We start from the raw sequence: 72,089 nt of genomic DNA, 5'->3' as shown, positions 1-72,089 counted from the left end.
CCCTTCCTCCTACTTAATAACTTCTTCGCCTCAGTCTCTAATAATAAGGAAAGTTGTTCCCTGTCTGTACATCCCCAGGAGTTAGAGGAGCAGAACAAAGCTCCCATCATGCAAGAGGAAGTGGTTAGAGACACGCTTGGTCAGTTAGACATTCACAAATCTATGGGATCCACCAGAGGATATTGAAGAAGCTGGCAGATGTGCTTTCCAAACAACCCATTTGCCATCATCTTCCAGCAGCCCTGGCTGACTGGGGATGTTCCACTGGACCGGAGGCTGGCTGATGTTATACACATTTACAAGAAGGGTCAGAGGAAGGATCCAAGAAACTACAAGGCTGTCAGTCTGACCTCAGTGCCAGGGAAGATCATGGAACAGGTGATCTTGAGGGCTATCATGAAGCACATGCAAGAAAATCAGGTGATCAGGCCCAGTCAACACAGGTTCATAAAAAGCTGGTCCTGCCAAACTAACCTGATAGCCATCTATGACAAGGTGACCTGCCTGCTGGATGAGGGAAAGGCTGTGGATGTAGTTTTCTTGGGCTTCAGTAAAGCCTTTGACATAGTTTCTCACAGCATTCTGCTTCAGAAAATGTCAGCCTCTGGTCTGGACAGTCACAAATTCTCCTGGATGGAAAACTGGCTGGATGGCCGGGCCCAAAGAGTGGTAGTAATTGGAGTTAACCCCATCTGGAGGCCAGTCACAAGTGGTGTCCCCAGGGCTCAGTGCTGGGTCCAGTCTTATTCAACATCTTTATCAATGATGACCTGGATGAAGGCATTGAATCCTAGAATCATAGAATAACCAGGTTGGAAGAGACCCACCGGATCATCGAGTCCAACCATTCCTATCAAACACTAAACCATGCCCCTTAGCACCTCGTCCACCCATGCCTTAAACACCTCCAGGGAAGGTGAATCAACCACCTCCCTGGGCAGCCTGTGCCAGTTCCCAATGACCCTTTCTGTGAAGAATTTTTTCCTAATGTCCAGCCTAAACCTCCCCTGGCAGAGCTTGAGGCCATAAAGTGCACCCTTAGCAAGTTTGCAGACGACACTAAGCTGGGTGGAAGTGCCGATCTGCTGGAGGGTCGGGAGGCTCTGCAAAGGGATCTGAACAGGCTGGACCACTGGGCTGAGACCAATGGGATGAGGTTCAACAAGGCCAAATGCCAGGTCCTGCACTTGGGGCACAAACAACCCTATGCAGTGCTACAGACTAGGAGAAGTCTGTCTAGAAAGCTGCCTGGAGGAGAGGGACCTGGGGGTGTTGGTTGACAGCAACTGAACATGAGCCAGCAGTGTGCCCAGGTGGCCAAGAAGGCCAATGGCATCTTGGCTTTTATCAGAAACAGTGTGGCCAGCAGGATCAGGGAAGTGATTCTGCCCCTGTACTCGGTACTGGTGAGACCGTACCTTGAATCCTGTGTTCAGTTCTAGGCCCCTCCCTACAAGGAGGATGTTGAGGCTCTGGAACGAGACCAGAGAAGAGCAACAAAGCTGGTGAGGGGGCTGGAGAACAAGCCTTACAAGGAGTGGCTGAGAGAGCTGGGGTTGTTTAGCCTGGAGAAGAGAAGGCTGAGGGAAGACCTCATTGCTCTCTACAACTACCTGAAAGGACGTTGTAGAGAGGAGGGTGCTGGCCTCTTCTCCCAAGTGACAGGGGACAGGACAAGAGGTAATGGCCTCAAGCTCCACCAGGGGAGGTTCAGACTGGACATCAGGAAAAAAAAATTCACTGAAAGGGTCATTGGGCACTGGCAGAGGCTGCCCAGGGAGGTGGTTGAGTCCCCATCCCTGGAAGTGTTTAAAAGACAGGTGAATGAGGTGGTCAGGGACATGATTTAGCAGCAGATAGGAATGGTTGGACTCGATGATCCAAGAGGTCTTTTCCAAATTGGTTATTCTATGATTCTATGATTCTACTGCATGGTAGAAATCAGTACCATTTTCTTCTGTTGTGATATACAGCAATTAATGGAGGAGCTGCTACCAGTAATTAAACAGTCAAATCTTCAGTGCTTACACAGCATACACAAGCCTATGAATGTTACAATCTGCAAATAAGGACAAATACCCAAATCCCAATTTGGTTAATGAAATAAGTAGTACATATTTTCAGACGTGCCAGGCCACCCAAGGCTCCAGTTTAATTGCTTTGAGAGGCTGTGGACAAACATCGTCCTTCAGATCCAGCTGTGCTGCTGGATATTACCACTGCAGCTGCTCATCTGTTGCATCTTCTCTCTTTTTCTTCCCACTCCTTCCCTCCCTTAGTGTTAAGGAGCCTTTTGAACAAGATAACACAATGGTTTGTGCCAGCATTCCTTTGTTTGTGCCAAGTAAAACCACCCAGGTTGGTTTAATTGGTTAAAATAGGAGGTGGCAGTATGACTGTAGGTGTAAGGGGTACAGGTCTTTGGTCAGCAAGGCAAGGATAAATGGCCAGCAGGCAGCAGCCTGGGAGCTGATGAGGAGAACTAAAAAGTTCAGGTGCAGAACAAAGACAAAAAGCCAGTTCAGACCTAATTCATCCTTTCATGGAGCTGGAATTAAAAAAAATGCAGGACACTATACTGACCACTTCCAAAGGTCTGACTTGCTGATCATATGTCATTCTGTATATCTGTTTTTTCAGCTTCTCCCAGCATCTGAGATGCGTCATTTGCCATGAATGGAAATATGCAGTTCAAGTATTACTACCAGCTACACACAGTAGCCAGAGCACATCCTTTATTCCTCCTCCTGACAACATTGTATCACTGGCCTTTGAGATCCTTGCTTATTTGATATTTTTCAAGGACTCAGACAAACACGGGTAGTCACACAACATTGTTTAGCACAATCAGTTCAGAAAGAAGTGCTTTACCACCTCTAAGATACACATTTAGCAGCTGTGATGCAACCAGGGAGTGTCTGGCCCTTCATGTGTGTTATGTACCTGTTCAGAAAACCCCAGTCAGAAATGTGGTAGCATTATCTGAATGGTACACATAACCCAGAAAACTTGACTGATCCCAAAACTACTGTTTATCCTATATTTCAGGACGCAACATTTTCACCTGCGACACATGTTCTCTTTTAGTCAATGACTCTGGACAGCAAATCCTTCAGCCTTTCTCATTTAGGAGGTGATTCAAGCTGATTTTCTCATCTTTCCCCTTTGCCCAAACCCAGCTGTTTGAAGATGCTGCCATGCATTGTTTGCTAATAATACTAGCATGTCAAAATGATGACATTTCAAAACAGTAGCACCTGCGAGAGAGACAACCCAAGTCTCCTCATCCCTGTCTTTGAAGAGCTGTACCCAGTGATGCATGAAGCACAACCAGCAACCTTCTCATCAAATGAAGTTCAGCTACAGAGAAGTTAGGAATCCCAATCCAAATCAGCAGACAAGCCTGAAGAGCTGGGGTGTGGGAGGGACTGCAGTCCATGAAAAACTGAATCAAGAAAGTATTAATTAAAGCCACCTTGCTCTCAGTGAGGACAGGTCATAGTCCTTCCTGAGTCCCAGTGGGAACATATGAGCTTAAATAATGAATCTCAAAGTCTCCTCTGTGAAGTACCATAACATGACACCTCTTGCTCCTCTTCAGCTTCTCCTCTACAGCTGTTTAATTCCCAAGGAATTGCAGTGAATTTACAGATTCTTCTCTAGTACACAGAGGGGGAGGGAGCATCCACCAAGGAGTTAATCTTACATTTTCAGTCATCTCCTCCACTGCCCCAGCCAATTATGCAGTTGTAATAGTGACTGTTAAAAAGTGACTCTATTCTGCCCCAGAGCTAGCTGCATTCAGAGAGGTGAGCGAAATCCTGGCTTCTCCCAGCTTAAGTGTCCTCTGGATTAAAAATTAAAGAGGATATTCTTGTGTTGAATTTTCTTATAACCTGGGGAAGAGTTTAAACAATTCGAAACCTCAGACCACTTCAGAAAGAGATTCTGCAATTGGTACAGTTAAGCCTCATAACCCTGAGGAAGACAGTGCAAAGGCTTATAGTAACAAGTAGCACTTTTATGTATAGAAACTCTGATTCTTATTTCCGCTACCCCAAAATGGAGTGGGATCTTAAGATGAAAGTACATATTATTCTTGCAGAATTTTTCCTTGCTGTTACACCAGGGATAGACTTAGACGGAAGAGGGTTGATGGGGCTATAGCTCAGTTTATAGCATGTATTGGCTTCCATGTATACTCATAGCCACAAGCTGAGGAGTGGCTGCTTCTTTTTCTCCATTTCCTTAGATTGTGGTCACATGCTGCTCAACTCTACACTACCAACATTTGTAAAAAGACCTTTCTGTAAATGAGACCAAAAGGCTATATAGATATATATAGATTGTTGTTTTGCAATGGGTAGTGAAAGAAACTGTTTCCATAGTCACAGTTGTGTTAGAGAGTTCTTCCTGGAAACGTTCTAGAGAGGGATTACAGAGTAGAAATAATCTTATTTTGGTCGATAGAACCTGCATGTTCCAGGGTGCCTCAAAGGCTTCTGTCCCCATTATAGGAAATAATGAACGGTTCTTTAAGAAGGTCCAATAAATTATGTCCTCAAATGACACAATGTTACTAATTTTCTTTGTACGAGAAGTTAAAACATTAAATAGAGGTATAAAGGACACTTCTCTTATGACTCATGTCTGCCCATCTTCACAACCTTTTCTTCTGGACTCACTGTTTGAAGTCTTTTTTACTCTTCTCTTTCCAGAAAATAGTCACACTCTGAATGCCCTGATTTTCTAGGACAAACTCATCTAATTCACTGTAATTAGGAACATAGTAAACTTCTGCTCGTGTACAAAAGATGAAAGGTAACAGCTAGCAAGTGATTATTTCTATCGGTAGGTTTCTACAGAGCATTTCAGAGAAAACATTCCTGCTCTTAATAGCTTGAATGTCTCAAAAGAAATCCATGGTAACTTGATCAACAGCATCTGAGTCTTTTCACAAGCTGGATGCTTTTCAAGAAATAATGATATTTGAATCATCTTTCTTAATGAAGACAGTAGCATCAATACGACGTGCCAGGTCTAATACTTAGCCACTCAAAGTTGGCACTGGCTTCACATTTGGGTTGTACACTTGGTGACTGAAGGATGATAAGGCCCTGATCCAAGTAATGTAGTATGTGTGCCTAAATATAAGCCCAAAGGTAATTCTTGAGACTATCATCTGTTCAGTGCCACATTCCTTCTCCAAGTACCTTGCAGAAACAAGATGGGAAAGCCAGGTAGGAAGGGAAATGGATGTTATTTGCAAACAGTTTTGAGAAACAGGTCCCAGCATGGAAGAGCTATTATGCAGCACCTGGAGTGGTGGTCTCCTAAGCAGATCCAGGGTATATGAATCATTGACATTGTTCTTCTTAATTGCCTCGAGGATCAGGAGACACAAAGCCATTGTCCTGAACTGCACTACACTGGACTGCTATAACTGATGCCTCTAAGCATGATAAACCCACTGGAGCAGGGACCCTGTTACTAGTTCTGCTTTTCTTTCTGTGAGGTATATATGAAAATCAGCCTAAAATTACTGTTAGAATGATCCCTGCATCCCTCAAGAGGTGTGAAGCTGGAACCACAGACCGATGTGGAGCCTAGGAATTATGCAAGCCCGAGTTCACCCTTTGCCAGGGTCTAGTGGGTTGTCCAGGGAGCCGCACATCATGCCTCCAAAACAATGGTATACGTAGCTGACCTTTAGGCAGAGAATGGATTGGTCTTTCTCCAGTATCTCAGGATTAGCAACCAAAAGAATCTGGTTTGCTCTGTCTGCAAGCCTTCTGGTGTGAGAAAATAAGAAATTTTGGCCTGAAGCAATGGGGTTTGGCCACAGAAATCAGAGACTTCAAGGTTTCCAGATTGAGGAAAACCTGTGGTAATTGTTGGGAGATTATGGCTCTGCAGAGACACAGTAAAGCAGGATATGCCTGTTCAATATCAGTCTGCACAAGAAGTAGGATGCAAATGGCTGAGCTAGACAAATCTCAATTTGTGGTGACAGTCCTGAAGGAGGTCATTGTTGCATTTTATTTCAAGTTAATTGTGTGCATATTTCTCATCAGTATCCCATGGTCAGACTAGAATATTGGAAACCTCTCCCTTTTTTCACTCAGCTGCATTCCTGTTCTTTGCAGAAGCAAAATCACTCATGAATCTTAAACAGCTATTGCACAGAATCAGCTCAACTAATGAAAAAACACAGAAGATTGCAATAATCTCTTGAATCTAAGGAGTAATATAGAGCACTGATTCCATCAGGATGAGAAAGAAAGAAAGACATGAGAAAGGTGGACAGGTGCATTATTATTTTTTTGCAATATATTTCCTGAAAAAAAAATGGGAGGGAGGGAGCAGTGACAATATTTAACAATACCATTATTTTACATCATTCTTCTCCTCATTACTTATGGACAGGCTGATGCTGAGATTTAGCACAGGAAATAGTTTTAAGAATCCATATATTCTTGGCTACAGTTCATGCCCTCAGACTGTTCTGGAATTCCAATTGAATGTTAAATATCTGATCTATCTATGCATTCTTAATGCATGCATTACCATCATGCTGAAATAACACTAAACGCTAATGGCAACTTAAAAAAAAGGAATCAACAAACAACAACAAATAAAAATGGCACCCAGAAACTATGTTGAAATAGTAAGTGTAGCCAAAACTGATGTACACTGCAAAATATAGGATTTCTTCCCAGAGGTGATGTGCCATGAACAATGCAGTAAAGAGCATGGAAATAGATGTGACCACATTTGTGGATAAGGTTTGCTGGACTGGGAGCTCATCATTCGGAAGATTTAAGCAGGTCTCCAATTTATTCTAGAGCTGCCCCTTTGTGTGTCCTCAGCTAAGCCACTTTAAGTGTGTTTGTCACTCAAGGCAAGATGAGTGATTCCTCTTGTGCCAATGCTCCAAAGGTTTGCTGTGCAACTGGAAGCCACATCAGCTTTTCAGTCCTTCCACACCAACCTGGGTCAGAGGAGGGACTCCAGTACAAGCACAGCACTCCTTATATGAGGCTTTTCTGCATTTGGGGCTTGTCGTAGGATTGCTGCTCAGAACTGCCCTGAGACATTTCAAGGCACTAGCTTGGTCAGAAGTCCAATGCCTTCTAGTACTTGAAAGGGGGCATACAAGAAAGCTGGGGAGGAACTATTACCAAAGGCATGTAGTGACAGGACGAGGGGGCATGGCTATAAATTGGAGAGGGGAAAATTTATACTAGACATTAGGAGGAAATTCTTCACAGTGAGGGTATTATGGATGCCCCATCCCTGGAGATGTTCAAGGCCAGGTTGGATGCGGTCTTGAGCAGCCTGATGTAGTAGGAGGTGTTCCTGCCCATGGAAGGGGGCTTGAAATCGGCTGATCTTTAAGGTCCCCTCCAACTCAAAGCATCCTATGATTCATTCTATAGATCACCCAGCCAGGAAGAAGAGGCTGACGAGTTATTCTATGAGCAATTGGGAGAAGTCTTGCAATTGCTAGCCCTTGTCTTGTAGGAGACTTCAACTTGCCAGATGTCTGCTGGAAGTATATAGTAGAAAGGAAACAGTCTAGGAGATTGCGTGGAAGACAACTTCATGACACAATTGGTGAGTGAACTGACTAGGAAAGGTGACCTGCTGGACCTGTTGTTTGCGAACAAAGAAGGCCTTTTGGGAGATGTGACGGTCAGAGGACGCTTCGGGCATAGTGATCACAAGATGACAGAATTCTCAGTTCTAGAAGTAAGGGCGAAGTCATCAGAACTGCCACCTTGGATCTTCAGAGGGCAGACTTCAGTCTGTTCAGAAGGATGGTTGATAAAGTTCCATGGGAGGCAGTCCTTACGGGCACAGGGGCTCAAAAGGGCCGGATGCTCTTTAAGAAGGAAATCCTGGTGGCACAAGAGCAGACTATCCCCATGTGCTGGAAAATGAGCCAGTGGAGGAGAAAACCAACCTGGCTGAGCAGAGAGATCTGTCTGTATCTCAGAAAAAAAGAGGAAAGTATATGAGCTTTGGAAGAAAAGGCAGACATATCAGGAGGGCTACAGAGATGAAGTGAGGTCATGCAGCGAGAAAATCAGATTGGCTAAAGTGTAACTAGAACTTAAATTGGCCAATTCTGTAAAAGATAATTAAAAAATCCTTCAACAAATGTATCAATAACAAAAGGAGGGCCAGAGAGAATCTCCATCCCTTACTGGACGCAGGAGCGACATTAGGGACAAAGGATGAGGATAAGGCTGAGGTATTTAATGTCTTCTTTGCCTCAATCTTTAATAGTGAAGTAAGATGTTCTCCAGGTACACAGCCTCCTGAGCCAGAAGACAGGGAGGAAGAACAGAGCAAATCTCCCGTGATCTGTGAGGATATGGTTAGAGACCTGCTTGGCCAATTAGACATTGACAAGTCTACGGGGCCAGATGGGATCCACCCAAGGGTATTAAGGGAGCTGGCAGAAGTGCCTGCCAAACACCTCTCCATCATCCACCAGCTGTACTGGCTGACTGGGGAAGTTCCACTTGACTGGCAGATGTTACAGCCATTTACAAGAAGGGCTGGAGGGAGGATCCAGGGAACTACAGGCCTGTCAGCCTGACCCCAGTGCTGGGGAAGATGATGGAACAGGTCATCTTGAGTGCTATCACACAGCACACACAAGACAACTGGGTGATCAGGCCCAGTCAGTATGGGTTTATGAAAGGCAGGTCCTGCCAAACCAAACTGATCGCCTTCTGTGACAAGGTGGCCCTCTTAATGGATGAGGGAAAGGCTGTGGATGTAGTCTTCTTGGACTTCAATTCAGCCTTCGACACCGTTCCTCACAGCATTCTGCTTAAGAAACTGGCCACCACTGGCCTGGACAGATGCACCTTCTGCTGGTTAAAAAACTGGCTCAATATCCAGGCACAAAGAGTTGTAGTAAATGGAGTTAACTCCACCTGGAGTATGGCCAGAAGTGGTGTTCCTCAGCGCTCAGCACTGGGTCAAGTCCCGTTCAGTATTTTTATCAATGACATGGATGAGGGGATTGAATGTACCCTTAGTAAATTCGCAGATGACAGTAAGCTGGGAGGAAGTGTTGATCTGCAGCATGAGGGTAGGGAGGCTCTGCAAAGAGATCTGAACAGTCTGGATCAATGGGCTGAGGCCAACGGCATGAGGTTTAACAAGGACAAGTGCCAGATCCTGCATTTGGGACACAACAACCCTTTGCAGTGATACAGGCCTGGGGAAGAGTGGCTGGAAACCTGCCTGGCAGAGAAAGACTGGGGGGTGTGGGTTGACAGCCGACTGAACATGAGCCAGCAGTGTGCCCAGGTGGCCAAGAAGGCCAACAGCATGACCAGCAGGACCAGGGAAGTGATTCTGCCCCCGTACTCGGCACTGGTGAGACCACACCTCAAATACTGTGTTCAGTTCTGGGCCCCTCACTACAAGAGAGACATTGAGGTCCTGGAGCACGTCCAGAGAAGAGCAACAAAGCTGGTGAGGGGGCTGGAGAACAAATTTTACCAGGAGTTACTGAGGGAACTGGGGTTGTTCAGTCTAGAGAAGACTGAGCCGTTATCACTCTCTGTAGATGCATGAAAGGAGGTTGTTGCGAGGTGGGAGTTGGTCTGTACTCTCAAGTGACATGTGATAGGACCAGAGAGAATGGCCTCAAGCTGTGGCAGAGGAGTTTCAAAGTGAACATTAGGAAAATCTTCTTCACTGAAAGGGTTATCAGACACTGGAACAGGCTGCCCAGGGAGGTGATTGAGTCATCATCCCTGAAGGTATTTAAAAGCCGGGTGAATGAGGTGCTTAGGGATATGATTTAGTAGGGGACAGGTATAGTTAGACTTGATGATCTCAAAGGTCTTTTCCAACCTAGGGATTCTATGAGTTTATGAAGTTGCATCAAGGTAGGTTTAGATTGGATATTATAAAAAAATATTTACTGAAAGGGTGGTCAAACATTGGAAGAGGCTGCCCAGGGAAGTGATGATGTCACCATCCCTGGAGGTGTTCAAAAAACATGTGGATATGGGACTTCAGGACATGGTTTTGTAGACAAGTTGGAGTTGGGCTGATGGCTGGACTTAAGAGGTCTTTACCAATCTCAATGATTCTATGATGCTATATACATATTTCTTTTCCTCAGAAAAACTTCAGAGAGTGACCATTTAAAAGATAAGGTAAATTAGGCTTGAGATCTGGGGAAAATGAGAGGAATGTTCCTAAACCCTGAAACTTTCAGAATTTTAAAATGTTGTCTTCCATTTCTTTAATTGTTTCTGGAACAAGCATACTATGTTTTCATTACTGCTCATTTGTCTGATCCATTAAGCTTTTCTGTTGAAAAGAGAAAGACTCAATGCAAGGGGAAGAACTGGAGATCAGCTGCTACATAAGCAAATTTTAAAAAATCCCTGGAATAGATTCCCCCAGACCAAGTCTCCTCCTTCTTGCCTTCCTAAAGCACGTGGCTCGAAGTATTCTTTCATTTGCATTACCTTCTGCAATACTCTGCTTTGATTTTGATTGCTATTAATCTAAAATATTCTCGTTCCAGTAATCAGGACCCAGTTCTGAGGAGTGATGCTTCTTCACTGGCAGAAGGTCTTTCTGCAATACAAGGGAATTAAACCCTAGCTACATAAAACAGTTACAGCTCTGCAGCAACTCACTAATGATCGAAAGAGGGATCCCTATTCAATAATCCTGCACTAAACAGAAATATTTGTGCCTCTAATGCAAATACCATTTCTAGCTTTAGTTCACTCATTCTGTCGCTGAGACACCTGAAAAGCATGGTTGCTTGTTACATCCCAAAGGAGACAGTATCACATTTATTTTCCCCAGGGAAATTAAGTTCTCAGCTCATGTCTTTACCCCAAGGTGCCCAGACACCATCATCTTAATTTCCTATTTCAGCTGCTGAAAAGCAGGCAGATGACTCCTAAAGTTTTAGTTGCCTTTTTTTTCCCTGAGAACATTGTATGTATTTTGTCATTGTTTCTTCTGGCAAACCAGGTACTGTGGAAACCCTGTGACAAGAAGTACCTCAGTTGCTTAAAGAATAAGCACCTAGTACTCAACACCAGCTAAAGTTAGCTGAAATTAATCCCACTCATAGTCACTGCTACTTTCTGGGTAGCTCAAAGCTACCTGTTATAAGCTGTTCATGCTGTGCCAGTAGTCTTGCTTCAATCAATGCAACACCTTGCACTGTGAGAAATGACCCAGCTAGAGGCAGAACAGATTTCACTGTTCTTTAAATCAATGAATTCTGCCACTGAGTTTCCTTAGGATCAAAATATTTCTTTATCTTTAGCATAATGATACATATATATGGCATTGCTGGTTATAAGCAAAGGTCTGTGCAACCCAACAGATAAAAAAAGAAAAGTGTTAGAAGCAAGGCTGGAATAGAATGATTATCCCCACCCCCATATGTCTTTCCAGCTGTAAGCAACTTGGTTATTTACCAAGCTTGTAGTTATGTCTACATCACTGAAAAAATACAGCCTTTATCTGGCCTAATGCCAACAGATTTAATTGTTGTTTTAATTTCATTGCACTTGGGCTTTCAAAATCTCCTATGGCAATGAGTTCCACAGTGCCATTGCCTCTTGAATTCTTAAAAATTCTTTTAAACCTGCTGCCTTATAAATTACTCCCTCCCTTTAATGAACACTGTCATCTTTTCATGAAGTTCCTGGTTGTGTATTTTCCACACATACCTCATACTTCTTTTTATTCTGCCAAAAGACCAGAACTGCAGATAGCATTCAAGATGTAAGCACAGCATAGGTTTGCATGGTAACAAAAAGTATGTCTTTTATTATGTTCTCTATTTCTTTCCTAATAATTTCTAATATTCCATTTGTCTTTTTGACCACTGCTAGCTTTGAGTTGATGTTTTTGATGAATTATATGTAATGATTCCAAAATCTGTCTTCTGAGTAGTAATAGCTCATTTAGAGTCCATCACTGTGAACATGTAGTTAAGGTTGTTTTCCTCTATGTGCATTACTTTGCTGTTATTGACACTGAATTTCATCTGCCATTTTATTACCCAATCAGTCAGTTTCTCAAGCTCCTTCTGCAAGCCTTCAAAAACAGTTTTAGCTTTGACTGCTGTAAATAATGTGATGTCAGTTGCTGGCTATGCCAAATCACTATTCACCTCCTTTCCAAAGACAGTGCTTAGAATCATAGAATGGTTTGAATTGGAAAGGACCTTAAAGATCATCTAGTTCCAACCCCCCTGCCATGGGCAGGGACACCTCCCACTAGATCTGGCTGCTCAAGGCCCCATCCAACCTGGCCTTGAATATCTCCAGGGATGGGGCAGCCACAACTTCCCTGGGCAACCTGTGCCAGCGCCTCACCACCCTCATTGTGAAGAATTTCCTTCTAATGTCTAGTCTAAATCTTCCCCTCTCCAATTTATAGCCATTCCCCCTCATCCTATCACCACATGCCTATGTAAATGTCCCTCCCCGGCTTTCCTGTAGCCCCTTCAAGTATTGTAAGGTCGCTATTAGGTCTCCTCGGAGACCCCAACTCTCTCAGCCTGTCCTCCTACAGGAGGTGCTCAAGCCCTTGGATCATCTTTGTAGCCCTCCTCTGGACCTGTTCCAACAGTTCCATATCCTTCTTATGTTGATGATTCCAGAACTGGACACAATACTCCAGAGGAGGTCTCATAAGAGTGGAGCAGAGGGCCAGAATCACCTCCCTCAACCTGCTGGCCATGCTTCTTCTGATGCAGGCCAGAATACTGCTGGCCTTCTGGGCTATGAGCACGCATTGCACCAGCACCCCTAAGTCCTTCTCCACAGAGCTGTTCTGAATCACATCATCCCCCATCCTCTATGGAAACCACAGAGGCATGCTGTGTCTGTGGGAGCGCACCAACAACCTCCCTCTTCCGTGAAACTGCCCCTATCTTCTAAGCTATTAAAGCACCAGGGTGCCTTGATAGCCCCCAAACTGCCCTACATCTCTGGGCTACTCATGCCATGTGACTTTCCCCTGCTCCTCCCAGAGACTTTATCAATGAACTGGATGAAGGCATAGGGTGCACCCTTAGCAAGTTTGCAGACGACACTAAGCTGGGAGGTAGTGTCGATCTGCCGGAGGGCAGGGAGGCTCTGCAAAGGGATCTGAACAGGTGGGACCACTGCGCTGAGACCATTGGATGAGGTTTAACAAGGCCAAATGCCGGGTCCTGCACTTGGGGCACAACAACCCTATGCAGTGCTACAGACTAGGAGAAGTCTGTCTAGAAAGCTGCCTGGAGGAGAGGGACCTGGGGGTGTTGATTGACAGCGACTGAACATGAGCCAGCAGTGTGCCCAGGTGGCCAAGAAGGCCAATGGCGTCTTGGCTTGTATCAGAAACAGTGTGACCAGCAGGTCCAGGGAGGTTATTCTCCCTCTGTACTTGGCACTGGTGAGACCGCTCCTCGAATCCTGTGTTCAGTTCTGGGCCCCTCACCACAAGAAGGATGTTGAGGCTCTGGAACGAGTCCAGAGAAGAGCGACAAAGCTGATGAAGGGGCTGGAGAACAAGTCTTACAAGGAGTGGCTGAGAGAGCTGGGGTTGTTTAGCCTGGAGAAGAGGAGGCTGAGGGGAGACCTCATTGCTCTCTACAACTACCTGAAAGGAGGTTGCAGAGAGGAGGGTGCTGGTCTCTTCTCCCAGTGACAGGGGACAGGACAAGAGGGAATGGCCTCAAGCTCCTCCAGGGGAGGTTCAGGCTGGATATCAGGAAAAAAATTGTTCACAGAAAGGGTCATTGGGCACCGGCAGAGGCTGCCCAGGGAGGTGGTTGAGTCGCCATGCCTGGAGGTGTTTAAAAGACAGGTGAATGAGGTGCTGAGGCACATGCTTAGCGGCAGATAGGAATGGTTGGACTCGATGATCCAAGAGGTCTTTTCCAACCTGGTGATTCTATGATTCTACCACTCAGGCTGATCCATTCACACCTTTGTGCCACACCAAAACTCCCTTTGTCCATTCCTGGAGCCAGACCTCCCATCCCAGCGCTAGGAGCAGTTATCCTTTGCTCCCCCCATCTCCTGTAGGGGGCTCCTCCCGCCCTTTATCTCCGAGGCCCTCGGACGGGCGGCGGGGCGGCCGGCGATACGGACCGGCCCTTCGGCGGCCCCGGCCGAGCGCACAGCGCCCCCTGGCGGCTTCCGGCATCCCCGGCAGAGGCTGCGCGGCCCTCACCGCCCCGTCAGGCACGGAGGGAGCCGAAACCCAGCGGGCAGGAGGGAGGGAGCCGTGTCTGCGGCTGAGGGGTCTCTGCTCTCAGAGAGGAACAGCTAATGAACAAAGAGCCCGGGATCGTGCCAGGGTACTGGCATCTGGGAACTCCTCTGCCTTATCTCAGAGCTTCTGTTAGCGTGCTGCTAGCTGCTGGCTGACCAGCCATCTGCACTGTACGGTGCTCACCGAGAAAAGCTGAGAAAAAGGAGCTATCTACTTAATTCTTCGCTTGCTTAGAGAGAGGACACTGAGAATGGAGGGTTCATCTCCCTCACTCTGGGCAGCACTGTGTGTCCGTGCAAAAGTCAGTAACTCCTTCACCAGGGTTACTCCCTAGGACAGGGCTAAATAGCCTGTTTGGGACTCTGTGCCAACCCAGATAGTTCTATGAGCCTTAGAAGCAGCATCTCAGTACAAGAAAGTTCAGCACGGCCCTGCCTGGAGGAACCAGTATGAAACTAGCACGTATGTATCTGCATTACATGGTGCTGATGCGCCCTAATGTACCTAGAAGGAAAGTTCAGCTACAAATGCTCTAAGTACAGCTTTGATTAAGCTCATCTCAGAGCATCCTACCTCACCAAAGGCAGCTTGAAGACTTAACAAGGTTTTTTTTTAACATTTTTGTTTTCATAAGGTTACTTCATTAATTGAGTTTCTCTCGTTTTACACTCAGAACATTCTTGTTCTATACTTTTACAGCACCTAGCACAGGGAGGTTCTTGAGTGCTAGAGGAGAGATGATCAGTAAACTCAGTGCAGTGCCTTCAGAAGTCCAGGTGGAAGCTAAATTTTGGAGAAACAAACAAATACAGACTGCAAGCTCAGTGAATGAGTACAGTCCTCACAATAGTAGAAAATCACATGAATTTGGAGCACGTTTCCAAGCCCAGAGCTTCCAATGTTTATTTGTGACTGCAGGATATTTGTCTGAAGTTCTCATGTTTAGCCTCTGCATAGAGAGGACCCACTACAAGACTGAATGCAGCCATGATGTGATGGAGGACCTATGAAGACACAGAGCCATTTCCCTTTTCTTTATGTGCTCTTTGGTCTAGGTGAAACTTCAGGTGCCAAATGAGGCATTAAATCTGCTGTGATGAGAAAGCTTTTTAATAGTTGTAATTGTAAGCCGAAAATCAAAACCTCAGCTGATCAATATTTCAGGCCAGCCAACAGGAATCTGTTACATTGCACAAATAGCAAATGGCATAACTCCTTTTATCTCTGCTCCTATGAATACTCCCAACTGCACTGTATTAGTGTTAGCCAAACCCTAATGCTTTCCTCAGCCATGAACTACCTCTATATGAGCAACACGGAAAGTGCAATTACCTTATTCCCTCCACATGTGAAGGTCTCTAGTGGACTATAAGTCCAGTACTTGAGTCCAGCAATACACAGCCGGCACCCTAGGCAGGAAACTTGGCTGTATGGACATAAAATGTATACACATTATTCTTTGGTCATATTTTGCCATGCAGAAGGTTGCTAAGCAAATGCTTGTTGTCATTCTTTTTCTCTCTCAGGAAGCAAATAAAAGTACTCTCAAGCTGCACTCATCACAGCTTCCTCATCACACACACAAGCCTGTGCAAACTTTCTCTCCCTCTCCTTCTCTTCCTCTCCCTCTTTCTCTCCCTCTCCTCTCCCTCTCCTTCTCTCTGTGTCTTTAAAACACTCTGTGTGTATTTGGTCTTCTAAAAGGTCACCAGGAAGATTTGTCAACAATTCCCTATGGAGACAAAAGAGGGAGGAGAAGCTGACCATTAACTCTAAAGAGAAACTGTAAACCGGGCAGGCATGAGCCAGGTTAATCAACCAGCTTGGACATGAGGTTTAAGACCTTGTTTGCATGTTTTTCTTCCTGGTCCAGCTGCAAATAGAAGACATGTGCAAGCTGGATTCATATTTGTTATAAAAAAAGAGGAATATATCAGGGCCCACAGACTAGGGATCCTTGCACTGTCTTTGAACTGAAGTATTCTGGATTTGATTAGCTTGGCTACACATGGTGGAAAGTTCTTAATGGAAAGAGGCAGAGACTGCCATTTTTAAGGGTGAAGCAGGAAACAAAGTGATTACACTGCAGCTCTACTTGATTCTCTGTATGCCCATTATCCAGGATGGATATTAATTTGGCAGTCACCTGTGGATGTTCCACATGAACAGCTGTGCTATTTCCACATCCAAAAAGGACATCTACATGGTGCTGTATAGTCCCAAGTGGGACACTGTCTCTGCTGGACATCGGCTTGAGTATGTCTCTCACCAGATCTTCTCTGTTGCATCCTCTCTGTATTCTCTTCACTGTATTTCAAATGCACTGAATACCAGCTGTCTTACTGACTTTTGTGAATTGTGTTATGCTATCTGTATCACTATCACCTTGCATTGTCAATCTGCTATGTATGGCTCTGTGTATGTGCAATTTTTTTACTGCTGTGTAGCTGTGACGTATTAAGGTGGAGTCAACTGAATATTTAGCCATTTAGCTTGTTATGCCTGAGGTGGATTTTTGTTGGAATGTGATATAACTGTTATAAACTGTAAGCCACAAGTCTAAATATGCATCTTCAGAATTCTTGAATACAGTCTTGGAATATAAGTGTCTCAGATGCATTTGGCAGTTCTAATGCTTGGTTATTAATGAAAAAGCACAGATATACTGCAAGTGTGATCCAGCCACCAGTTCAGTCAGAGAAACTTTTTATTTGTCTTTCATGAGAGCCAGATTGGGCCCTGAATACACAACATTTAAACTTTTTTTGAATTTTTAAGTTAAACTGTAGAACTTCAGGTATAGGCAGAAATCTGCTTGAATGCAGTGCTTGGATTCCTTGGCAGTAGACTTTTGTTTATTTTGTATTATTTCCAAATAACCAATGCCAGAATATGTAAATGTACTTCCTGTGTCACTATTGTATATATTTTTATCTGCACTGATTTAAATGTGACAGATTTGGAGATGTAAAAATAATGTGAGTTTGCACTCCATATTCTTCATATTTCCTTGAAGGTGTAAAATAAACTTATTTAAAGTAGGAAGAGATGGGTATTCTTAAACTCATTCATGTACTAACATAAACAAACTTTAGGTAAGTATTTACAAAACAAAAAAAAAACCACCAAAGCTGACAGTGACTGTCTTGTGTATCCACCTAGTCATGCCAATAATACAGGGATGGCAATTAGTATTTGGTGTCTGCAGGGAAGTTTCTTTGTATAAAGCTTCACCTGCCTTTGCATAGCCAGATGAACAAATCTACATGATGCCCAGGACAGATTAATGCACAGGCATGTCCCTAGGGCTTCAGCTCTGCTTTCGTGACAACAAATCTCTGTTTTCATTATTGAGAAATGCTTTTAGCCCTCCTGGCCATGAAGGAAAGCTGGAAATGGCAACCTTTATGTCACAGGTAGAGCAACATCTGCTTGCATCTGCTGTCAGCATCCAGCAGAGGGAAAGGCTGTACCTAAAGCTAAGGGGAAATTGCAGGGATTATTTTTCCCTTAAAAAAATAAAGGTGATGGAAAAGATTTTTCATTTTTAAAAATGTTTGGTTTATGAATTTCATTAAAAGAGTACTGACAATCTGAAGAGGTTTTCATTTTTCAAAATTTGATCCCATTATAACATAACTAATGGAACACTTCAGCCAATTGGTTTTATTTTTGGCAACCTAAACTGCTAATAAGCTTCAATATCCAGTCAGAAAGGAAACTCACTGCCCTGTTACATTATCACTAGTGTAAGCAGGGGTTAGGGGAGAGGAAGAGACCCTGCGCTCACAGTCCCTGACAGCCCTCACTCATACTTGATCAGATTTCTTTGGCTATGCAAGGGGGCTTCTCAGAGCCTTGCTTTGGCCATGAACAGCTCAGATGCTCTTGCACTCTGTTAAGGAAGGAGCAATAAAACTTTTTATTCTCAGGGTAGGCCATGGAAACATTTAATGGATCAGAAAATAGCACTACTTTCGTAGCCCTTTTTCAGTGCCTCGCCAGCAGTGACTGGCAGCTCCTCACCAAAGAAGGCTGAATGAGGCAGGAACAAACCACAGAGAGGAATGATCTACCTAGCAGCTCCTGAATAGAAGTATAAGCCTCGAAACCCTCCTCTTGCCTTCTGAGCTGGAAAATGCCCTTTCATCCCTCTCAGAGATTGTCTGAAGTAGGCAGTCCTCATCTGCTGCCTCGTCCTCCTCTTCCCCCCTCTACAGCGGGGTGCCTTGGCATGTGCCACAGGGATCATGGTAGTAATACCTACTGGAACCTGCAGAGGACACAGACAGTGGACTAAAAAACAGCAGAGGGAAAGTAGTTTGTGGGCATGGTTGAAGGAGAGTCCATGCCAGTGATTCACTTTTCAGGCAGTTCATCAGTTCTGCCTGTGAGACAGATTCTCCCACCTTCTGCAGGAGTCTGATCATCTACAAAACTTTTAGCATGTCCTAATGCATCTATCTCTTAATGTATGAGCAGAAGCAACCTCTGGCATTGACTTAGCTTTCCAGTACTTGACTCTGCAGCCTCAGCTAATAATATCCTTAAGATGGACTTTCCAGTATGTGATTTTATGGATAAAAAGCAGACAGTGCACTTGAAGACAGTCCAGGTTAGCATACAATTACCGAAAAGTTGCTTTCCTACTACAAACTGAAAGGGAAAAAAAGAAAAAAACCTATATGGCCCAAACAATTTTCAGAGCCTGTGGCAACATCACATCAAAAAATACAGAAATACGTTTGAAACGTCTGTGGTTATAAAAACATAGGATGGCTTCTCGCAGGAAATTTATTTGAAATGCATTAAAGCGGCTATGTTAGGTGTCATCCAGGGAACTGTATTAGGACTTTTCAGCCCCAAAAGCATAGGCAGCTTTAGCAGCTGGAGCTAAAACTTTGGCTCAGGTGTATGTAGTTTGTGGGCCAGATCACAGAAGGACCTGCTGTCACATGCAGGTTAGAAGTGTCCATTTCTCTCAAAGTCTGAGTTCTTCTGTGACTACGTGAGTGGAAATACCATGAGTCGCAGAACAACTTAAGAAGGAAAAACACCCAAACACCCAAACCCCATACTTTTGACCTGTAATCAAACATATTTTGATATGCAACTCAACCCCCCAGCAGACACCCACACATTTAGATAGCTTTGGAGATTTCTTGCCCTTCTTCCAAACCCTAGTTATGTCTTGCTGCTCCTCTCCAAAGATCCTGTAATTCCCTGAGCCACAAGATCTCTCTTTTCCCCTGCCTCTGCCACTTCAGCACTTGGCCTGTCTTGAGAGGGATGCAACAAGGAAGCTCTTAATGGGCCCCGGTGGGACATCACAGAGAAGTCCAGGAGTAAGGAAAAACATCAGGCACATAATTCATGACCTGCCTCAGGCAGAAGGGGGCAAACAACAACAGCAGCAACAACCACAACAACAATAAAAGTTCTTTTCTCTAGAGTGGATTAGTAGGAGCTCCCACTGGAGCCCATTAAACAAAACAAAATGCTGAAAGCCTAGGTATATTGTGGAGTTCATAATTTTCTCAAGATCCCCAGGGAGAGGATAGGGAAAGCTGCAGTGCTGTCAAAGTGGAGGGAAGGAGCCTGGGAGAGGGCTGGCTCAGTAGGGAAGAGTGGCTCATATCTCCTGCGTAAGTGGATCAACATCTCCTTTGTGTGCCTGCAGGTGATATTTTTCCTTCTGTAATCTGTACACAGATATCTTGTGCTCTCCCAAGATTTTGCAGGGCCTCAGTGGACTGTTTGCTTGTTCTGCCATTCTGCCATCTGGCCAGCCTGACACGACTCTCCCTGGCAGAAGTTGAAATTTTGATATATTGTCTAAATTTGGAAGTGACATTTTCCCCAGGTTTTGTAAGCAGAACTAATGAATCACTACAGTGTAATGTCTTTTTTACTCTCTCTTCATGGAGTTCGACCTGGATTTTAGTACTAATGAATATGATGTGTTAACAGCACAGGTTGCAAGGATAACATTTCCCAGTCTGGTCTGCTAATCAGTCTCACTCCTGCCCACTATCTTGTACCCCATCAAGCCTTTTTATGTCTACTTCTCTCATTCCTCTGTCAATACAGAGTTTATTCTCCTCCAGGGACTATCTTTATATGACTCTGATGACACATCTTCATGTCCTCCTGCCATTCCTCTTCAGGACCTATAGAGACACTTGATAATACAAACCATTCCTGTTCCCAGCTCACTCTGAAATAATACTTAACGTCTCAGCAGGTAGGAGGATTTTTGGCCCAGCAGGGCTTAGATCAGGACCATTTTACTTCCTACACTTTGTGGGACAAGTACAGTTTGGGGTACTCATCAGAAAAAACATTAAGGATTGTTATTTATCCAGTTATTAATTTATTAATTTATATTTAAAATGCATGTCTAAGCCCTGGGAAGCCTGAAGTTTAAAGAAGTCTGGACAGCTCTTAGCTTCTCTCATGCTTTCTAGAATGAGTCACATAAAAGAGGGGAGGGAGGGCATTAGTGACTAGATTTTAACTGATTTTCATTTACTGGCTCTTTTTTATAGATATTTCTGTAATTCTTTCCCACCACGCAAGACTGCAGAAGCCCATAGATGTAAAAAAAATCAAGATTATTCTTAGCTTGTAAATAATGTAGTTTACTGTTTAAAGTAACTGCAAGAGAATCTTTGTATAGATCTCACATGGATAAGATTATCACTTTTCATTCTGTGACATCTTTTCACCATGGGAATGGCTCAGCTTAAAGCGGAAGACAAGGATTTAAGACAACTTTCACTTCCCTGCCTGGGCTGTTGCAGTCCCAGTGTGATGTCATAGAATCATAGAACCATAGAATAACCAGGCTGGAAGAGACCCACCGGATCATTGAGTCCAACCATTCCTATCAATGACTAAACCATGACCCTTAGCACCTCGTCCACCCGTGCCTTAAACACCTCCAGGGAAGGTGAATCAACCACCTCTCTGGGTAGCCTTTGCCAGTGCCCAATGACCCTTTCTGTGAAGAATTTTTTCCTAATATCCAGCCTAAACCTCCCCTGGAGGAGCCTGAGGCCATTCCCTCGTGTCTTCTCCCCTGTCACTTGGGAGAAGAGGCCAGCTCCCTCCTCTCTACAACCTCCTTTCAGGTAGTTATAGAGAGCAATGAGGTCTCCCCTCAGCCTCCTCTTCTCCAGGCTAAACAACGCCAGCTCTCTCAGCCGCTCCTCATAAGGCCTGTTCTCCAGCCCCCTCACCAGCTTTGTTGCTCTTCTCTGGACTCGCTCCAGAGCCTCAACATCCTTCTTGTGGTGAGGGGCCCAGAACTGAACACAGGATTCAAGGAGCGGTCTCACCAGTGCCAAGTACAGAGGGAGAATAACCTCCCTGGACCTGCTGGTCACACCGTTTCTGATAGAAGCCAAGATGCCATTGGCCTTCTTGGCCACCTGGGCATACTGCTGGCTCATGTTCAGTCGCTGTCAACCAACACCCCCAGGTCCCTCTCCTCCAGGCATCTTTCTAGCCAGACTTCTCCTAGTCTGTAGCACTGCATAGGGTTGTTGTGCCCCAAATGCAGGACCCCATAGGACACACTGCCTTCTACTGCTTGGCTATGCAAGGCAGAAATGTTTCAAGCAGTGATCACCTACTAGCATCTCTGTCAGCCTGAACATTGAGTGCTAACTAAAGCACTGTTTCCCAAGGCTGTTTGCAAAGCCTATCATGAGAAAGCTGTTGACTGATTACAATCCATGAAGAGTGTCAGAACAAGCTGGGAACTTTATGACACAGTAACTTCTTGGGTTTTTTCATGCAGAAATCAATGCAATTTTAGAGAAAGGTAAGGCTGTCAAGCTTCTACACTCTGAAATCTGTGTCCAACTCAGACAAATAAAGGCCTCATATATGCAATGCAGAATTTCTTTAGTTCTACATAAATTGTCTGTATATATGCCATAACTTCTTTACGGGATACCTCACAGTCTGGACTGCTAGATTTGAGAATAGTAGCTATAGAAATAGAGGAAAAGCCTTTGAAAAAGTAGGTTAAAAAATATAATATGAGTAGGTAGTTAACTATGCCTCCTGTTAATCAGGACAGATAGCAGCCTTAGGAAAAACATACGTAGTATAACTTTTGCTGAATGGGGTTCTTTTTTTGGCAAAGAGCAGATTTTCCAGATGCATCTAGGAGACCATGAAACCGGTCACATGCATTTGCTCTACATGCACAGAGCACTACACCACCAGGCTATTGCTGTTTGAATTCACAATTCATTAAAAAAAAATAATTATAAGAATTCTTCAAATTCTTGAAACATGCTGTTCCAAATGTTTTTAAAATTATGTTTTTCTATGGTTGAGTTTAATTATTTATTTTAAAAACAAGTATATTTCAGTGAAAAAATCATTGAAAGAAATAATTGAAAGTTCAACAGGAAGGCAATATATTTTATTATGATCAAAATGAAATGCTTTTATTAAGCTGAAACTATTGTATCAAGGGGGGAAAAGCATTTTTTTTTTTTAAGTGCTCAAGATTTTGACTTTTCTTCCTGATTTTGTGTAGGAGCATCTCTTGAAATCTTAAAATACTCCCAGCACAAGAAAGCAACTTCCTATAGAACTGTACCCACAATGTGCGTGACACTAAATCAGTCTTCTCAGGAATGAGAAAACAGCTGGCATCTCCACCCCATCAGAATAGCATAAACATTTCCTTTACAGGCAAGACAGTGATGGTCAGCTTAACCTCACTAAATTCTGCCTACTACTAGGCTCACTTTATTTGTGTATACTGTTCTTCACGTAAGTGCACTGGAGAAATCTGTCTGTCAAAACAGAACAGTCCAGTGCATATGTGGTTAAAAACATAGGACAAAAAGGTCAGTCTCCCACATTCAATCTGTGCGTTTCATGGTTGATTTGTAGGAGGAGGGCAATGTTACCATACTCTAGGTTCCTAACTTTAGATAATTAATCTGAACTAGTTGAGACTTTCTGTCTCAAAAATGGAGACAGGTTCCTCCTGAGGGAGGACAGGAGCACCTCTCTCAGGCATTTACCTGAAGATAGCTTGAATGGCCCATTTGGAAGTGCCAATCTCCTTCCCACTGGCAAATGAGATAGCTTGCCATCTTCTGCTAGGTGCCTCCACCATAGAAAATCCAGTGAAGGTCTAATTATTTAATTGCAGATACTGCTACAAAACAACAGTTCAGCATAGCACTAGTGAGTCATGGGATAATTGAGTGCCTTTTTCACATCTGGATAATAAAGAACTGTTCTGGGACACAGGAAGCTCATTTTCATGTGTCGCTACAGATATTTATTCACTACTAAACTACAACCTATTTAAAATAATGAGCTAGAGGTCAGGGACTTGCTGTTTTACTCTGTTATTGATTTGTAGAACTCTTTTTTTCCCTCTGCAGAATTGTTTTTATTTCTGTATGTGTAGATTCTGTAGACTTCTTCAGTAGGTGGGGAGAGAATTGTTGTTCTTCCTGTGTTTGCTACGGTGGGCTAAATTAAGCAAATTCCTTCTTTATTTTTAACCTTCCGTCAACCAAACAGGCGACAGATCAAAGCCAGTTTATAGCCACGACGGACAGTTCTCCATGGCAATTGCTGCTCAGAGGCCTGAATTGCTATGAAGAGGACAACCTTTGATCTCTTCCGCCCGATAACAGCTCCTGCTCCATTCGAAGCAAACAGCCAGGCTCCCCATCATGGATTAACTAAAGATTTTTGATAGAAGAAAAGTCTATAAAGGGCTTGAGGGTCCTGGCAGGGGTGAAGAAACATGAAATACAAGAATAGATTAAATAGAGGGCAAAGTTGCTAAAAGCCAGATCTAAACTATGTAATCATTGACCTGCTCTCAAACCGTTTGTGTCCTTCTCTTGCCGTCCTGCTGCTGCTGTTGTTATTATTTTTGGCTGGGAGAAATATATTTCTGAATCTTTTTCACCTTGATGGATTATGATGCCATTTGAAATGTCAATTGATAATAATTGTGCCATAAAAAGCCATAATAAATGTTACCAGTTTAAAACCACAGTGTCCCTTTTATTAATACTGCTAATTTATGAGCTTGTTGAGAAATCTTTGGAGACAACAGGGCTAATAAACCTGAGGTTAAAAGGACTGCAGAAAGCAGGCTACATGGGCTTTCTACTAGATCACTACTGGCTGTTGAACTTTGAGAAGATCAGAGCAGCTCAGCTGTCACAGGAGAGATTGTCAGAGTCCAGTAAGGCGTAAAGAATGGAAGACAACCTACAAGGACATGAGGCTCCAGAGGGCAATGTGGGCAATTTGCAGCTGCACTGTCACTGGCAGTTGCTGGTGCACCTATGCACCACTGCCCATGATTACCTGATCCTACAGACTTGCTCTGAACAGCTGACTGAACATAAGCCCTCAGAGATCAGGTGTTGTCAGCTGCAGCATCTATATGACACATAAATACCAGACAGCTCTGACTCTGAGTCACATACAAAAGTGGGAGCTTAAAGGAAAAACTTCAGAGGCATTGGATGGAATATTGTGCCATTATCATCTTTATCCAGAGGAAGAGTCCAGTGGGGCAGGAACAGTCAAGCACCCTGAGTAACAGTATAAATTCAGTTCTTCAAGGCAGGCAATATAGGACAAAAAAACCCTCCATATATTGATCTCAAGTCTGCACATTCAGGATTTTTCACTTTCTGAAAGTACCCTGTATTTCAAAAACATTGCAGGCTTTGTGGAGCTCTAGACTTGCCTAGCGCAGGCAGGATGAGTTTGGAAATCAACATGGCATGATTTTGTTCTAGAAAGCTGTCTTCTGGTATAAGGAGTTGCCTTCAGAACTCAGCAGCCCCAAGGGAAGATGTGTTTCCTGCCTCAAGGAATTTATAGACTAAATTAGACAGGTAGCACAATAATTGTAACAAATGAGAGTCATCTGCATTTCCAGGTCAAGCAAAAATGTAAAAATATCCCAAAACTACTCTACAAAAGCCATCATATTAGAAATCGGCAGAAAAATAACTTCTTCATTCTTTGGTAATTTAAAAGTAAATCATTCTTGTTTTGAACATAAATAATTTGTTACATTTCAGCAACTCAATCATTTCAAAAAGGGGGTCAGCTGAACTATTTTAATTTGCAAAATGTTCATTTGCATTTCAAGCTTCTATTTTTTGCCACTCATCTTTATTTTAACAGAATACAAACCAAAGAAATTCCAAAATAGCAGTAATTTCAAAGAAAGTATTTGATTTTTTAAGTTAATGAAAGTGCATTTATCACTGTTTTTTCTTTTTTGTGTTAAAACAATATTAAAATGTTCAAGTTTTTTGATATTATTTAAACATTTTAATACTAAATCTACATCTTTTTCTGAAGAAACTTTTGAATGCAAAACATAGGATTTATGCATCATTACACTGCTGTTTTCTAATCCCCTTCCAAGAGTTGTCACTTATTCATCCTATTTCCTACTTTAGTGCTTGTTGTGTTTTTCTATATAGAAGAACGAAAACATATTTCTCAGTTGGCATTGCCTTCAGTTTTAATAAAAAGAACAATACAATAAGACAGAACAGAAATAAAGCCTTCACAAGGAAGCTTTCAAGTTGTAAATTTGCATCTGCGCATCTCATTTAAACACATACAGCAAATCAACTGTCCCTGTGAGCAGCAGGGAGGTTTAAAGTCACAAAACTAAGAAGGAATAGTTATACAAACACACATAGTTTGATTTTGTGACATGGGACTACAACATTGTCTCAGCAGGTGCCTACACAGAGCGTGTTGGCAGCAGAGACAGGCAGCCCATATTCTCTGAATACGGAGATACTCGGGTTTCACTTGTTATATGTTGTCAATGTGATCGCTGAATAAAGATATTTCACTGAGATGAAAACCTGGAGTGTGCCTGTCTCGGGTCTCTTCAGAAAATCTTTAACATGGAGGTGCATGTACTTCTTTGGGAGCTGCTAGTGTGAGTTTTCATAGAGACATACCTGCCAGAAGGCTGCATTTCTTCCTTCCAAAATGGTCTGTATTTCATTCAGCAAAAATGGAGCAGGTGCAAAGAGGAGGAACAGGAAGCGTATTTTTTTGCCCTGAAAGTCTCTAGGCTAATTTACCCAGCCAGTGACCTCCAAAGATATGAGTCCTCTCATAAGGAGTGTTGGGACTTACCAGGCTTTCCTGTGAAATCCTACTCCTCCTCAATCTGCAGCAAGAAATGAGCCCCTTGAACACAAAAAAGGCATTAATAAAAAAAAAAAAAAGGCACAGCTTTCCACAACAAATGAAAAAGTACCCTTTCTTGGACTTCACTCGGCAACTGAAGCAGATAAATCCATGGGCACCAACATAGAGCCTTTGGAAAAATACGCAGTAGGGGAGTTTTAAAAAGCAAAGGCTCCTGGCCCCTAGAACTGATTGCCCTGTGCCTGAAAGTTTACAGATAAAAGATAGCACAGTAAGCATCAGAGAGTCCAGACACTGTCATATGTGTTAAATTAATACAGTGGAAGCTGCATCAAGGACATTCAAGTCATGACATCCAGGGAGCAAGATTTGAAGCCATTATTCTATAGGAAGCCAGTAAACACAAGAACTGACCCCCTTTTTAGCGCCTTTGACAAGCTGAGTATGGAAAGTAAGCATTTAAAAGAGAATGCACCAGATTTCTCCTTGTGCTTTTTCATGTTTTTTCAATCAGAAATCACAAGATAAAAAGGGAGCCTTGTTATTAAACAGGCAATTTTCATCCAGGTTGTAGGTTCAGAGCATCTTTCTTTCCCTTCTCTCTGCACACAGATGACACTCTTACCTCTTCTCAGGCCATAAATTACCCACTCTCTCATTCTTCCTAAGCAGAGAAGGGAAAGACACCCCTCTCTGTGTGACCAGGCACAATTACAGGCACAGGCAGCAAAGCAGGAGAGGATGGCTTGGCCAGTGCCATCCTCCTGCACACACTGACTGAAATGGCAAGGTGTCCTCTGCTTACAGAGTAGGCCACACCACCTTTTACACCACGCAACAGCTGGCACCTCATCACCCATCCAGGAACACAGGACAACCTCCTTTACACAAACTGCTCCAGTGAACCACTGGGCAGAGGGATGAAAGGGATACCACTTCTCTTTCTCTATCTCATGCATTTCATCAGTGTGAAAGATGCTCACTTGTCTACCCTGTTGCCTGGAGAGAAGCTTGATTAATAAAATCAGACAACTAAATATTCTTCACCTCGACGGGCTGCACCATTTTTTACCCCTTTCATTGTTCTTTTCTCCAGTGCCCCCACTGCTTTTCTAGTATCTTGAATCTGGAAAAAGCCGAAAGCCTTTCATCTTATCAGGTGTGGTTTATTGCCCCCTGGTTACATAGTAATTTGGTCTCAGCTCCATGAAGAGGTCATATGATGGGATATCAGCTCAAGAATTGACAGTTCATTGGGCAAATAAGGCAGAGCCTGCCATTACAATTATAACAGCCCAATAAGGAAGGCATAGAAGAGAACCAGCAGGACAGGGAGACACAGCCATAGCGGTTTAAAAGGTGAGGAGAAATCGTAGAAGAGGGCAAGAAATGCCAGTGGGGCTGGGAGAGGGAAGGAACGGGAGTGCGTCTAACCACATGTTCTTCCTGAAATGAAAACTAATGAGAAGATAGAAATAGTTCAGAAGAGGAATCACTGGCATTCATCATTATGATGAAAAAAAAAAAATCTCTCCCTGCAGTGGATGCCTGACTGGGAAGTTCAAGTGACCAGTGGGATTACTAGCAAACTGGCTTGCCTCATAGCTCAGGAGAGAAAGAAAATAATGTTTTATCTTTAGGAGTATAGGTGGGGGTAGAGGGCACTTATTCCTAAGCAAGTTGCAATGGCCAGCTTTTTCTTTTGTGACTGATAAGATGCAATGATGTTGAAAAGCACCTGTTTGGAAAGTTCAAAGGGTTTCCAAAGTAGAAGAAAAGAGAATCTGAACCAAAGCTGATGCCTTGGAGGGGGTGGCTGACAGATAAACTGTGAATTGCTGGTGAGGGAAGTCTCCATGTATACCAGAGGAGTTTACAAGCTGTCTCTCTTGCTGCTAAATGGCATGAGGGAGAAGTATTTATCCTGCCAATTGTTTTCTTAACTCCACAGTAGTACAAATCCTTGTACTATTGTCATAAATTTGAGCCTGAAAGCAGAAAAGTATGGTAACTGCCCCACAAACAGGATTTACCAACAAGAGGCAACCCTTCCCCAGGCATTTTTCACCTGGGTCTGCAAGGCATACCTCCTCCTGGGATGGCCATGCAATTGTTCAGAGCTCCATAAATCTATGCCAGCTGGGGGATGTTTGGCAATGGGTGGAGTTGGTAAGACTTTTCACCCCTACTTCTAATGCTATCTTCCCCAGACATGGGAGTGCAGGTCTTGGTCCGAAGCTGAGCAGCAGAGAGGAGAAGGCGCATGTGCTCACTTGTGGATCACCTTTGTTTCTCCTCCTGGCATTCCTGCGACTCAGCCAGGTAGGGGTGGTGAAAGACACACACCTTCCCAGCTGCATGTTTCTCGGGGTACAAGAAGAGCTAGGAGAACAGGAGAGGAGTCTCTGCCCTGTGGCCACTTTGACAGGAAGATGACAGACCCCCAGGTGTGTGCGGGCCAGGGGAAGCCTAGCCTGTCCTTTTCCATTGAGGAAATCTTAAAGAAACCTTCTGCCATCACCACCCAAAGCAGTGAAACCAGGAACAGAAGTAACTACGCTGAGAGATCTACAGCCCTAAAAGCAGGGTCACCACTGGCCTTTGGTAAGTACCAGTTATAACACTTAATGAGAACACTCCTCTCTCCTTAACCTCTAAAGCTATCCTGTTTGATCACGTAGAATTTTTAGTCTCTAGTTTTTGTAGGAGTCTAGGATTTCCCTAACCAGGTACAAATCGTTCATTATACATAAGAAGTAATCTTTAAAAAATAATTTGCTTTCAACCTCACAGTAGACTGGGCTCTGCTGCCAGCCTTTGGTGGGATTTTGAACATTATGAAGCCCCAGTGTCACTGGAGAAGTGAGTATGCAACCTGAGCAGTTATTGCAGGTAGCTCTCTTCAGTAACAATAAGAAGTTCTTATTGAATAAAAATACAAAATCCTGGTGTCTTTCTCTTTAAAAAACAGTACTCTTGTGTGTTTGGTTTTTTTTAAAGTTGCCTCTAGTAAGTAAGGACAGGCATTCAAACTCAGGAAGCCAGACTAGAACTGTGGAAACTTAATGAATTTGTTAGAGTTTCACTTATATCAAGAGGATGTCCAGAATTACAGCCAGATATCCTGTCAGTAGTATTTTCTGATAAATCTGACCACTCATCCTCAAGTAGGAGAAATGGTCTGTAAGGTTAATAGTAGCTGAGTGTTAGACTCAATTGCTGCAACAAGAAAAGAGAAAGCATTTGTGTATAATCATTTCTCCTTATCATCAGGGACAGTAGGTCCATTCTTGAAGTAAATCAAACCAGCTCGTAGAAAAATAGCATGACTTTGATATTAGCCAACAAGCAAGTGCATTAGCCTTCAGTCTACTTCAGCTTCCTCAGTTTCATTACTTTAGCCTTGCACAAACTTCCCCCCCACCACCCCCACCCCCCGCCAAATTGTCTCTTTTTTTCCTTAAACAAAGAACGATGGCCAGCATTTTCTGGATTTATCATTTATTCTTCTTCTTCGACCTAAGTCTTCCATGAAGGAGATGTTTTATGTATACAAACACATCCAGTTACCTGAAAAATTACTTGTAGTTTTGACAGTAAATTTTCACTTTCCTCTCGTTCAACCGCTTTCAACAAAGATTAATGCTAAACTTTATTCTTTGTAACACAGAGAGATCCTTCATGGATCAGGACCTCATTTCCCAGGACACTGGATGAACCATCCAGTAGTAAGGGAGATATTCTTTTTCCAAAGACCTGGCAGTCCAAGTAGCTGGCACTTATTTGCATAGTTTCAGCTCTTTATATATTTAAACTGGATCCTGACCTGGACTGGAAAGAAAACAAGACTTAAACTGGGAAGAAGAGTACAGCTCTGCGCTCACCAGTTTACTGTTAGTCACCAGTCCCACTAACTCTGCCTCTCAGTCATGCTTTGCATGCGATTTTGACTTTCTTGTTCATCTTGAACACAGGGTAACATCAGTCACTCTGTTCAGAGCTTGCTTCCTGATTGTGGGTCAGAGCAAGCTCACAACATGTCCCACAGCTGTGGGAGCCCCTGAAGCCAAGTATATAACCACTGCCTTTGTGCCAGTACCTATGATTTTCTGTGTATGAAGGAGAGGAATAGTCTGCTGATGAATTTTCATAGAACCATGGAATAGTTGAGCTTGGACCGATCCTCTCAAGGTCATCTGGAATTCCAGACCGCTGCTCAAATTCAAAGATAAACAAGGGCGACTTCAAAGATAAACAAGGTTGGTGAAGGCTGCTTGGTTGTTTCATCACTGGTACTGCAGGAGAACTGCAGCATTTAGAGGATTCCTAAACCTGCCGGTGCAGATTGGACCTTAACAACAGCAGATCCAGGCCATGTTTTAAATGCAGTCCTGAAACAAGCAACACGTTTGGTATTTTGTCAGGGTGGACAAGGACATAACTGATGCTGGTGCAAGTGTAGGCTCCCATGTGCCAAAGGAGCCGAGGTGCCAGGCTGTCAAGAGGGGAAGATGCTGTTGTGAATTTGGTGGGACTGAGCTTTTGTGAGCTCAGTTCTTTCCAGAGGGCCCATAGCAGTCATTTTGTGCCACCAGATCCAAAGTAAGACAGATAACACTACTGAAAATTAAGTCAGTCCTGTTCATAACATGGACCATAGAACTGCATTTTAACAATAGGAGACTCTTCCCTGGGCATGACAGAGACAGGACCTCTTTATATTAAGTGTGTTTTGCGATCAATGTGTTGAAGCTCTGTTTCACTGGGCGTGTTGCCTAAGCGTGCTGCTCCAAGCACAAGGTCTGACAAATCTGTATGCAGGACATGGTGGGTTCCTAGGATTGCATTACTGCACTGCCAGTGCTGTTTCATCCCAAACTGCTCCACGTGAGAGTACAGTCAGTTTTTCACCTTGAAAGCAACACAGACAGAATAGCCTCTGACTTCACTTCATCACCTAGCCAGAAAGAGACTGTAGCTGTAGCAAGAGAATATAGTGACTATTCTCTCCCCTGCTAGAAAATAAGGTTGGATTAATATACTTAAGGCAACGTAAAACATTAACTAGTGAAAACAGTATATACACATGAAGATTCACTTAACTGTCACTGGAGCTGGGAAAACAGGAAATCTGAAGAGATATTCCAAAATGTTATTGTACATTGTTTTTAGGATGTTTTGAAAAGAGAATGAAAATGAAACTTTTTCACTGTTGGTTTCCTACTAACACCAAAGAAATACCTAAGATTATGATCCTTTGCTTTCCCAGAAGAACTGCCAATTTTTGCAGATAAGGTTTGTTTATTTTAGAAGTGTAGTACCCTATGCTGTACATCTTGGGATAACTGTTGTATTTCATCATTCAACTTCATGCCATATAACAATGGCACTAAACAAGTTGTGTAGTCAGCCATATCTAATTTGCTTCAGTGCTAGCCAAGGTCAGAGAACAGAAATGAGGGAACTTCTCAGAAATTCCAGGATGGGACACAAATCTAGCTGCTTTCTCAGACAACTCAGGAGCAGCAAAGAAGGAAGTACTACAGGTCAGGGCTGAATTATATCTTACTATGGATTTCAAAACCATTTCCTACATCCTATATGGTATGTATCTGAACTGAGCCATGATCCATATGAGAGTAATAACTGGCACCACACATATTCATGACTACAATTAGGTGTATACCCAGGCTGGATATTAACATCGAGCTTGTCTGCTCATCTAGGCAGTCTAGGTACCAAGATCACATTCGTCCCGAAGTCTAGGTCTAGCCATTAAAAGCTGAAGAGATGCATAGGACTAGAGGACCAAAAAATGCAAAATGTCAGGAACAAGCAATATAGACAAAGCTTTCCTGGAGTCCTTTCCCAAGAAAACTCGGGAGTGCTGGACCAGATGACTTCTAGAAGTTTCTTCTAGCCTAAATTATTCTATGATACTTCGGCGAAAAAAGATATGGTGATGTGCAGCACCCGACTTTCATGGAAAGCTGGGGCAGGACTTGATAATATATGAAAAGATCTCTGGACATTACTCCTAAGTTCACAGGTTTTTGTGAGTGTAATTCCAGTGGGACTTGGAATAAAGAGTGTGCAGTCTTTGCAGGAATATGCGACTTCCCAGTTGCATTAGCCATTTCTGTGTTTTCTGCACAAGAACAACTACTAGAAGGCCTGGAACTGCAGCTGTTGATCTGAAGTCTACTGAAATTTTTGAATTTTTTAAAGGCTCTTACCAAGTTAAAAAAGGAATAGTGAACAAGAAGACATTTTAGTATTCAGTCTGTGCTTTCTCCCTCTTTTTTTGTCACAGTGCCATGGCCTTTCAAGGGACACAAATAAACACCCAGCAAGTGCTGCTGTCCTCCCTAGTCAACTCTTTCATTTTAAACAGAGAAGACTAGCGAGCCTATTTCAGACGAAATCCTTCTTCTGAAATCCCTGTGAACTTGATTTCAATGTACTTGAAAGTACATCTCAAATAATTGTTCATTACTTCCCTGGTTTCTGCCAGTGAGACTCCAGCAACAGGAGGTCCTTTATCAAGCCAAGGAGAGCTTGGGATGAGGACATTACACCTTAGAAATTGATAATAAAAGCAGTAACAGATACAGTAATTTTGTCATTCTGCCTGTGTTATGTCCCATTACATTAAGAATACGCAAATTAATGGGAATACAACTACTGCTTCATACACAAATGTCAATATGGTGATTGTTTGCTTCTCCCTTAGCAATGCTCCACCCAGCTTTATTGCAAAAGAGGAAACAGCTGAAGGAATATAACTGAACAGATACCACCTGGCCAAGAACACTAACTCACCCCACCTACTACACAGAAAAAAAAAATCCACCTAAAAAAATAGTGTTGGAAGCAAGAGAAAAACAGCACAATAAAAAGCTGCTTGCCCTTCTCAGTAACAGACTCTTCCTTGTTTACAGTCTCAGTAAGACCCTGAAATTATAAGCCTTATGACTGCAACAGGTCTGTCTCTCACCAGTGATTGCGCAAAAAGGCTTAAATTGAACTTAGACCACCTGAAATAACTTCCTCCTTCTAAAAAGAAATTATACTATCTTGCCTGAAATTTCCCATCTTTTCCTACACAATTGAAATTCAAGCCAAAATGACCGCTTTGAGCCATGAGTCAAAGTCATTTCATGACAGTAATAAATATCTCATGTTGTGCCAGGCTGAGATGTCATTGCCATCCCTAGAAAAACAAACAAACAAACAAAAATAAAATAAAATTCACTCCCTGGAGGGAACTTTACTCCATGCCAATTCATAGATATTTTTCAGAGCTCTCTGCTGGAGTCACATGAATATGCATCAAAAAATATTGGCTGTCCTAAAGAGCTACCACTTAGAATCACAGAATGGTTTGGGTTGGAAGAGACCTTAAAGTTCGTCTATTTCCAAACCCCTTGCCATGCTTGTTCAAGACAGTAAGCACCAGAGAAGGTTGCAATGCAAATAGGGCTAGATCGTGAGGCTCATAACTCTCAGATATAAACTTTAAACCCTGTATCATCTACCTTCAATGCCATCCTCCAGAAAGCTTCCTTGATTTTTGCAGCTTCTCTGTAAGGCTGATTCCACTCTAACTTGCTGCTTTGATCTCAAACAGATCCTCCCACTCTTTTTCACCAGTTCACAGAGACATTGGTATTTTCCCATCTGCATAGGACAGTGTTCTGTTCCCTCCCTGTTTTCTCTTCTTAAGCCTATAATTATTCTATCCATGCTTATACATAAGTCATGCTCCTCACATTTGTATGTGAGCATCTCAGAGAAAAATTTTGTGGAGAAAAGTTGTGTATGAAGCATGAAGGCATGAAAAATCTTCTCTGATGCAAACCCCAGAGCCTAGATGTAAGTGACTGCTCAGGAGTGCAGTCCATCATTGTGTTAAGATTTTAACATTCTTTGGTGGTAACAGCAAGCAAACCTGTGCTGTCACATTCACTTCAGGGTCATGTCAACCATGGAACCAAAATTCCCCAGTGAGTCCATTATGATTATGTGTTGCCTCTTACTCTATCTTTCCACCAAAGAAAACCAGGCATGGAGGAAAACTCAATCAAATTCTAGGTTTGCCATTAAAGCAGAACCGACCCAGTTATCTTGACTCTGAAAAATTGGGGCTTATGGTGAGGCTTTAGTGTAGAGGTATTTGGTGTACCTCTCTTGGGATCCTAACAGCCACACACAGCTGACTGCCTTGAACCACAAGGCTTCCCAGCATGTTATACTTCAGTGTATGGCCTTGCGAGGTCTGCTTACCTTTATAAGGAAGAGTAAGGATTCATACTGCATTCATGAGGGCAGAAAAATAATCTGAAAGATCTTTACAGTGCCCCTGCTATGCACAGAGACAATGGTGTTAGTAATAAGGCAATACCATGGCAGAAGAAACATCATGGCTGCTGTAGCCAATTTCATCACCTTTTAGGGTCAGGTGTCCTGGCACATGTTGCGACTGGTTACTGTTGAGGTTATCTTCAGCTCTCAATAAGATTTTTTATAATACCCATACTCAAACATAACTTAAACTTATGGCTATACTTCCTGAAAAAGGGCCAATATGCATTTCTCTTATGTTTTCCTGTAAACAAGAGCATGCAAGTGATTTCCTGAGGATGAGGTGGCTATCAATATCTTCCTAGATATCACCAGTGTCACCTGCCACAAAGGCAGATGGGAAATGTTGACAGCTTGGCAACAGCTGCCTTTAAAATAAACCAATGCCCAAACCTGAGCAGCAGGTAGCCCAGATGTAGAAGAAAGGACAAATGGACCTGAACCAGAAAAAACACTGGCCTTTAGCCTATACTCTGGCCTATCTTCCTATAGAGTAGATGTACCTACAACGACATTTAAGAAAGCAACAGATTTTTATAAAAACTTGGCATCTAGCAAGCCCCACAATAATCTTGCTGACAGATTTTCAGAGCAGCTCCTCATCTACTGTACTTCTGAGTTCTTCAGAAAGGCAGACATCAATTTGGATTCTGAAAGGGAGCTGAGCTTTCTTGATCATTTGGTTGTGTTTCCTTACTTCTACACTCCTTTTGTGTAAATCTTCCACAAGGACCTTTGAAAGTTTTAAGGTGGAAGGAAGCAGAGGCTACATTTTGGGGTCAAATTCACCAGGATCATGCCCCTGCAACATGAGATCATCCTGGCATTGATGTAAAGCGCAGAAGGATTAAGGCTATTTTCAATTTGATCGGGTTTGAACAGTAAAGAATCTAGACCATACATGTGCTTCCTTTTTTTCACAAACTACAAGGTGCGCTGAACAACAGTTGCTTTATTCAAAGCTGTCTTGTGCTTTGTTCTTCACAGATTCCAGCAGGAGTCAGTTAGACCATCAGTTACCTTCAGCCAAGATGTTTCTCTCTTCCACATGTGCTACATCCGTAGCCAGAGCAAAGAAAGTGCAAGCAGCAAACTGCAGGAGACGTACTGAAAGCCCAGCTTCTCTCTTTGGTGAGGACACAGGATGTGAGCACCTGGAACGCAAAAGAAGACATGAGGAAGAGGAAGATCAGCTGTGTGATTTTCCAGCAGACCATACGCTTCATGGTGAGTGCCTCTATATTCAGTCTTTCTCCCAGAGTACCCCAAACAACAGCTTTAATTTTACCTAGCAAAAAGACAACACAAATATTTCTACTGCTAAGCTTCTGGCTGAGGCACAGAAATCAGGCTCACTATTGAAAACATGGAGACCCCACCCTTTGAGCTAAAGATCTAGCTCAGGTCTGTCAATGCTACCAATTGTAGTAATAGAGACTGCTTTGGGTGTTTCTTGCCCTCCTACTTTGAGTGGCAAACTATGGAGCTACCTTGTTCAGCAGCCTCCCTCCCTAGGTTGTGCAACATCCATTTCCTAGGACATGGGCATTGCACAATGAGGAGACCGAGACTGCTGAACATGATGAATTAGCTCATTGTGTTCTGTACACCTTGGACCCACTGCAGAGGTGATGAAGAGGTCATCAGCATGTGCATAGGCAAGCTGTTGATCTGCTCTGGGTCTGGCATGCAGTATGTGTCAGGCACAGTTTTCAAGCCTGGCCATGTGGTAGGTCTTCTAATTTCCTTAGTTCTGAGTACTGCTAAACTGGTCTCTTAGCCAGAGCAAAGAACAATATAAGTATACTTGGCCATTATGTTCCACAGAAACTTGAAGCTAAGCAGGATGTGTGCCACGGGAACAAGAGAAGCTCCGAATAAACTGACTGCAATTTATTAGTAATATAGAATAAAAACTGCTTTAAGTTCTTGAGTTTTAGGAAAGGTTATTATGGACAACCAATAATACGCTCCAGAAAACAAATTCTCAGTAGCAGCAGTAGTAAGGTGTTTCCTGCATAGTTTTTGTTTATTCATTCTTCTCTGGGAAAAAAAGTAAAAAAAGCACAATTTCAATTAAGACCATTGAAGACTCCTAACAGGCTTATGTGACCACAGATGCAGAATTACCTAGCTGGCTTCACTGAGATCCACACATCTTCCTCAGCCCATACTCTGCAAGTTGTCAAAGGAGCCATTTCTTTCTGTGAATTACATTTGAAAGAAAAACCTTGCTCCTGCTGCTGCTGCTATGGTATACATGAGGCTTGTGACAAGCTGTTGTAACCCCCTCCTCCTGAACAAGACAGTGTCTGTCTTGGTGCAGAGAGTAGCCTTGTAAAATAACTGGATTTTATCCTACCTTTGCCCTATAAGCTGCAGGATGTTGATTGCAGCTAGGCAAAATAACATTGCCTCCTCACAGAAAAGCCAAAATCACGTGTATCTGGCACTCAGAGTTGCCCATGAGTGCCAAAAAGGGGTATATTTCATGCAGGAAGGAGTTCCCAGCTACGGGGATTACACCGGAGCTGGGAGGTGGCTTTCCCAGGGTGATAGAGGAAGGAAGCAGGTGTCCCAACTCAGCACTTAGCCTCATTGACCAGAACAATGGTGGGTTCCAGCATCATCCACAAAAGAGGGGGAGAAGTTTGTAATTATCTGCACAAAACTGAGCTGAGCTGAGCATGCCCTTTCAAGAACAACATAGATTTTAAAGGCATTTTAAACAAAATCCCTCTGTTCCCTGGTGGCAGTAGGGTTTTGAAACCAAGCAGAGGTTTAATGATCTGCTATTTTCTAGGGTACTGGTTCCTGGGGTAGCTGAGGCTTTGATAGAAACTGGCTGAAGGAGGGGGGAAGATCCTAAAGCACTGGATTGGCATTTTCCCCATGGTGCACAAACAATGATGCTTCGGATCTCGTTCATACACTGTGTCATTCTTAGCAGAGAGCTAGAGGCCTGGGCTTAAAAAATCCTTTCCAGCATCATAAGCTTCAGCCTCCTTCCTCCACTTTGCATGAGGGGGAAAGCGTTAATGGCTCTTTTTGTTCTGCCTCTGGCTGCAACTGGAGTCACCTTTCCCAGACAAGGGCAGCAGCAGCAGCTGCAGGAGAAGCAGACTGCATTATCCCTGGAAGCAATCTGTAATCCTTACAGCTCAGGCTGTTAGCAAATTAACTCTATTTCCATGACTATTGACTCCACGAATCTTCAGACATGCTTCGGCCATGGTAGCTCTAATCCAGTTACTGGTCCTCTAAGAAGGCACCTGGGCAGTGCTATCTGCTCATAGCACAACCATGAGGTTGTCCCCAAGACCTCACTCACACCCACACTGAGGATGCCTACAGGCTCCCAGGGAAATGACACCGGCCTCAGTGGTGGAAGAGCTTTCCGACATGAAAAACTGGAAAAGTCCTTGGCTGGGCATTCCCTCACCCCTCTCTCACAGCCTGCCTCTATCTGTAAAAACCACCTGCATAATTTGTGAGGAAGGGCACTAGGCTTTAGTCAAGCATACATACCTGTATAGCTGTCAGGGAGCAGAAGAAATCAAGCATTCTGTACAATCACCTTGGAGGTGGAAAGGCTGAGGTTTGTGTGGTTTCTGGATAGGAGGAGAAAGATGAGGAGGAGGCTATGACAGTATGCCCTCCATGCGCAGGTGGTCTGAGATAGCAAGAGCACTTTGACTGTGACCCTGATTGTGAATTTGGAGCATATTTCCAGGAGCCCTGTAATATTGTAGTGTTCCTAAAAATTAGCTTTTCTCACAAAATAGCTTCTGCGATTAAGCCATTTAAAAATGTGGTATCATTTAAACTAAACCAGTTTATGCCCTTATCACAAACCATTTACAGGCAGCAATGCCTCTTGCACTTTGAACTTAGAGGCTGCATTGTAAGCAAAAAGAGAGAAAAGCCCTCATGTGCTAGAGATATGCGGACAGTGACATTTTGTTTTGCTAAGCCCCCGTTTGAATTATGAAGTCTTCATTCTGGATTTTGGGTGCTTTCACCTGTAGCCCTCTGGACAAATAGGTCAGCAGATTTTTTTGAAATGCCTGTTCTTGGGAAGCAGTGCTGACAGTACCCGTTTTAGAAGGAGACCATCCCAAGAGAGGTCTTACTTTGGATCTGTGGGTACTGACTCTGCTTGGACCACCTCTCTGTGAAATGATTATTTACTGCCATTTTACCATGTGCAACAACCATGACTGCCAGGGTCTTCAAAACTTAAGAACAAGCAGGAAAATTTCCTGTGGCTGTCAATCAGCATCACAGCAACTTGTCCATGTAAATGGCCGCATTAAATCCTGAGGTCCCACTTTCCTTTTAATTCCTTCTCTCTGCTCTCTGTGACACCCTTGGGACTTAACCATTTTACAAGAGTCAAGCACTGGAGCCTGAGAGGATTACATGCCCCCACACCAGCCTGACCTATGGCAGCTCCTGGCAGAAATTGCCACAGACAAGATCCTAGCCTGGTTCAGATCCTTGTGGGCAATTCTTTTGCAATGACTTTTACATATGCTGGGTGTGATTGTATACAATTGTGTGTGTGTGAGCTGTATCTATTTACATCCAAAGGCAGTGGATGAATGTGCCCTGTATTGCACGTGGGTAATGGTTCCAATCCTTTGCTCCAGTGAAGGAGCTGTCAATGCCTTGGAGAAGCCAGATAGCATCATCACTTTAAGATACTGGCAGATGTCCAGTTTTGTGGGATTTCTTCTGCGGGCAAAATTCAAGTACAAGGTAGATCAGGCTTCAATATATGTAGCTGGCTTATAATCCCATAAGAAACTGGGGGTTCCAAGCTGTGGGGAAAACTGGACTATGTTATTCCCTGGAGCTCGTATCTCCGTTATTCACTGAAGAGGAGGCTGCCATAATGAGTCAACATCACCCAAACATTTCCATAGCAGAAATTCTCTGCATGTTGCTGACTGGGAGCTCTGGGATCTTTTTATTAATCTAATTGTTTCATTGTTACGATAGCATCTTTGATCCCAAAGCATATTGACCAATTCTGGTTGCAATTATCATAAAGACAACAAGAAATAAAGAGATAATCTCAGTTCTGGAGAACTTCCAGTGTAAGTCATGTTGCCTCTACTCTGATGCCAGTTGCAAGCATCTTTAGCTCAGTGTTTATGGTTTTTTTCTGAAGCCATAAATTAATTTGTACTGTTCATTTGTGGACAATATGGTCAAATCCATGTACCCCTGTGAAACAGCATAGTTTATCTCTTGCAGAACAGTCTTTCCTCCAATATGCTGATTTACCTTAATGCATTTATAAAACACCAAGAGACAATGAAGCACTGCATAATCACAATTCCAGATAAATATTGGCTGCCCAGAATATGCCAATGGGACTTCAAGAAAGGGCACAAGCATCCCATTGCCCTGCGGAACAAAAGGAAGTAATTCTAAATGAAAAGGAAAAGCATGAGGAAAATCTAAATGCCTATATATGTAATTTTTCTGCCATTAGCTGTCTTACCAGCCTTCTGTTTATCAGTGTGAATAGTTCCTGCAACCCTATGTCTCTGGAGTGCATTATTCCTGTATACATTTACAAATGCAGCAGGCCATTGACCTTGTTTCAGTGGGTTTACTTGAGACATTGTTGAAGGCTGGTTCTTTGTTTTCCTCCCTCTTTGAAGACTGACTATTTATAATAACACCCCAGGCATTAAACCTGAATCCTTTCCTCCCATCCTTCAGGCTCTGTTCTCATAGAAGCCTCACTGATATAAACAAACACTGAAGAAAGAAAAGCTGCCAGCAGTTGGGGGACTATTATAAATTCTGTTTGTGTTTTTCCTTCATGTTTATGGTGGGTTTGGTTTCTTTTAGTTAAAGCAAATGTTAGTATTCAGTGCTTTCCTTCTTTCCTGGGAAGTTTGGATCCAAAGGGTACGTTACATGGGACCAAGGTGTCAATTTGTTCTTGCTAGTCAAATCTGTGTAATGTGGCCGCTTGTAATGTCGATGGCACATCTTGATAAGTTTATTTCAAAGGTCTTATGAGTACTTATTGGCTTCTCCTGAATTGTTTGAGAACTTCTCATTACATACCTGGGATTCGGTGTTTTAAATTACTGTTCTTTGAAATGGAGGTCTTTTACCTACTGTGTTAGCAAGCTCTTTATGCTGAAATGAGAAGCAGAAGAGACTACATACTAAAATAATGGTGGAATTATGCTTTCTTGGAGGGAGAATAGACTCTGAGGCAGGGATGTAAATAAGCACGCCTGATTGATTTCTAGAGGTTTGCAGGTACAAATAACCACAAAGAGCAGGAATAAAGTAGAAAAAGAGCTGTCTTTGCAACATGCAATAAGTTTAGATTTCTCTATGGGCAAATGGCTGGTTTCTGACAAAGATGGTTGACCAGGCAGCATGGGGAAAGTGGCGGGAGACCTGTTTTCCTTAGTAAGAACAGTTGTTGGATTATGTTGGCCACTACTTTTCAGGTGAAGTTTGACAATGGCTGAATCTTCACAGAAAGTCCATTTCAAGCTTGAGATTTAGCTGAATGGGGAAACTGTACATATATCTACCCCAAGTCCACTTTGACCTGAAGGAGTTCAAGAAGGTGCAGGTCATTTAGCCAAGGTACAGAATTGATATCAAGTGATAGAAACTAACACACACTCCTATCAGTTGCAGTCCCTCAAACCATGGCCCACATGCTTCTTCCTCCAGATATTCCACTGTCCTCTCGCTGTGCTGGAGTTACACACAATGCCATTTAAGAGCAGCATCATTTGCAAACAGTCATCATTTTTTTTTGGAAGATAGAAAGGGTAAAATTCACTAGGGACTCAGGTTGTTGGTGAGAATCGTCCTCCACAACGAACTGTCTACATGAATGGTTTCATATATACAGTCTGCTCCTTGCCATCTTCTCTGACAAGTAAACTAAGAAATTCCCTTAGCTGCTACTGTACATTTTCTTTAAACAGGTTTCTAGCCTGGTGTTTTTAGCATTTCTGTTCACATCATCTAAAGTCTGTACCTCTCTGCATTTCAGCCTTGCTGTCAGATGGTTAGGCTTTCCATCAAGGAGTTGTGGACTGAAGTCAAGCCTTTAAAAGCTTAACTTTGGAAATGCTTAGATAGCTTACAGTGGATGCTAAATGCTGCATTTCACTGCCAGGAGGTTCTATACAGAGCACATTGTAGCTATCCAACTGGGATAATTTTTGCTAGCCATGACAGTCCTTCTTAACACATGCCGAACAGCCACTTTAATAGAGACTAGCCACAGTGCCATATTTCCATTTAAATATTGCAGCACAAGCTCTTTTGAAAGCTGTGAGCCACCTCTTCAAAGAAGAGGGACTGCCACGGGCACATCTCTGTACACAGACAAGCATGTTTTGTCCTGGTGCCATCAGCACTCTCTAATAAGTCTTTGATAGAGTTGCAGTCGGGTTTTTTTTTGCTATGGGCTTGGCTGCCACGAGCAGAATGTCACCACAAGAGAACAACATTTAGAAAAGCCACAAGAAGAAACTGACTGGGAGACCCACATATCTGCAATAGGTTGAATTAAAAAGAAGAGAGAGAGGAACTTCTTTCAAAGAGGCTGAAAGGGAAAACCAGAATGTAATTAGATATAATGGGGCTCTTTTTCAATGCTTCTAAGTTTCTTTCTGAAAAACAAATGATACAATTAACTTGTTATCCAGAGTAAAATATATTTCTGATGTTATGTAACTAAAGCCACCTGCTTGCTTATGTAACTGCTTTCTCTCTCTTCTTGTCAAAGGAGCAGCAAAATGTTTGAAATTGGTTATTGCATACCATGAGAAGGTGTCTGTCCAGAAACAGAGGACTGCAGCAAGATAAACTGATCCCACCTGTTTTCATCTCCCTGGGTTACATACTCCAAAGCAAATATGTGCCAGCACTGACTTCCAGCCCTTCTCTTGGGCTTTTTGTTCATTATCCCTCAAGTGTACACACCCTTGTAACAAGACCATGTAGGCTTGAGATAGTCTTAGCCAGCTAATGGACTAAGTGCAAATGGGAGGTGCAATTGCAGAGATCTCCCTCAGGGAGCATTTATCTATGTGGTTCAGGCGAGCAGGGCAGATGAGAAACACCAGTGCAAGGTGTATCATAGGGTATTTGCCTGCTACAGACTACAGTCCAAAATTAATTTACTCAAGTATGGCATTGCTGCAGCTGTGCATCTTTTACTTAACAAAAAAGTACAAGAAGTAATCTTCAGTATTGATCTGCTTATACATTTAATACCTTGTAACTGTGTTGTACTGGATAGTGGAAATAATCCATAATATGCTAACCTAAAAGTGTGTAAATAAGCAATTGCAAATCAGAGTCCTTCAGCTATGCATAGTATTAAATTCTGAAATTTCTTTACTTGTTAGGAAAGCAAGGGAGCAGGGGTGGGGCTTCAGTCCATGTGGATATTTGGAGGTCAGAAATCACATAATAAAGTAAGTTGTGAGGGACCTCTGGAGACCATCTTGTCCAAACCCAACTCTAAGCAGGACCAGCTTGAATCAGGTTCCTTAGGACTTTGTCCAGTCACATTCAGAATATCTCCAAGGACTGAGAGATCCCAGCCTCTCCAGTCCCACTTCAACTACCTTCATAGTGAAAACATTTTTTCCTATTATGTAAACAGAATTTTCCTTGCTTCAACTTGTACTCATTGATCTCATCCTTTCACTGTGCACCTTCAAGAAGAATCTCTAGTTCTATAAAGTTCGAATGTTGCAACTTGCTCCAAGTGTGACCTAGTAATAAGGTCAGACTTGCAGAGGGCAAATGGAACCTATCACTGGATTTAAAAGAGCTATACTCCTTTATCTGCATGGAGAATCTGGTCTTTCCAATATCAACAGCAAGGCAATGTATAGACAGCTGTAGGTATCCCTAACCATCTGTGAATGCTCATATATTTAGCCACCTTCTATTTTTTAGGCTTGGTTTCAGCAGTCAGCTAACCTGCAAATGACTTTCACAAAGCATAAAAGCACACTTGAATATCCCCAGCTTTTACATAGAAAATAGCCCAGGAAACTCAGACAGAGTTTTATTTCCCCAGAGACTCTAGAGCCACATTTATAAAGCCAGTGTTACACTTCCAACACTTTCTACTCTTATATCTTCGACCTACATTCTTTATTAGACTGTAATTCTGAATGCTGTTGTTTGCTGTGGGATCTCTGAGCTAAGGTCCCAAGGCAAAGGGCAGTATCAAAGCTACAGTCAGAGAAAGTTTCATCTTGTAAGAGAAAATGTTAACATAGACTCCCAAAGTTTTTGCATTTTTTTATAGATCTTAAAAAAGAAAAAAATTGGAATGACTGATTACTTACAGAAAAAATGCGCTCTTCTAGATTTCCTACTGGCAAAAGCCTTGATTAGTTCACAAGAGTCTGTTTTGTTAGCAATTTAATTTCATTTCCAGTTGAAATCAAAGCCTGTCCTTCAGACTCTGCTGGCCCATTGCTGACCTCATGTTGTTTTATTTTGTTTAATCTGATAAATTGCAACTTTGAAAAATCTGGTTTCAGTAGGATTGATGCTTCTGAGCACTGTGTAGACCTCTCCCTTACATAAGAATCTCATCTGTATAACAGTTCACCTTGCAAGAGGGAAAAATGTGGAGGATTTAAGATTGAACTAATAGTTTCTTTTGCCCATCACCAAGTTGTCTGGGTCATTTTCATACCAAAGAAGCTGATATTAGGCATCAGAAACTCACAAGCCTGTTACTCTGAAGTCATGCTCTCTAGTCTTGGAAAGTTCTTAGCTGCTAGTGAGACGGAATACAGGAAAAGATTATCTGGCAGATCCATTCCCTTTCCAGTCTCCAGCTTTTTCTCCACGGTTAAAATGCTGTGGGGTTCAAGGCAGTGGATCCAGCTCTCAAGTACGATAAAATGTCCCGGCTCAACTAAAAGTTTCTTTTCGAACTGACACCAGCTGTGCACAGCCTTTGCCTTTTCATTCTCATATATTCTTTGTAGGGTAGGATTTTCAGCTCCTTCTAGGATCATAGACTTCACTACTGAGTTTGTTTCACACTTCAGATGTGTAGAGATGGTATTGGATTGCTTTTAACAGCTGATTTCTTCAGTCTATCTAGGTTCATTAATCCAGTGAACTCTGTACCAAGTGTTCTGCCAACACCCACAACTTCCTAAGCTGGTAGCCAAAGTTAGACATCCATAACATCCTCTCTGTCTCAGGTGTGCATGAGCATACTCTCTATGGAGAAGTCCTGCAGCTAGCATGGTCTAATAGTGAAAATCATTCCCTCCTAGCTCAGGTAGTAGTCTCTGGTTTGGGCTCTAGAAGTTTTCCTTCAGCTTTGATTAACCATTATGAAGAGGAGTTGATAACTGTCATCATATGTGCTTACAGGCAAGAACTAGTGATTGCTGTTTGTATGGTGCCCACTGCAATGACATCTGACCCAGCTGGTCTTTGGCATTCATTTCAATCCCATCATGGCCTAGTTCAGTCATCCCAGTTCTGTAGAGTCTGATTCATATATAAGGCAGAAGGGTTTATACTGGACTAAATCATTACTTGCTGTATTCTGATAGAATATTAAATATACCTTTTTTTCATTGTTATTTGATGTGACATCTTATGTTTTAAAATCTTCCAGCAGCTAGGCAGGTTTGTTCTCTTTCTCCTGAAGGCTTCCTTATTGCTAGAAGGTATATAGAATGCTTGGGCATACTAAACTTGGCAGGGCAAGAACCCTGCCTGCATCCCAGATGTTTATGTACAGTTGGGACCACAGGAACAAGGAGGTGGTCACGGTTTGAGCTTGGATCACTTGCTCCACTATGAAAAGGCTGCAGGTAGATTGCAATTTCTCCGGGTTTGTGGAGCCAGCCTTCTACCCTTAGAGGCAGGAAGGAGCTCAGCTTGTTGTTTGGGTAGATGTATCTCAGGGAGGCCTCAAATTTCTGAGACTATGACAAGGTCAGGGAAAATTTAACTTCTTGTTCTGGATCTGCTATATGAATTGCCCTGTGCTAGAGAAATATAATTACCATACATTGTAATGATACACATACAGGAGAGAGATTCATTACTGTATGACAGAACATGATGTGCTTGACAAAATATCAGCTTAGTACTCTATCATACCTGTCTGCAGTATCTCCCAGGAGAATATGGAGGTCATGCCCCACAGAGAGGTGTGAGGTAAACATCTAATAGACAACAGACACCATTATGAAATGTTAGCTCTATCACATCTACAGGGGACATAGTGTCCTGAGATTCATATTCTCAGCACTGATGTTTCTTTTTTAATCCATATAGAAATAAATCCCCCTTGCAGCAATCTTTTGGGGAGGGTGAAGTAGATGCAACTTTGTAATCAGGGCTTCTTAGGAGAGGGTGCCTATTGCTATGTTCAACATAAATGTACAAAAACATTTCTCATTTCAGATACCTGGCCCAGCAGTGCAAACAAGATTCAACGTAAGTAACATTTTTCTCTTGGGGATGAAGCCAATGCTGCAGTCTATTGAGTAGCAGTTTGATAGGCCAAAGAAAAGTCTAATGATATAGATTTAACTGTGTTGGACATCAGCTTTATTAAGCTGCTTCTGAGGTATGGGTGTATTGACAGTATTTATGATAAATGATGCTCTTTAGTTATTCATGCATGACTAGTTTGCTTTCAAAGTACACAAAAGATTTAAAAAAGATAAAATATTCACAATGGAATATATTCACTTACTGGTTCCCAGGTATCGTGTCCTTAGGACGTTCCTACCAAGTCAATGGACAGATTTTTTTTATTCTTTGTTTTTCTGTGCCAACAGACCCACAATGAAGTTTTGATTACAGAATTAAAAATGTCATTTTCTGGTTGACATAAAGCCAAATTTATATTGGACAAAGTGTTTAGTTACCTTTTTCACTGCTTTAGCCTTCAAAAGGAAAATTTTTTGCTAGTGGCTGAGCAAAAGGGGAGAAAAAGTACTAAGTCTATTTCAGGGACTAAGCTAATCTTCTCCGGTTAACTGTTCCCTTTAGGAAATGTATCATCTAGTCACGTAGTACGAATTGGTAGTTGTCATCAGACCATGGAAGACCAAAAGCAGTTACTCAAAAAGGTCATTTTCTCCAGAAACATGGTGTCATTGCAATTACCTCAGGTCATCAAGTATTAAGCTTATCATAGTCACTAGTGATCTTAGGATTTTTATGCTTCTATCAGTCTGCAGTTTTCCAAGCTCAGTAGGAAAAAAAAACTGTGACTCATTACGCTTGGGGCATGGCTTTTTTGCTCCGGTCATTCAATGTCAGCTGGAAGATAATCCATTTCTGCCTCAGAAAGCGTTCCAGTCTTGGAATGAGGCTGAACTCCATATTCTGCAGATCAGCTGCCTTAGAGCTCACTTCTGCTGCTCCTTTCTCCTCCTCCTTGCAAGACTCAGGCCTTCAGCACCATTTCAGAGCAACCTAGGCCTTATTCTAACTAACCAAGCAGAATACCTGATATAGGAGTGCATTTTCAAAACAGTGTGGGGATGCTGAGGGAAGTCTTCAGTGTGGTCACACCACAGCAAGTAAAGGAATGGAGCACTCTTAAGAGTCTTCTTAGGAATTCACAGCACCCGAAGTTCCCTACATGCTGCTCCATGAGTTATAAGGCCTTGTACTTCCTAAAGTTATGCTTGTTTAGAAAGCCCCCACACCACAACAGTGCAGTCAGAAGAATACCATGATTTTTCTTTTTAAGGGTACATTTTTAATGCCACTGTCACACTACTGCTGAAGGAATGGTATGGGAAGAGAGCAGCAGTCAGTCAGCCTGGAATGGTTGGCTTTCCTCCACAGCATTTATGTATTTTGGGTACTCTTTGACTTTGCTGGCATACAGGAGGGGAAAAATTAATCAAAATTGATAGAGTGAAAGTGGAATAAAATAATAACTCAGAGCTTGAGGAAAGGTTAGTAAGACCAGTATGACAGGAAAAGATAGGGATGGAAAATTTATGAGGTGAGAGAAAGTTGATGATTTGTTACAAGCATGAGAACAGCACCAAGAGAAAGTGAAGTATCTGCTCTTTCATTCAGCTTATGTTAAGGGTTCCTTCACAAGTAGTTAATAAAGGATTATAAATTAGCAACAGATGTGTACATGTGACAGGCAGGACGGGTCAAAGGTCTGTCCAACACTAAAGGACTTTGATGACAAACCCAGTGCAGGACTAGTGTGGTTAACATACATAGGATTTTGTAGCTCTTGACATGTTATGAATCTGCAGAATCAGCACTGCAAATGGGCACTTTTGACTCACTCCTTGAATGATAAAGGTATTTATTTACATTCACTACCGTGTCAGGAGAGAGTCATCTATGGTAAGTACATCTCTAGAAAGTGTGACATCCCAGCTGCGCAGAAATTTGCAGAAGTTGCTGGTTCTCCACATCTTTGTGTGGTCCTGTGGCCTCTTCCTGTAAAATGTGATACACCTTTCTTTTTTTGCACAGTGGAGAGAAAAGGGAAACGAAGAATCCGGACAACATTCACAGCTGAGCAGCTCCAGGAACTGGAGAAGATTTTCCAAGTGACTCACTACCCAGATGTCCACATTCGCAATCAGCTGGCAGCAAAGATAAACCTCCCAGAAGCCAGAGTTCAGGTACATTGTGTCTCGAAAAGGCTACAGTCACTGCAGCAATTCTTTATTCAGGGTACATTCTTAGTAGTTTATGCCTGGGTGATGATGCTAATGAAATATGTGACCTTTCTGTTACCTTACAGAGAAGACCAGTATCACTATTTTCATTTTATAAATAGAGGGGAAAATGTATTTGTCACCCAGCTGGGACTAACCATATGGGATTAATCAAAGGGTTAACAGGAGCTCTAAGCATACTAAATGCATAGCAAATAGGAGTTACAGATGGTTATGAGCAACCTGTTGGACTCTGTAGCAACAGAACGGCCATTTATGAAAATATTTATTAATCATTTATCAACCTTTTATAGGCTAATGTACATCCAGTACATACTGTCATCCACATCCATCTTCTATAGGGTCTCAAAAACCATGAAAATAACTGCCCAAATGAAAACACTTTCTTAATGTTCTGTATTTTTATATCACAGGCTATAAATGCCCTGGCTGTAATTTCAGTATACGGAAACTAATCCAGTTCCCCTCCTGCTGTAATACAGTCTTGCTGACTGAGCTCAAAATTGACCCCAAATGTTTACTGCATATGAAATATACTACAGTAAAATATACATACCACTGTGTATTGGTATTTGGTATTGTTTACCTGGCACTGTTGTGATGATTTTTGCATGAGGCAATTTCTGTGCTTGCCATAATGCCACAGTCCTCAATGTACCTTCAGTACATCAGTGCACATATCCCACTCTAACCTTCAAACTTCAACACAGAACAGTTTATCTACTGTGACATGTCTGGGACTGTCAACTAACCATGATGTTATTACTTCATAGTTAGGTGACAGGGGGAATTGGTACAGTAGAGCCGTAATATGCCCATTAGTGATATCAGTGCACCCAGGATATGCATTTCCAATGGTATAAGACACAAGGTGGGTTATGTCAGTGTTCCCAATAGAACAGCAAATCACATGAAAGAACAGGACAATCTTCTGTTTAGAAAAATTATATATAATCTGTAGGGGAGGGAAATAAAAAAGATATCATGGGAAACATCAGCCTGAGATATACACGAAGGAAGTAAAAAGCCCCTTGTGTATGAATTGCAGATGGCAAATTCCCAATTCAGACAGTGTACATACACATGACACAGGAAACTGTGTTTGACCTCATCTTGGCTAATAAAGGAAAATTGGTCACAGAACTAAAAATTACCAGTAACTTACATATAAGTTACCAGTTGTTATAGATTTGATTGATTGCATTTATCACATGTAAACAAAATAGAGTGCAGAGGATTCATGTATGTTGTCGGTACACTGAAATGATAGTTTGGACAAAGCTAAAAGCAGTGTAAGTCAAATCAGCTGAGAGAGATAATTTAACTGTGGAAAAAAAGTGACCAGCTATTGGATAATCAAGTGAAACATTTCATAACTGTGAAAAGATTGTGTCTGCCAATCAAGAAATAAAGTTCTGATTGCTGTGAAAGAGTTTAAGTGGATAGATGGAATTATATCTCTGCATGTGTGCATGCCTACATGCAAGACAAAATTAAGAATGCTTCATGAGTAAACATTAGGAACAAGAAATTATAAAAAAAAATAGGCAAAGCAGAAGGATATGGCACAAAGCTTTGATGATAAAAATTAAGGATCATCAGACACTCAATAAAAGTCCAGTAACAACAAATAAAATTAAAAAAAAAGTGAACAATTATATTGATCTTACTTTATAGAAACAGTGGGACTGTTAAGGAAGGATAATGTAAAAATGGCAAAGATGTTCAGTCATAATTTCTGCTCTATCCTTGGAAATATGTCAGGTAAGGTGGTAGTATCACATGATGATGATGAAATATTTTCCATAAGGACAATGTTGAACAGCAGCTGCTACAGACAGGAATATTTTAATCCAGACATCTAGGTGACTTACCTCCTGTGGTTCTTAAAAAGCTGCTTGAGAAGCAGTTTGGGTCATCAGTGTTGATATTTAATCAGTTCTACAGCACAAGAGATTGCAGGGGCCTTGAAGAAATCTACTGTTGTGTCAGTATTTAAAGGGTAAATAGGACAACCAGATAATGACTGGCCTGTCAGCCAAACATTGATTTTTGGCAGAACAGTGATAAGGCCGATATGAGTCTCTGTTAAAGAAAGGGTAATATATTTAATGCTTATCAACACTGGTTTATGGGAAATAGATGTCAAGCTCATCTTCTTATGATGAGATTGTTGATGACAGTTTTAAACTGAAAGGGGATAGATTTAGATTGGATATAAGGAAGAAATTCTTTATGATGAGAGTGGCAAGACACTGGAACAGGTTGCCCAAAGAAGTTGTGGAAGTTCCCTCACTGGAAGTGTTTAAAAGTCAGGTTGGGCATGGTATTGGGCAATCTGACCTAGTGACAGGTGTCCCTGCCCACAGCAGTAAGGGTCAACACTAGGTTATCTTTAAAAGGTCCCTTCCAACCCAAACCAGTCTATGGTTCTATGGTACAGTGATGCTATAATTCTATGATTCTGTGTATTTGGTTGAAACAGGTAATAACATCGATGGCATCTCACTGTAAGGACCTTGCCTTTGTCCTACACCTTGCTTGGATTAAGAAAACAGAGAAGATCAAAAGGCACGCACTAGTAGAGAGAAGTTGGGTCTGCAACAGCTGTCCAATTCCAAATTAGGACATTTCAAAGGTGGTCTCTCATAGGAACCATTCACAAACACAAAAGCGAATTTGAAATACATAATCAGTAAAATCTTTAATGACATTGCTATGAAATGGTAAGAAGATTAGGAGAATAGAAAACAATGAAAAGACTGATTCGCTAGTACAGCAAGCTCCAGATCATTGGTCATGTGTCTACGAAAGAACAACAAAGGGACAATCTTACAGAGTAACACATGAAGGTCATTCATCCAACATGGGGTGTGCCACTCTCCTGCACTCTGTTTCAGTCCTTGTTTCCTTAGATAACCTGATGACTGCTGAGAAGGCAAATGAGTCACCTGTGAAATCTTAGGCAGGGTTAAGGAGATACTTGTTTAAATCCCAGTAAAAGAAATTCAGGGAGGGCACAGAGAAATCATTTTAGGGGTAAGGATGTTGGAGAGATGGTTGGGCACAAAAAGAGCAATTCATTCTGCGAATACAGCTTTACCTTTATTTAAAAAGAAAAAATGCCTTAATAGAAGACTTAATCCCATGTGCAGACTTTGGAAAGACCACTTGAGAGATTGAATTTTGGCTTCAGTTCCCCCTCTGTCTTCAATCACTTTGTCAATGTAAAGAGGACTCATTTTTATGATGCTGTTTCACCATATTACTCCTGCATAATAGAAAGGGAATGGATCAGTTCATAGTGACTAAGCAGTTCCCAAATAGAAGCAAACACAGGTAAACAAAACTGTCCTTTCAGTAACTTCAGGTACTGCTAACTATAAGCAGTATAGCAGAGGGCTCCTGGGCATAAAATGCAGAAATTATTATACTGCTCATTATTTGGTTTAAAATACATATGTATTTACACCCAGCTACATCTGTTTTTTATCACTAGCACCTTGTGTTCCTATGCACTACTTGCTTACTTTCAAAAAGCAAGCTCCTAAGACAGATAGAAATTGCAGTGAAAGGGGATTCAACTTTTCACAGCAATGCACCAAGTTGCAATACTGTGGCTGCACAATAAACATTTGTGTGCCTCAGCCAGAAATCAGACAGGTCAGATGAGCTGACAGATGAAAGAAACTCCCTTAAGAAAATTTGTTGTCTATTTTCCAGTGCAAAAGAAAATGCACATAACAGACTGCTGAGTGATTTAGGAAGCAGCACCCCCTTGGGTCTTTTTCTTAGATCCCTATGAAAATTTAAAAGTGTTACCAGCTAAATATAGGAAGAACCCTGTTGCCACATTTCCACTAATAACACATCTTTGTTGCATCCCAGCAATAAATCTAGGTGGGTCTTTTCCCAGACTATTCACTTGGCAACATGGTGAAGGAGACCTATCAGGCAACAAATCACGCCTCCCAAGGAAAGCAGAATGCCTTGTGCCTTAACTACTGCAAAGCTTTGACTGCAAAAGGGTCTGCTTTCCCAGGAGAGTCCTGAAGACGTGCTGCACCCTGTCCCACTGTCTTTCCTCCAGAAGGGAGATCACAGCTTTTATGTGAGCTGTGAGAGAATAGAGGCTGTCCTGATAGTGCAGAGATCCCACATGCTAGGCAAAATGTGAAAGGTGCTGTGTTGAATCCAATTTTTTTTAGGTTTAGACCCTGGATCTGCTGAGCTGGAGGTCAGTGTTTTCTGATGCCCACTTAGAGAGTAGAGAAGTAATTGAATGTGAGCTGTTACTCTTTCATCTCCTGTTTGTTTCTGTGCCTTTCCTTTCTTGCCTGTATCCAGATCTGGTTCCAGAACCAGCGAGCAAAGTGGAGGAAACATGAAAAATTTGGCAACTTTGGTGGCCTTCATCTGACAGAATTTGACTTCATACCTGCTTCCAAGTCAGATATCACAGTAAGTATCAGAAGCTATGCATAAAGCACTGAGGGAGAGATAGAAATCTTTCATCAGGTCTCCTCTTCACCTGGGACTATGCCAGAGGAGGACTGGACAAGATAAAACCAGAAATATGGTGAAGATAAATCCTATTGACTATGGTCAAATAACAAATTTTTTGAGAATAAGTATTACATCATTCTTCATTAAATGAAACCTGTTTTGTAAACGCGATGTGATGTGTCTCTTGCAGGATAATCCTTCCCCATTTTACTTCTAAATCACTGCTCTGTAAATCATAACTTGGATCAAAATATCTTTGCTATCAGAAATATTCAAAATGGGAAAAAATATGACATTTGCAATCGTGAAGCCGTATTGCTTTAGAGACAGTCAGTACCTTTGTACAGTGTCCAGCCTAGTAAGGATGACCAGTGATTTTTGCCATTGATCCACGTCCTTGCCAAGTCTAGGACAGTTAGTATTATCTAGACTGGCACACAAGCTCTTCCCTATCAGTAGTTTTTCCATGGTTAAAACAAAGGGTATTTCTCCTTGCTCCCTGGATAACTGCACACCTCTATGTTTTAGCGATTCTATTCTAAACTTTCCTTCTTAATTACTGAGCACCAGCAAAACAAACAAAGCTGATCATAAATTGTGTCTAACTAAAAGTCTGTATTGATTCACCTGAGGCTTCATTTTTATTCTTGAAAGGCTCCTAGCTTGATGCCAAGAGAGCTCACTGCCACAGTGCCTGCTGCAGGATACTACTCACCACTGCAAGGGCAGCTGACAACTGCCTGGCTGCCCAGCACACTCTCCTTTGTTCCCCACCACTTGGAGCTGCTGCCTTTCCCAAAACCATTCAATGGACTCTTCAATGTCCTTCCTACTTATGGCATGTCGCTATCCCACAAATTGGAAAGGAGCAGTATCTGCGCCAGCTCCACATAAAGAAGGAAACAGGGCAGTGGGGGACTTTGAGGGCATGCTTTTCTCATCCGTGAACATTGTGGGAGTGTGCGGTTCCTCTCCACAAGTAAACCTGCCAGGATAATATGTGGCCAGTGACACAAGGTCAGCTTGCTGCAGGAGAGCCACCATGAGCCGCTGCAGCCTAGCGAACATGGGTGAGAGCCACCACGGAACAGGAAGGAGCTCCCCATCGACCTGAAGAGCAGCATCCTCTGTAGAAACTGAACTGCTCGTCTGAGAACCTCTTGCTGGGGGACAGTGCATTGAACGGCTCTGCAAAAGGACTGGGGCTTTACTCAGCCCTGAGACAATGCTGGATGATCCTATTGTGCTGATGGCAAGATGCTTTTGATGAGATGTGCATAACCCCAATGTCCAGCCAAAACATCTTTCCTCCACAGGTTTAGGTCGTCTTCCTCATACATTCTGGTCCTCATGTGCTGGGGAGGCAAAGAACATGTTTAGGTCAAAAATAAAACTTTCAAGATAATTTTTCCCTAGTAATCAGTAAAGGAGGGGAGTGGGTTTGATTTTCTGTCTGTGTTCTTGGCTTGAATAAAGGAGCACAAACATAACTTGAACTTAAATTGGACAGTCTGAGAGGGTAGCAGTGCTAAGCTCTGGATCGGGTACCATGAGCATCTGGGGACAAGAGAATTCTTCAGCTGGTTAGTTAAAATGCTTATGAAGAAGCCTCTCAGTTTTTGACCTGAATTAAGAAAACTCTAAAGCTCTATCAGAAACAATAACAAAAAGAGACAGCCTAACTGAGTTTAATCTGCTAGACATAATAGGATGCTATGACCCCACAGTCTGGTTTAATTGTAGTTCGATAATGAGATCATCCTGCCCACTTATAAAATGTCTGTATGCCTTATTATTTACATAATATTCATCTCCTTCCAACATATGGCACTTTTTCTCCCTGCCTATTTAGAGTCTAATTCTGTTTCCACTGATGTTTCCACTTTGGGAAGCACTGTTGGAAAGCACTGTATCAAAGGTCATGCCATCTTCTGTCTTGCAGCCTCAGTACATGTTGCATACTAACAGGGGAAGCTACTGAGCAAAGCTGTTAAAACGTGGTGTCCTTCCCAGACATAACACTTCTAAGCATGGTCATTTGTGACATAGTCCAAAATCAAAGCAGAGAAAAGCAAACTATGAGCCCAAGGCTTGCTGGGGAGGCTGTCTTGTGCACATGGGTGTGCAGGCAAGTTAATCACTCTGAATAGGTTGCTGACTTAAAAAAAATTCCTCTAACCAGACTGCAGCTGCCGGCTCTTCAGCCTTCTTCTAACCACTAATTGTTAGTCACATAGTGGATCAAAGTGAGTCAATAGGTTTAGTATCCCTAGTATCCCATGGTACTAGTATCCCATGTACTTCAGGTTTGTGAGACCTCACTGTTGCAGGGATAAAGATGACTCCTACCCAATATGGGTTTCATGTCTCCAAGTCACTATTCAGCATGTCAGATACATCCTTTCTTTCAAAAGACCTTTTCCCCTCACCTGTATCAGGAATTCACTATGGTATTCACATCATGCAACTTTAGGTGACAGCACTGCAGCCACGCATACCTGAATTAAGCATTCTGGGGTCACTTTACAGAAGAAAAAGTGATCACACTAAGGTGAAGTTAGGTCAAGTCCGTGTTCCCATGGGTTTCCAAGATGTGAATTATACCTATGCAATGATTAACTTGACTATAACACTGGCATAGTAATCATCTAAAGCTAAGGGGACATGACTCTTTGCACAAGTAGAACACAGCTGCAAGACAGCACCTGCCTTGAGACAGCTTATCCTGGGGGAATATTTGTGTAACATAGAGGAGGATTCTGGAACGATCATAAAGTGACAATTTTTATTGGTCAGGATATGGAGAATTTGAATTTCACCAGTCTTTCAATAGAAAACCAGCAGCTTGTCAGGGTTATTGTTTACTTCCTGTCCACTCCACATGTCTATACGATAACCACACAGCCAGGATTCCTATATATCATGATGCCTGCCCAGAATCTGGAAGCTCTGCCTCATGTTTCTGAGGTCCTCTAGAAGCCCCATTTTGGAGCAGAGAGTTTAGAAGCAGAGCTACTGAGCAAAATTCATCAACTTCATCTTGAAAAATCAAAGCCTTAGAATTCCTTTTTTTGCTAATAGGTTCGATAGTTGGAGAGGGGGTTTGGGTTTTTTTTTTGGTTGGTTGGGGTTTTTTTTATGTAGAACAATACTACTTGTGCTTTCTTGTTTATTTATGAAGCTTCAGAATTTTCCACTGAACAGCAAATCTGGGTTTCAGGATATATGTAGTGTCTCCATCCATATGCAGCTGGTCAAATACCAGAGAGATTTAATACCTTGTTTTGCACCAACTTTATAATATTTTTCTGAGGGTTTTATTCTGCAACCAGAACTAATTAGCATGGACTGGAGCAGTTTCTGGCATTGGCGTCTTGTTAAACCCCAGCATATCCTAGTTTCCAGTTTTCATCCCGTTTCATCTTATAGTGGAATTTTTCCTTTCCTTTGCACCCCCTACCTATCTTCTAAGCAAGAAGTAAGACAGTGCACTAGTTTAATGGCTGTACTGGTCCCCAGGATGCTATTTTTGCATTGTTTTATACTCAATGTTTCTTAAAAAATGCCAGGCTGAATACACCCAGTCTGTGGGACAATCTAAACTCTACAATCATTTAGACATACATGTATTTCACACCTGCCAAGGAATTGCTAGAGGAACGAGGAAGCTGACCACACACTAATGAGACCTGCATATGGAAATGCTGCTGTAGTTTCATCCTGGCTTCAGATGAATAGCTTGTGGTATTCTCTGCAATATTCCTCACACTTCTATTAACATTGACAGAGCTGTTTTCCTCTGAAATTCAGGAAACGCTTCACAAAACAGACATTTTGATCTGTGTTTTGAACAGGGAGATGCTGGGGGAAGACAACATCAGTGATTCACCTCCCTGAGCAGGTGGTTGGGAAAAGGAGTCAAGAGTTTTCACCACCTGTGCATGTCTCTGGCTGTGCTGCCTTGGAGAGAACTCATCCGTCTGATTGCTCAACATATGTGCTACATCTGTGGCAGCCAGAGACACCCTGACCACCTCTTAGCAGACTCATCCCCCTTCCCAAAGAAGCATGTGTGGCTGTCATCTTTATCCAATGAGCCTGGCAAAGAGCTTGGGCTCAAATCCGATCATGATAACATTTTGTTCCCTTGATGGATCTGAATCACTTCTCCAAGGCAGCAACAATGAAAGGTGACAGTGTGGAGCTACACATTCCCCATCAATAGATATCCCGAAAGGCTGTTGCAGCAGTTCAGTGGATCAGGTCACATTAGTCTAATAGCACCTCAGAAACAAGTGATAGGAGAGCTCTGTTGTATGCTATCCCTGGCAAAAATGAAGGACCATTATATATGAGAAATGCTTAGAGGTTTTGCCTCACCAGTTTTCAAGTGACTCAAACAACCCAGCTTACATCCCTCACAGTGGAGACCCCTCCACAATCTCACAGCTCTCCATGACACTCAGCTTACATTTTCCATATGACAGTTTCAACCTTTAATCTCCTACAAAACTTCTTGTAACCTGAACAATTCCTCCCTCCAGTTTATGGACATGATATCTATTTTCACACTGCCTTTTTTCAGAGAACCAAACCACTGATTTCAAGAAAATTAGTTCTCATTGGCACATGGAATACATAATCCTGCTTATGACGTTTGCACACGGAAGACACCTCTGAGCCCTTAGACTGCCCTAGCTTGTTCTTCAGCTTATCTAGCTACCTAGTGTCCTTAAATTTCCCTCGTAAATCCCTCTGGGATATAGATATTGAGGGCAAATTTCTCAATTGGATTAAAACAATTAGATGGATGACCAAGGTCCGAGAACCAACATAAATTAGCACCAATCAAGAGGGCAGAGACTGAGGCAAAGTCCAAAGGAGGTAGTAATTACACATTAGGGAGAAGGGGATGCGGAGCATGGGAAGTCAGCAGAGTTGAGACCAGCTTCACCCACCTGGGTGAGGGCATCCTGTGCTGTAGAAGGGCAAGTGGGCATGGTTGTGCAGGAGGAAATCTTTAAAAGGATCCCACATAAAAAATGGACAAAGAGGCTACCTTATTCCTATTTACAGAATTTAATGTGGAAAATGAGTATATCGGACTGAAATGTACAACAGTGGCCAGAACAAGAAGATACGTATGCAATAATTGCTTTTCTAATCAAAAGCTCATTTTGGGTATATTTTTAATTCTTAACTGGAGTTTCCAGACTGGTTGGCTTTTAACTGTACCACAATGAGAGAGCCCAGGGACCTCTGGAAAGATTTTCTGTTATTGTTGCTGCTGTTGTTTTCTGGAGATAGCTTGAAAAGAGAGCTGGAATTTAGAGAGGTTGTTTACTTTCAGAAGGTCTTTTTTTGTTTGGTTTTTTTTCTATCCATATGATTACCGTGTGCTCTGATTACAGTCAGAAACACAGTGTGCAGAGAGGGTGCTGTCTGCTCTGCAATTCCAAACAGGTACACACTAGACCTTGGGTCAAAAAATCTGTGATTTAAAGTAGCCGGACATCTGGTTCTTCATGCTTGTTGACCAAGCAAACTCTTCCCACTCTGTGCTCTGACATGAATTTACGAAGTGGCTGCAAAGTGTCCTTCCTCTGTTACCTCTCCCCTTAGCCTGGTCTACAAGTCTTTGCTAAGTGTCTACTTTTACTTTCATACTCTGCTCCCTTTTTCCCTCTTAGTAAGTTGGTGTAATTTTGTATTATGAGAAAATGCTAGCACTTCTAGCTCAGGGACCAAATGAGCCCACATTTGTACACCTCAGGGAGATCACCCAAAAAAGACTGCGTGTAAATAAGGGCTTAATTAAAAATGCAATAGTTAGTGAAATAATTCAGATGGGTTTTTTAACCCACAAGGAGAGCTTGGCTCATCCAAGAAGGCATCTCCTGGCATTTTCTCCTTGCTTGCACTTTCATGCTAACACCCCACTTCATGGTATGTTCTTGCTTTTGCTGAAATCCTCCATTTCCAATGTTTATCCAAAGATATTTGCACAGACTGATTTTGTTTTCAAGTGGCTAACAATAAAATCTCACCCTGACCTTCTGAAGCCAAACAGAATGGAAAGGATGGAAAGGGAAAATGCCTTTCATTCCAGCTCTTCAGAGCTGGAGATTCTGAAAGGACTCCAGAGTTTGATCAAAAATTAACCTGATGTCAAAGCCACAAGAAGGGTTTAAATTAAATGTTTTAAAAGGAAACTCAAACAGATATTTTTTCAATGAGTGCAAAGAAAAAAAATGTATCTCAAAGTAGCAAATAATTCATTACTCAGATAAGAATTTTCATAGGCATTTCAGAGAAAGGATAGCCCCTCATGGGGTAACTTGCAGTTGTGCTGCAACCCTTTCTGGGACCAGCACAGTACGTGTTGGCCACCTGAATTATCTGCAGCCTGTTAAAGAATTAAGAAGTACCAGCCAGCAACCACATGTCAGGAACTCATAGCAGCTGCCCCTGTTTCTGTGTTTCAAAACTCTTGTAGTCATATCCTTTGCCATTGAGTTCCTCATCTGTGTCACACAGCTGATGTCAAGCTTACAGGACAGAAATTCACTGACTCATTCATCATCATCGATTAAATATAGATGCTGCTATTTACAGCCTTACAGACCCCAGGTCTTGTCAGTTTTTAATGGTTTCGAACGCTTCCAGTGGCAGAAAAGAGCCATTTCGTCTGCTTCTCAACAATACGAAAAGCCAATTTAACACTTTTCTTTCTTTCTCTGTGGGAAGCATGTTCCTGACTCCAGGACAGTACCCTCTGCTTTGTTTGTGTCTGCTGAAGCTAGGAAATCATTTAGGAAATCATCAGCAATGCCAGCATTGCCTGTCACTAATTTTCCACTCTCTGAGGCCTTTTTATTCCCCCTCTCCTTTCTTTTGTCTTCCCCACGCATCAACAGAACAACTGCTGCCACGGCTTTTGCTTTATTCCCTCAACTAATCTATTTTTGTTGCTCTGAACTTAAGGCTGTCCCATACAATGCTGCTAGAATTTCCCAGGCAGGAATAGATGAACACTCTTTTAGAGGCACAAATCAGTGCAAAGCACCTCCTTACTTCCATGAAATGGTTGCTGGTGCAGGGACCTGCTCAGGAGAGCATTTCTCTTTTGTTTGCCCAAAGGAGTAGATAGACATCTAGTGTTCAGGGTCATACCAAATTATTCCCAGGATTACCTTTACAGTTAAGGAAAAGCAGGTCCCTACCGAAAGGGTCTTAAATCTCAGTCTCTGTAGCAGGTGTTTGGACAATCTTTTATTGATGTGATTTTACAGCACTCCTCAGTGCAATTACCCTGCTCTCAAACCATCTGAATTTTACCTAACTTTAACTTTCAGAAGTTAACATTTTTCGCTGTTATCTGTCTGCCTCAGGCTGATGTCTTAAATCTCAGTAATTCAGCCCTTGAGACTGGGGAAAGGGTAGCAAAATTCTAGTACCCTTTCAGGAACAGCACTTGGAGCAGGAGCTTGAAATCTGTTACGGAGGTGGCCTTTTGTGTTAATTATGATCTTTTCTGTCACTGTCACCAACTACTGTCATCTGGCCAAAGTATCAGTCTCTGGAAAGTGTTAGTTTGCACAGGTTTATTCAGTGTCCTTCAGATTACGGCAATTACATTCCTTGTGGAGCTGATGCTCCCTAACAATGTTTATTCTGATGGCTCAGTATGACTACCCCTACAAGCTCAGCTCTTGGGTTTTTATGAAAAACAGATTCTCATGATAGGCACCAGAGCCCTCTTCCCCCAGTCTCTGAATACCCCACCACCTCAATCGCAGGATTAGGACAATGGAGCAACCTCCTCAAGCATAAAAGTAGGAGCGCATTCATGTGGGAAGATGGGATTGCAGGGAGGGGATGCAACCAGAGAGGGAAAATAGGACAAGGACAATCACAGGCAGCAGAGGCTGGCTCGGCAAGGAGACTGTGCTGTGTAGCCAGGGAGGTGTGACCAAGAGGTGGTACCAGTGGGTTCATGGAGCCAGGATGGGTGGGTAGCAGTGGACTGCACAGGGACAAATAACTGATTTGAGGCAGGCTGAGGGGCAGATTTGGCCCTATCTGTTCCTATGGGATACTCAGCTAGTGGCTTGAACTGCAGATTTCACTCATGCATCACTTTTCCACCTGCCTGACTTGGCTAGATCACACTACAGCACTATTAGGCACAGCATGCCTGCCTGCAAAAATAAAATCGCCAAAATCTGAATGTTCCCAGCCTTTGCCAGCCTGTGCCTCAGTGCCTGTCTGCAATATAGGGATTGCATACTCTCGCAGGACATGAGCCCATAGGGCTCAGACACCCACAAGGCAGAGCACTGCAGGGAGCGCAGTGGATTGGGAATACTTGTAACATCAGAGCAGGCAGCAGCTAACGTCTGAAAGCTCACAATTAATAATAAAGAGAATAAAACAAGTCCTACCTAAGGCCTATTTCTCAGTAAGTCCTTCTATCCTGTGCATTCAATGAAGTCTGATCCCACAGGGAAAAAAGTATTGTACAATCATTTAATTAAGGACTTCATCACAATGCAAGTATAAAAGAGGGCAGAGCTGAGAATTCACTCTACCCTCTTGGGGTTTCCTACCCTTTTCAGCACTGCATTTAGCTACTTTGATAGCTTTTTCTTTACTTACCTTTTGCCTGTGACATCGTGCAGAGCATCACTGGCAAGGGGTGAATGGTGAGGAGGGTAAGAATCCTTTGTGCCATACAGAGCAGAGAGCTATAAACCCTCATTGGCTGAACTAGGAGGTATTTTATTACGGAATTGTATTATACATAACTAAAAGGCAGAAATAGAATATTATATAGATAGCTATATCTGATGAGTGTATATGTAGTTTTAAATGGGGTGTATATGTATGTGTACATTTCTTGAATTAAACTCTTTAGAGTCTACTGGGCCAAAATATAAGCAGGATCGCTTATAAAACTGCTCATTTTATAGAACCTAGGAGCAAAAGAACACAAAACTAGCCACACTGGATCTAACTCCAAATGAAGACCCAGTCTGGTATCAGAGAGTGCTCAGATCATCAGCACTGGATCTTTTCAGTATGTGCTATTTCACATTGTGTTGTGTGCATTCTTCCAGCTCATGCAAACAACCTGACATGCTGCCATTTCTCAATGGCAGCCTCTCTGTCCTTGGCATCATTTTCTAGTTGTAACATCTCTGCAGCCACCAGAACCCTCCATGACCTGGACTATCCTTTTCTTCCTCTGTGCAAAGACTTTAGGCACAGCCTCCTCCATATGCATGTATCAGAATGAAAAATCAGAGTATCTCCTCATCCTGCACAAGCACCTGCCTCCCAGGGTAGTCACAGTCCACTCACTTTTCACCTAGACTTTTTGAGGACTGACTGAAGTCTGATGTGTATGCGAGTTGTCTTATGTGAAACGCAGATCCATTTTCAACCCCCAAATAACCAAAATGGTCCCCAGGTGTCATAAGCCTTTTCTGACCCTTGAAATCCACAAGCTATACATAAGTAATTTCCTATGAACAGTCACAAAGCAAGTAGGGTGCTGTGTAGAATACACTGCCTTCTGATATGACCCTGTAAAAATCCACTGTTCAGCATTTCGTAACTGGGTGCTAGGGATGGCTCCAGGACAGCAAGTCTGGCTGTTAGGAAAACATCCACCATCTTTGGCAGAACCGCAGATTGGTGTATGCTGGAAAAAAGACACTTTACACCTTCTCACTGAACAAAACTACAGCTGGAGGCCTGTTGATGTTGCACTGGGAGTTACCCAAGAGCAGACCAGCATTACAACAGCATCCCAGGACTTAATATCGTTCCAGACAACTTATTGCTCTACAATATTAAAGCTATTGTCCTAAGGAAAACAACAGGGCATGGTGGCATCTCTTGGTTTCTTTGTTTAGCTGAGCTGCCTTAGAAATGCTGCTTTAATAAAGTTAAATCTGTACTCGTGTTACAATGAACGGCAGTGCTGAAGGAGCTATGAAAATTAGTTCCTTCTCTTCTGGGAAGTGAAGTCTTCTCAGCTCTTGTAGGATCTGTTGCAGCATAGCACTAGACCAAGAAATGTTTTATCAAGTGTTATGTAATAAATGGTTCTTACTCAGTATAAGTATTCACCAGAAACAAAATTAATGTTGTGCCTTCATTTTCCGTGGGGAGGATGCTGATTAGGGGACAAATCCTGGTCCTGCTTCTTCCAGCAGACTTCCCTGACCACTATGGTTCTTCCTGATCTTTTACATTTGTTCTCCTTCTCGCTCCACAGCCTTGGCATTCCTGCCTGCACCATGACCCAGACTGAAAAGGAATTGCCCTCTTCCTCCACATCAGAGCAGTGCATCCCATCTTCCTGCAGACAGAGAAAACTTAGGGTGCATGTCCAGGTGAATGAAAGCTATAATCAATAGGTCTGGGGTCCAGCCATGGCTTTTTGCCTGGGATTTGTAGCAGTGACAAAGATCACACCTTCAGTACTAGTGGTGGCAGATACCCTCAGACATTCTGTCTGCTCCAACCTCTGAGACTGATTATGTATCATGTTTAATTGGCAGAGGCTTTTGGACTTCAATCACACCTAAATCTCTCCATAGAATCTATAGGGAGACTACCTAATTCAGGCAGCTCAGGTATGGCCACAAAACCATGGCTCCACAATGTCTATATCAGGCATGATGTGCATACTGCCCTCAATGTAACATATATCTCTTAACAATACTTATCTTCGTAGAAGGCTGCCTTCACCACCCAGCATGGTAAATGAGGGATGCAGCACTATACGTGTTCAGGCTCACAGAACACCTGCTCCTGAATCATATGCAATTAAAGGGGACAAAAAGATTATTTTAAAAAAATCAGAGGAGGATAGCTTAATTAAAAGATAAACACGAATGAAATCAAAACATTCCAATGGTAGTTCAACTCTAATTGAATTCTATCATCAGTAGAGCTGCTGTTGTTTTTCCCTTCCTCCCAAAACAAGAAGCTCTGGAGAGGAAATTTCCCTCATCAAATTTCATATTCGGTTGAATTAGTCTGGGAATCTTTTTAATAAAAATAAAACAATAAATAAAACCTTGAAAGAAAACTTCTTAATTCCAGCCAAATCCCTTACACCAATGACCCTGTGGCAAACTGTTCAGTGAGGGAACTGGAGGGTGTCAGCACTTATCATCTGCCCCTATTTTCTGAGGGTAAATTCAGCATGTGTCTCAAAGCCGAGGAGAAGAGTCTCTGGAGTCCTCCAAGGAACTGAATTGTGATTCTGATGTGATGGCATCCGCTAATTAGCAGCTCTAATAAACCTCACCTCCAGCCTCTCTCTGGATTTTTCCCCAATTATGGCTAAGAGTGAAGGCTGCAAGAAGGGGAGATGAGGTAGGGGAAGCTGTCCATAGTTATTGAAGGTTACACTGCTGCAAAGAATAAAAATGACTGCAGTATTTAATGACACTCCTGTTTAATTCTGACAAACAGCGGCATTAACATCCTGCAAATAGGGACAAATTAACATGGAAGATACTAAGCAGCGACAAGCCCCAAAGCCCCTTCTCCATCCCTTTGTAGAGATAAATTTTGCCATTATCGACATAAGAGACTTGGCAGCCTTTGAACATGATAACTCCTTTACATATGTGTGTGCTTATAAATATATCCTTGAAGTTCTGCTCTATTAAAATTCTTAGCTACAGACATCATCTTGCTGCACTCTTTTCTCATACGTATCATGCAATGCAGCAAATGCTGTTTACCACAAAAAGAATAATCACTTACATGCCAAAGGCAGAAAACACTTTAATTGCTGCTGTCCTCAAGAGAGTTTTCTTCAATGCTTAGAAAGTTTGGGTGTGTTTTTTATCCTTTGGTGGCACTGGAAAACTGTCCCACTGAAACCAGTGTAGTCCATATTTTATTGAAGTCACAGCAGTTTCCAGCTGCCATAAAATGACATTATTTCACCAAGTCATAAAATCGCGCAGAATTTTACAAACGCCATAAATGTGGCCATGCAAAGAGTGAAAAATGTTCAAAGTGTGGTTCCATCTCTCCCAAATAACTGTGACACCCCTGTCACAGTACAAAGCTTTGGAACAGTTATATCGCTGCACATAGCAATGTAAAGTGCAGATGATGACACCAACGAATGCTCAGTGCTGACACTTAAAAAAGCAGCTGTAAAAAATAGCAGTCCATGATAAAAAGCACAGCATCAGCCATTGACTTTATGCAAAATGTGAATTTACTGTACAAACATACTGGGCTGCAAAATATAGCTAATAAAATAAGCAATTTTCCTGCCTGCTGCTTCCAGAACCATGCACAGTATCCAGTAGGCACAGTTCCCTAAGAGTGATAGAAAGTATTTTCTAGCAGTAGGCAAGAAATTCTTGATTAATTCTTTTCTCCTTTATGGGCAATGAAAACCCACCCTTGGAAATCTGATTTTAACTCACTAAACTCATTACAACTTTCAGTGTAAAAATATTAAAATCAGGAGTGCAGCTGCCAAATAAATCAAATAGATTATATCTTCCAAGAATAGGACCTGTTCTTCCACCTCCGAAATAGTCAAATGTCATGCCAACTTATTTATGCAGTGTGGAGCACGGACACCAGTCATGCTAAATGTCACCTCACAGTGAGCTGGTCTGACAGTCGAGATATGCTGAGTTTTGGCCAAAGCAGAGGAATAAGCTGGTGAAACACTAACCACGTTCAGCCTGCAAGGTACTTAGGCACCCTCACCCAGGTGCTGCACCAGAGCAAAGGCATGTTCCCCTTGGCTCAAGTGGCCCACAGACAGCTCTCTGGACCCTGCCTGTGTGTGCCTATGTCACATATACATCCCTTCCTACTCCCCTCTTGCCTCTACTTGAACTGAAGAAAACCTCTCCCTGCACAGGTTGTCAATTTTGAGACGTATGTGCTAATAAAGATTGACTTAAAAAAAAAAATCTGCGACAGGCCTCGGAGTTTCTCTGTTGCCAATGATGAGTTTTGCTGCATAAACACGACACAAGCAGAAATCCCTCCAGCGGTGTTCAGACCACACTAACTTCTGAACAGAAATCAAAGTCCTTTTCCTCAGCTGATCCCCAAAGGACCTTGTTTCTTGACCACAGGCTGCTCACCTGCATTCTGCTCACAAGTAAAGATTCAAAAGAAATCATCTAGATAAGCTTAGGAAAAAGAGTGTCTCTGGAAATGCCAGCAACCACTTTGTCCAAGTGATGAGTAGCTGGCATACAGGTTTACATTACTGGCATACAGAGAAGTAATCAGCTGTACTCTGTTCTATTAGCTTCTTCTTTACAGGTTTGTATTCATGTTCAGAGGACTTCGTCCCCTTATTCAAGAAAGCCTTTCACCAAAATCCAAACTTGAGGCTGGGAAAAGAAGTGGTTGGCATGCTGGGCAGAGTTTCCCTCCACCAGTTCATTTCTATAGAAAGATAGTCACATTCATGAAGAAAATGAACCACCTGCACAAACTTGGAAGCATTTTTCACTATTTTGATGCTAGGTTCCCTTCCCAGGGATCTCCCTTTGGCATCACTACATGGGCAAGGAACCCTGAAAATGGGAGACAATGTCTGTCAAGTGCCTGGGTTCCCCAGAGATGCACAGCACATCAGCTATGTACTGCCACTCACCCCTCTGTGACTTCTTACACAGCATTGCTTCAGCTCCATTTCTTTCCACAGAGAGCTTTCTCACCTAGAAAAATAATCAAAGTACCTGAAACCTAATGGGGCACTTTCAGGGTTTCCTACAAAACCTCCTGGAATTGCCCTGCTGTGAATTGAACTCTGACATTTCAGGCAGAGTCTTCTGGAAGTACTGAGGTGTTAGAATCATAGAATCATAGAATCACCAGGTTGGAAGACACTCACCGGATCATCAAGTCACAGACAAGCACAGAACAAGGGGACAACAGAGGAAGTTTCTGGCTTTAGAAATCCAAGCAAAAGCAAAGCAATATCCTTTCTGGAATCTCTTTCTCAGCCAGACTCCATTTTGTCCACTTAGGGGTTTTTTTGTTGGTTGGTTTTAATTTTTTTTTTCCTCTCCTTGTTTTAAAACACCGACACATTGACAGATGCTTCCCATATATTTCCATCCTGTGGTGTATTAAATCTTGCTGCTGAAGCAGTTACAAGTCCTTTCAAGGGATTATTTCTTTCATTGTTACACCTGGGTCATCTGGAAATCTGAGGGGAGAAAGCAACGTTCTCCGCTGTCTCTGTGATTAAAATGATTTATCTTGCCACATCTCACAGCATCACAATGAGCAGAATGCTACCACCCTGTGTGGATGCTAGCTCCTGCACAAGACTCCATTAATGGTTTCTTTTCCCCAAGCAAGAATGGCTTCAAAACCCCAGAGTTTTCTTCTGAGGCTAGAAAAATGCCTGGCACTCAAAGCCAACCTCAGATGGAAGCAACACTTTAGGCAGGAACTATGTTAAAAACTCAAAGCAACCTTTTTCTCTCTTATTAGTTGGGTTGTGTAAAGGCAATGCCTGGGCTGATGACAGCAGGAATGTGTTCATTAACTGAAAGCATCACAGCTGTCTTCCTATTGCTGAGCTTTGCAACTGCATGCAGTGCTCTCACTTAGAATCAATGTTGCTTCAGTAATATGGATTAATCTAAGCATTGCCCCATTTATCCTATTACAGACTGAAGTTTTGTCTTTTATTCTACATCCTTTTTCTTCCTCCTTTGTGACAAAATTCAACTGAAAAACCCAATAACTTTAATGCTTTCTTTAAGCAATGGTTGCATTGCCCACCAGAATGGCAATGCTCTCATACCAGTCAAAAAGCACCATGGAGAAATGAAAAAAACACCAAACACTCCCCCCCAAAAAAACATAGTCTTCCAAGTGTTGGAATTTTCCATTGTAAAATAAATGTTTCATCATGTGTTACCCCACATCTCCAGTTTTCTTCCATCTCAAAGGCCATTCAGATTGGTATTTGCCCCTCAGTAGAGGCAGAAATTGTGCGCAATAAATCTGTGTCAGACACATGCCAAACACAGACTGGTCCAGTCTGATCCTCCCTCTCCACACATGTTGTTTCTAAACATCTCAGCCGGTGAGACAGCAGACTTACAAGGAACTGACAGTCACTGGGGAAGTTTGGTGCAGTTGCACACCCTGAGAACAGCCAGGAGCAGCATTGTGCATGACATACAGCCCACCAGTCCTTGCTTTTATATTCCCTGAGCATCACCACTTAAAAGCTGCAACTGTATCTTAGAACCTGGCTTCACTCCTGTTATTTTGCACTACTTCCCTGTAGTGAAAAGGGTAGATACAGAGGTCAGCGCATGAAGCTGGACAGCTAGTTGCTCCACTGATTCCCCAAGAGGTGATTGCCAGCATTACCCTGCTCTGCCCATTAGGTGAGAAAATGGGAACAGGGAGGTCGTTTCATCAAACTGCTCATTGCACAGGCTCTTCTACCTGGGACTAGCTCAGAAGGATCCCCAGTCCCCTCTAAGCTCAGCCAGCAGAGCAGATGCTAATTAGAAAGTGCAATTCAGCAATGAACTATGCATGCAACGCATCCTGCAGGGAGCAGCACTTAAAGCTCCTTGCCAGTACCAGGGTATCAGGAAACAGAGGCTACAAAATGCACATAATGTGGATTTCCAGAGGTTGTTGAGTGTGGCTAAGCCAGAGAGAGTGTCTGTCATCCATGCTCTACTCTTTGAGGTAAGCGCCTCACAAACCCACTGAACAGCAGCAACATATTAAAAAGCTCACTAAAGGCCAGTTAGCTCCACATGCTGCAAACAAGTATGTGACCAGCCAGGCAAGCCGATGGACTTTGCATTTATTTTTTTTTATCAGCACCCTGCTACATGACCCCAGTCCTGCACTGTACGTGTGGGATGGGAGCAGAGAGACCTTCCTGTTATCTGTACAAAACAATCGAGTCACTTAGCAGCAATTAGGCTCCCAAACAACTTAACTCATTTACAATTATACAAGCTCTGGAGTTTCAAGATGTTATTTGAGGGAGGTTGTAAACTTGTCAAGGTGTTGGCAGAGCTGAAAAAGAGTGTGGAGCTAAATAGGGAAAATAAGATTGCCCATAAAAAGATTTAACCCTCAGGTGCCCCAATGGAAATCATGTCATTTCAGGGAAAGTGAGAAACACTATGCTTATCACTCCCTTTCCAGAGCAAAGAATATAGTGCAAGCAGCTGACCAGCTTTTCCAAATTCTGCATTTGTATCTATACAACAAGAGAAGTTATCTTGCCTTTCTTAGTGAAAAAAAGGGTAATTTTTTCCATTCCCTAAGAAGCAGCACTGTATAGTGCATTCTTAACATTCGCTGTAATCATGATGCTATTTACATCCATTTACTATTACTTTTAAAGTATCGGGACACCAGGATCCCCAAAGGTGCTGTGGTTGGCACTTAACCTCACATGTTAGATATGACTTCAGGCTCTCTCAACAGTTTTCCAAAGACACGTGCTCCATTTTAGTTGCTCTAAACCACTCCATACAGAGTATCTCCTGATTGCATATGGAGCTAATTTTCAGAGGCTAAACCGACCCATCACACATGGGGAATCTGCTACAGAGAACCTTGCAGACCAGGAAATCAGGCGTCTGCTCTCCCACTCATAACATTTAGTTGTTATTTCCTTGCCAGGGTGTTGTTCGCCTGCATATGACATCTGATAGTCTAGGAATAAAAGCCCCCACAAGCCCTTACGACAACTCCAATAGCCCTGGTGTTTGCCGCCAATCTCCACCTGCAGGTTCTGACATCCACAGTGATAAAAGCTACTACCAAGCTGGTAAGATCTGTTCTCCTGTGCTGTCACCAGTTCGCTCACTGACTCATGATGTCCTGGGGGACAGCAAGGATGTGGATAAAATGCTGAAACCAATTGTGAATCTGCTTGAGTCAGTGCTAAATTTGTTCTATAAACAATTGCCCTGAGTGCATGAGCCATCGTGTGTGTGGTGCTTTTTCTTGGATGTTTATGAAACTGCAGGAGCTCTTTTCTCCCAGTTGCCTCACACAGTAGTGCTTAGAGAATGGAGCTGTTCCCCCAGGGAAATGAAGCTACCTGGAGATCCAGGGGAACGCAGACTGTGGATGGCTTTGCTCATCTTCTTACAAGGCACTGTCTCAGGGCATCTGGCTGCACTGCAAATTCATATAACCAGCTGGAAGATTTTACTGAAGGAGGGTAAAGGCTTATATGAGAATAAGAGGGTAAACCCACAGGTAGATATTTAATGTCAGGAAGCAAGTATTATAGTTAAGGGGCTAATCAGGTCCCTGATGAATGCAGGGCCAGGCTCTCTGTTGCTGTGCAAGGGCACAGGTCTGCCAGTATGGGCATGATTCAGTCTGCTTGTCCCCCTGAAAACTCAGCTTGGGACCAAAAAACCATCCTCTCTAGATCTACCCTGCCATATCAGAAGCCCAAACCATTGACCTCTCATTCCAGGCAGGCAGCGGTTCTTGGTCTTTTCGTTTCTTGGCCTCTCCAAACAAGGCTAAGAGGTGCTGCAGTCAAGACCACTAGGGTTTAACAGAAGACGGCACACAGAGGGAGACACCAAGGCACTCCAGGCCGACAAATGCTGACTTTCCCCACCTTTCAAAGAATTGGCCTTGCAAACTTACTCTATGCCTAGCACCATTTCTCTACCTGCAAGACTGCATAAACTCTCAAAAGATGTCTCTGTTGGCTGCAGAGTGAGAGCAACCCACAGAGATGTACTTTTTCTCCAGCCAGTGACCCTGTGCTTATCTTCTGTGACCTGTCCTTCAGGAAAAGGCTGTACAGAGAAAAAGAACTCACACCAGGAGACAGGACTAAAAGAAGAAAGAAACAGCACAGAGAGCAAGAAAGAGGAAAGGCGGAAGGAGCAAAGCAGGCAAAAGAAAGTAACACTGCCAATATGATAACTGCCACCAGAACTAAAGCCTCCTCTGATGTTTTTCCAAACAAACCCAGAAAGAACAGCCCGGCCATGTGAGAAACCCTTCACCTGCTCTCATCCTTCTCTGGGCAGAACTGGGCTTCACTTTCACCAGGGAAATGTTTTGACATCTTTCTGACCTGCTGCCTGCCTGTGGCATCCTCTAAACACACCCAGCAACCCATGAGAAAGCTGCTCTGGGAAGCTTGTTCCTCACTGACATATTAGTGCAGAGGACAACATGGGAAATGATAATATATTTGTATATGCAGAAGGACTAATTGGATGTTTGCTGAGAGTTTAGCTGTTTGGCTGCCTGCTTCGGCACAGCAGGCATCCCAAGGTGAAGAAATACCACAGCAACAAAATGGTAGCCTGTTTCAATAACAGCATAGGCTGTTTAGATAAGTTTTGTGCTCACTATCACAACAAGGAACCTCCTAAATTCTCAGGAAAAACCTGAGTGTTTGACTGGTCTTGAGGAAGTGACAACAATATTTCTTCAGATATGCCAGTAACTGGGGCATGTTTGGGAGTACAACCTTGATTCTTTGTATGTAGTTTAGATTGCCAGGTTTAATTAAGATAAAAAGTGTCAAGGACCAAGTAATGCTAAAGTTGTTGTCTTGCACATGCTGTAGCTTTCTCCTTTCTTCTAGCCTACCGAGAAATGTTCCCTGAAGAAACTGAGTCCTCCTTTTATTGAGAGAAACTACACTGTTTATTAGCACCTCTCACACCTTCTAATCATTTCTTTCTTTAAAAAATAATTACAAAATGAAGCATAGGGCAAAGTTATCTTCTTAGGCAGTGAGCAACCTTATAACTTACTATCTGCCTCCACCACTAGGGCAAAGTTCAGGTGGGATGTGAAGTAATGCAGCAGCAGAGGCAGAGCTAACAACAGCTCTGGGGTTCTCTCAGGGTTCCTGACCCAGAGACCGCAAAGATGGCAGGGATGGCAAAGACCGTAGCATAAGCAATATTCACCCAAGCATTTTAGTGATAACATCATTTAAGT

The 72,089-nt window shown here is 42.6% G+C and overlaps 1 protein-coding gene across 1 annotated transcript; it reads left to right on the top strand.

The window, feature by feature from the left end:
- Positions 1-28,689: 28,689 nt before the first annotated feature.
- On the top strand, positions 28,690-54,513 carry ISX (intestine specific homeobox). The gene is made up of 5 exons (XM_069849802.1): positions 28,690-29,082; positions 35,830-36,069; positions 48,370-48,521; positions 52,926-53,039; positions 53,739-54,513. The coding sequence occupies exons 1-5, from the start codon at positions 28,911-28,913 to the stop codon at positions 53,976-53,978; spliced, it is 918 nt and encodes a 305-aa protein (XP_069705903.1). The 5' UTR covers positions 28,690-28,910; the 3' UTR covers positions 53,979-54,513.
- Positions 54,514-72,089: the final 17,576 nt, after the last annotated feature.

The sequence above is a fragment of the Phaenicophaeus curvirostris genome, chromosome 1 (assembly GCF_032191515.1).
Source record: "Phaenicophaeus curvirostris isolate KB17595 chromosome 1, BPBGC_Pcur_1.0, whole genome shotgun sequence".
Classification (NCBI taxonomy): domain Eukaryota; kingdom Metazoa; phylum Chordata; class Aves; order Cuculiformes; family Cuculidae; genus Phaenicophaeus; species Phaenicophaeus curvirostris.
The sequence above is the reverse complement of the archived record's forward strand: the minus strand, read 5'-3'. Positions and strand labels throughout refer to the sequence as shown.

Coding starts and splice junctions, on each gene's coding strand:
- ISX (XM_069849802.1), top strand. CDS start 28,911: ATGACAGACCCCCAGGTGTGTGCGGGCCAGGGGAAGCCTAGCCTGTCC. Junction 29,083..35,829: donor AGGGTCACCACTGGCCTTTG/GTAAGTACCAGT, acceptor TGTTCTTCACAG/ATTCCAGCAGGAGTCAGTTA. Junction 36,070..48,369: donor AGCAGACCATACGCTTCATG/GTGAGTGCCTCT, acceptor TTTTTTGCACAG/TGGAGAGAAAAGGGAAACGA.